General features: G+C 41.7%; 2 protein-coding genes and 1 long non-coding RNA gene across 3 annotated transcripts; 1 reads left to right on the forward strand and 2 right to left on the reverse strand.

Annotated features, from left to right (window-relative positions):
* Nucleotides 1-28,845: 28,845 nt before the first annotated feature.
* LOC145438134 (uncharacterized) lies at nt 28,846-51,368 on the forward strand. The gene is made up of 2 exons (XR_013914848.1): nt 28,846-28,940; nt 49,840-51,368. It is a non-coding gene; the product is annotated as an uncharacterized LOC145438134 (long non-coding RNA).
* A 2,866-nt stretch (nt 51,369-54,234) lies between these two features.
* On the reverse strand, nt 54,235-56,431 carry LOC145437020 (uncharacterized). The gene is made up of 2 exons (XM_080314189.1): nt 54,416-56,431; nt 54,235-54,347 (listed from the first exon to the last, which is right to left on the reverse strand). The coding sequence occupies exon 1, from the start codon at nt 56,388-56,390 to the stop codon at nt 54,996-54,998; it is 1,395 nt and encodes a 464-aa protein (XP_080170315.1). The 5' UTR covers nt 56,391-56,431; the 3' UTR covers nt 54,235-54,347; nt 54,416-54,995.
* On the reverse strand, nt 56,400-59,089 carry LOC145437944 (uncharacterized; the record flags this gene model as incomplete). Its single annotated transcript, XM_080315315.1, has 2 exons — nt 58,752-59,089; nt 56,400-58,683 (listed from the first exon to the last, which is right to left on the reverse strand). A coding segment is annotated over exon 2 (2,115 nt), but the record flags the coding sequence as incomplete, so codon positions are not given.
* Between the last annotated feature and the right edge of the window lie 13,000 nt (nt 59,090-72,089).

Below are 72,089 nucleotides of genomic sequence, written 5' to 3' on the forward strand. Positions count from 1 at the left end.
GAAATCAGCAATACGAGGTACGGTAGATGCAATATTGATAGGCTAAATATATGCGGACGAGATCGCATAATGGTTATATTGTGTAACCATACTCGTAGGCGCTGAATTTCATTTCTACGTAGGGTGGCCAGATGAAACAGGGGGGAGGGGTTGAAATTGTTTAAAATTTACCAAGTTAGCATCGTTTATTACGGTTAAGTACAAGCATCTTCTGATGTTTTAGTATTAGCACTAATCAATTACGTTCGTTCGCGTCTGTTCGTGGCCAATTGCGCAGATTTAAAGTTATTCAATTTGACGCTGTCAGTCTTAAGCCAGTATAACATAACAATAGAATAAATAGAGATAGCAGGCAAATCATACGATGCCTGTAGCATTGACGCTATAGTTAGGGCCAGCGATGTCATCACATGAGCCAGTCTTGCTGTAAACTCTAACTCGAATAGCTCAGGCTGGTAACGATATCAGGCATAGCCCGGTGCACGTGATAGTTCATGCCAACGATTATAGCGTGCAGGCTAGGGGTATTCCAAAATGACTTTTTTTTCTCAAATCATACTGGCTACTTGATAAAATTGTTAGGTTACGGTACCTAATTTAAGCCTACACACCAAATTTGGTTCAGTTCCAACCAGTTAGCATTTACGTGATATCACGGACTCGCTCATCGAGAGCGCTGACCAGACAATAGAAATATACGAAAATGTGGCGTTTCAGCATTTTGTAGGGGGTATTTTACCTACGTGTCAGTTATTTTTTGTTTTCGTGGTCGTTAATTTTAGTGTGAAAAGTAGTTTATTTCCAAAGTATATCACCATCATTTGAACGTGTCTACTGGCTATTTCAATGAAATCTACTAATTTCCAGCTGATCCGTGTCATATCTTTTATTCGTCAACTGGCAATGTCTTCATCCAAACTCTACCATAGGCCCTTGTAAAGATGGAAACGGGTGGAAAAAAGCATCCCTGCATCATAGGCATTTTTGATCATCTCGGAGTGGTGAAATTTTCCACCGTAAATACTATTATTTGAAAAATGATTGAACTTTCGAATTGGATGACCTCGGCATCTACTGGTTGAAATTCAGTCAAATTTGTTTTGCAAGGTATTTTTAGGTACGGTACCCGAATGATTTGCCAACTAATCCAATCAAATTTGAAAAAGTTTCTTTGGACACCCCTAGTGTCCACTGTTCTATAATCGTCATAAATTTTATTATTCATGATTTGTGCGTTTATGCATAGTATGATGTACTTTGTCAGTATTTGAATATATTTTGCAAGGCGTTCGGAATTGGTAGCATTTAGAAAGATTGTTTCATGTTCGCTTGTAATGATTTTCTTGCTAATTATTTTAGGACAAGCATGCAGAACAAGTCCATATCCTGTCTCAGCCTTACCCAGACGATGACATGGAAGAGGATGCTGTGTAAAGTCATTTCTTTCCATCATATCAACTTTTCACCTCGTTGCAAGTTAACCTGTATCCAGATTGAAGATTTTTCCAGCTAGAAAAATTGTTGATTGCAAGTGTGCAATGCTTGCTGTGGAATTTTTTACAAGTTATAGATGAATCTGCTGATCATTATTTTCTTCCGCTCTAGACATGGTATATACGATCAAAAAGAGGTGAAAGTGAGGTACTTGTGAAATAAGTGCCCGGAGGTCTAGGCGGCATTAGTTATTGCATCATAAAGAGGGTGTGTTGTAGGATAGTAAGTGTTTTACATGTACCTTGAAATAAGGGTAAAAAAAAGCACTAGGTCTGGTTAGGAACAAGTGAACAAAATAATCCCGCCATAAGAATAACACGGGATTAAAATATGAGAGAGTCAGTATACATGAAACGCCAAGAAAAAGGGGGGTTTGATCCGCTAAAGACGATGCGGAGTTGATCGACGCCACATGTCGTATTATTTACTTGCGCAGATACGCGGAAAAGAACATACAATGTGTTGAGTTTGGTCGAATCGGGTGCACTACTAAACACACGAGATTGTGTACTATTTCTGAGAAATCACGGGTTGTTGGTGCGAAGGATGAAATGCAAGAGATGTAGAAAAATAATGAAAGAGGAAAATACGTCGACAGGCGACGATGGGTTTAGGTGGCGATGCAACCCCTGCGATACTACGGCGACTATACGGAAACACTCGATATTCGCAGGAAGCAAGGTAGAACTTCCCAAATTGTTAATATTATTCTACTTTTGGGCCCATGACGCGTTGCAAACCCAAATTGCACATGAAGCTGAGATTAGTCAGCGTTCAACGGTCACCTGGTGCGGCCGATTGCGAAAGCTTTGTACGGCCGAATTTCACAGGAATAAGCGACGTCTGGGAAATGAAGGCGGCTGTGTGGTCATTGATGAAACGCACTTAGCTAAGCGCCGGGCTGCTTCAGACAAAGGACCAGCCGTTAAAGCCATTTGGGGGTTCGGTGGCATAGATAAAGCTACCGGAGAAATGTTCATTGAGATTACTTCCGACAGGACTGCTGAAGTATTTCGAAAACTCATAGTAGAGAATGTGGCAGAGGGGTCCACAATTTTAACCGATGCCTACCCTTCCTACAGGGGCATAGAGAGCTGGGGGAAGGGTTATATACACGGTGTAGTGGACCACTCCCAGTGGTTTAAGGACCCTCGGACATCTTTTTGTACTAATGAAATCGAGGGGGCCTGGGGCCAGCTTAAATATCATTTACATAGGTCTCGTGGGTTAGCACGTCACCTTTTGGGCGATTATGTAGGGGAGTTTTTGTGGAAACGTCAATATCAAAAGACTGACCGATTTTTGGCACTCCTGCGTACCATACACAATGACCCACGGTATAATTTTGACAAATTTGATGGGTCTCCTGTATTACCACAATTGTGAACCCCGCTATAAGATTCCAGGACGGAAATGACGACATCTGTTATTTTGTGTTTTTACAGACGGTAGTCTAGGGCTAGTGCGCACTTATATTTAATTTATGACGTGGGGAAAACCACCACTGCCCGTACCATGGACCTCCTTCCTCATTTTCTGTCTATCCTTGTTGGTATCATTTGTACATCTGATTTGTTGCTGCATACGGCGGCGAAAGGCATGCACGGACTCGCAGATCCTGTAACAGGTAGAGCACGATCTTTCACTCAGGGGATGCTGGGTGAGCTACGAGGACCCCTGCCTGATGAATGGATCACTTTAAATGATACACAATGGGAGGACTATCACTTGATGAGCATCTTCAATAAAACGGCGGAGCGACATGTATATAGACGGCCTGAGTTGTTTTACAGTAAGTCATTTGGTTACGTAGTGGCTGAGCGATTTTCATTACAACAAATGGCGTTTCCACATGGAAGATATTGGAAAAATGTACCAGAATTTGAACGCACCTGTCTCTGTCAGCGACGCCTGGGCCAAATCACGCCCAATATTTCCTATGATGTCCTTAAACAAACGAACATGTTCATTCGTCCAATAGGGGATTATAGGATCAGTTGGTTCTGGAGTGGGGACCAATACATGTCGTTTCATGACCTTGGCAAGAATTACACTATGTTTGCTCTGACCAAATTTAAACTGATTATGATGAGACTATTCGAAAATTATTCAGCTGTTGAAGCTTCATGCCGTCAAAAGCCAATGACAGACCGGGACAGAGCCAAAATGAATGAATTGAATAAGTATAATGCCAGTAGCAATAGTTTTACACAATGCTGGCATCTAGTACAAAAGGGAGCCTACCGGGGCGACTATTGGCAACAATTGTACTCCTGGAGGGAAAAAGGGGTCATAATAGGAATCTGTACAAGGTGTGATTTTAGAGGAGTTATCTCTGCCCTGGAACCAAATAAGGCAGATATAATCATCCAAGAAATAGTAATGACTACAGTAAATTACTGGCAGTATGTGCGCAGTCCGTTGATACCATGCCGGGCCCAGGGGGGATGGATTAATCAGGATTGGTTTGAGCACTTATGGCCCGGGGGTGCTGTAATAGCCCATTCGTGCAACTTCTGGCCAGAAATGAATACCACTCTATGGGGCGATCTACCAACGACAAATTTCCCTCCAAGAGTTAAATGGATACAACCGTCTTTTTCAAATCTAGATTATGGTTATTATGCTAATCGTGGCAATCAGGGCATGAGGTGGAATAACCTTTTTGATGGTGTACCGACTAGGTTTAGGGCATCTACATCAACATGGGTGCCTTTTCCCAGGCCTATGTGGAAACACTTCCCCTCTCTTACTGCATCGGATGAAGCATGTAAAAATAGAATATCACGAAACCAGGATTTGTGTCGCGACCCGGTGGGCGGAACCGCTTTGAAGGCAGCTTTTTGGGACCATATTCATTTTGATCCAGAGCAAAACCGACCACGCTTTCCAGGGGGTCCAATAGAAATTAAAGGTGAATTGGTACCAGAAAATACCGCAAAACCGGGTACGCGTAGAAGGCGTAAAAGATTCCTAACTGGACTTATATGCCTTGTATTTGGTGTAATATCTGCGATTGCCGTCGTTGCAACAGTTTCAGCCCAGTTACATGAAGAGACGGTAGATCTTAGCCGACAAATCAATGATAGAATGATACAGGCCACGCAGAGGTCCACTGCACTGGGGAAAAAGATTAACGAACTCTCTCTACTCCAAACGGCTCAGCAACAGAAACTGGATCAAACGATCGCCACTATGGAAATGAGGGCATCACTAACAAATAGACGACTTGTACTAATGGAAAAGTACATAGAAAGAAACCGACAAATGATAATACGACAAGCCACAGCATCTCTGACCTCTTTTCAAAACTATAAGGAAATGAGTGATGCTGAACTAGCCATCGACCGATTAGTTTTGGACGAATTGGCTAATTTGACTGGCAAGTTAATATTTGACTCCAGCAAGGTGTACCTCACGAAAATCCGACAAGGAACGTTACGGATAAAGGAACATGCTCAGCAGTTAACCGCCTATAGGGACGATTACATCAATGAGACAAATGACATTGGTGTAGAACTACGTGCTAACCGAATAAGCCTAGATCAAGCCCAACAGAGCGTGGATTTAGGCTTACAAGTCTGGAGAGAACATCTGAATAAGAGTGTGTACCTGAATATTTCTGACTGGCGATATGAGAATATTACAGTGAAGCCTTTCGAATTTGTTGAAGGGGAAGAATTTATGAAGAACTTTGGCCAAACGGTAGAAGAAATGACACACGGTGCCGGAAGCTTGATAAAATCAATAGGAGATAGCACAGGAAACCTACTACAAGACGGACTTGGCGCGGTCGGTGGTATATTTAGTAAAGGATTGAGTGGCCTCTTTTCTGGGTTGGGGTCTGTGTTAATGCCGGTGATATTGATATTGGGGGCTGGGATCATCTTGTTTTGTTGCTGTCGCTATGGCAGTCTCTGCTGTCCTAAGTTGAAGTCTAAGGTACAGCAGCGTAACACGAATACACAGTTGACAATGTACATATCATCGGTACCGACCCCCGTTAAAACAGCCAAATCGACCAGAATGTAGTGCACGCATATGTACTCAAAGGATTTTACTTTTATAAAATTTAATTTTTCCATAAGTCCACAGATATACTAACTAATTTATAATAATATGAATCGTTACTTAAAAATATGGATTATGCTGGCAGTAGCCTTAACACTACACCGAGGATATCTGCAAACTCATGGCCAATTATTGCCCCTATCTGATATGAGTGTGGTTCCCAGGATAGCATTTAATCTTACAGGATGGACAACGTTCCGGTATCAAGGTCTCAGATACATCCGCCTTAATCGACTATTCAAATTAAACGAGAGTTGGCCAATAGGTGAAACGGAAAATAATTTTCCAATATACAAAGAGACGCCCGAATTTGGTCCAACACGAGCTAGCCAAGATCAATTGTACAAGTTATTTGCACCCTCGGGGTCTGACAAGAGGTATTGGAATAATGTTAGACAATACGAAAGAGAATGCGGATGCAATCGGAAACTATCAAGAATATCTCCCGATATTACGTTGGCAGCCTTTACCAGAACCACAACATATCGTCGAAAGAATAACTTCGGTTCAGTACACACATGGAAGTATGTGGTAGGAAGAGGAGCACAGGGCACTATGGCTGTGCCAGGTCCGATCCTTCGGATGATTTCTCCTAATGCTACTCCACAAGTTTCTATACACCAGCTGTTGACGGTGTACAAGTTATCAGTGATGAATATCTTGGCACAATATGCAACAGTGACAGCAAGGTGCCAGCAGCGTTTGGGAGAAATCGCGGGATGGAGAGTCAATGAAGGCGAATTTAATGTATGCGTGCACGGAGAAGACAACCAGATGCAATGCATAGGATGCTCATTTTATACAGATGATCTGGCAGTAAATATACTGTCCAGAGACTTTGTGGTCATGGAAATAGATAATAGCATCAGAGGATTAGGGACGAGAATGCAAGAAACTTATTCCTACAGTCAATGGCCAGCGGGAGTCAGATTACCCAGATTACATCACGACATCGTGTGGTTGAAGGCTCGAAATGAAACAGGCCCCAGGGAGAGGCCAGCAAACTTTGATGGTCATACTTGGTTTAGATTGAGGATTTACGCTCTTCGCGAACATCTAAATAATGATACTCAACGGATAATGGGGAAGAAAAATTTTCCGACTATGTTGCAAGGCAGCATAGAATGTGAACACAAGAAAAATAAGAAGGTTTGTCGCAATTCAATAGGAAGTTTGAAGACGGCCTTGGCCTTTAAGGAAGTGTTATATGATCCATATACAAATCAATCTGTGTATGCAGATCATAGCCATGGTCGATTACAAATTGCATCCCCAAGAACTGTAGGTCAGGAATCTCCACTTGAAGCGTGGCCTAAGAATCTACCCAATTGTAAACAACCCGGTAGATTAGGCAACCTTATCCTGACTGCATCATTGAAAAGCAATGGGCAAAACACAAGGAATATTGACTATTACCTAGCTCGCCTGGGAATGTTTTACGTAGAAGTAATGAAGAGGCGTTTACGCCAGTTATCTTTGCCCATATATAAAATGAGAAAAACCCTGGGGAGATTGGACAGGTCCATAACTGGTGAAGAGATGGAGTCTCTAAGTCAGACGCTGCGGTCAGCGTTGACACCTCAGAAACTGAGTAGGATAAATGAGGAGTTACTGAGCTATATGTCAACGCGCAAGCTCATAGAGGCGCAGCTTTATGATATACGGATATTCCGACCTAGCGTTGCCTACAAAGCTATAATATGTGCTGGAATATTGGTGTATACACCTTATGCCTATAAGGAGAATATCCAACCGAAAACAAACTCCGCAAGGCCATCAAGCATTGCAAAAGCATTAACAACAAGGCCTAGTAGTAAGGAAGGGACCACTCGAAGTGTGACTGCTAGCAGCGAGTCTAGTACAGTGTATAATTTCACTTCCTTCGAAATGGATCCAGAACCAACAGTGAAAATGGTGGAAACCATGATAACTGCTGGGGCAAGTATAAAAAGAACGGATCAGTACGATATTAATCGTTATAACTATGATAATATAGAAGGTTATGAGGGATTTAGCTATGACGAAAATGACAACTATACCAGTTTACAAGAACCTGGAAATTACTACTATGACTATTATGACGTAGATGGTGAATATGATAGTTCACTAAGAAGGAAGCCCATATCCGTTAGCGACACTACGACATCCACAAATATCATTGAAACTACAAATGCGTTATCCACGAGTGGTACTCCAACCGCAATTACAGGGAGTCAATACACAATTAAGTCAGCAATGGTTACCGCAACTTCTACGCCACGCCCGTCTGCATACACTTCGAAAAGTACTGCGGCTACATTAACAACTACTACAATCACGCCATATACTAGAGGGTTTACATCAACCATTATTACTTCTGGGACGGCTTCATCGACACCACTTCCAGCCATGTCGATGACTGAGTATTCCTCACGCGAAGATACCACTAGCCCAAGACCGACTGCATCTATTATTACATTCTTAACTACAGTAAAAACTGTGAGTGAACAAGAAAGACGCAGGACGAGGCCCACAACTATTCTCACAACCGTGGAGCCGTCTACGGCTATATCAACAGAGATGGACACTCAGAAAAGCATTGGTATTGCTACGACAGGAGTCACCTTTTCTGAAAGAGGGTTAACAACTCGTGTACCAATGGAGAGAAGTGTAAACGCAAAGTTACAATGGAATACCATGACCTATCAAATACCCACAAAAAATGGTGAAATGATAGGCTCCTTATCCGTGCCAATAAAGAAAACACCCCAGATTACGCAGACACCTGAGTCTTATATTCAATCGAGTTACCTGACAAATCAACTCATGGACACAAAACCTCAAAGAGCGCATTTCAAAATGCTGTTTGATACAACCCAAGTAGCAACGACAGTCGAAACGCACCAATATTTCGTCACCAGCCATTCCCGCTCTAATACAGAACCAGATACTTTAAACAAAGAACAAGATCTACAGGTAAGAACTAAATCAACAACAATGCTTTCATCAGGGGACTATCAGAGCCAACCCACATCAGTAAGTAAAAATGATGTAATCAGAAGTTGGAAGAGTACTTCCAACAGTGCACTTTCTTCAATAACACCCTCTATCGAAGAAGAAGGAAAAACTACACTCAGTATAGCGCATACCTTACCTACGGCCAAATATGACAGACTGGACCGAGTTACATTTGACTTTTATGGACGACTGCACAAACTACAAGAAATGGAACAAGAATATGCAGCAGGTAAAATTATTGTTGATATTAACAATAGAAAAGATTTAGAAGAATCACTTAACAATTATGTCTTGATTTTTGCGGTTAGCGTAACAACAATGGTAGGATGTATGTATTTATGTTATGCGAAATGCGGGAGAGTTGCAGCTAAAACTTATCTTAGAGAAGTTATTCGGCGGAATAACCGAAAGATGTATATTAACGCAGTAACATTGCATGAAAAACTGAGGTAGATATTGTAAAATAATTACTGGATTATTGTAAAGGTAGAAGTAAGGGTTATTATGTGATTTGTTCTGTTCGGTCCGTTTTCACGGTTTAGAGTCCGTGTGAAATTAACCATTAACCTAAATTTAATTCCGTTGAAATAACATAATTTAAAAAATCATGCTATATTTGCCTATGGAAGCCTAAAAGTGTGCGGAATTTAAGAATGTACGAGGCAAATTCGCGGTATTAACGATACTTATGCAACAAATACGATTGCGAAACACATAATTGCGAAATTTTCAGATGTTATTGCTAAGCCAAATCAGGATTGAGTAATACATCGGTTTGTAGTTCTGCTTCCCCGTCTAATGAAGCATCGGTTTGTAGTAATATGGGAGCAGATGGCGTGATCTTTGTAAAATGCAACTATAAATGACTGTGGGAATGTAAGTGTTGCAATAACATATTGACGCACAGGGAAGTATTAACTTTAGCAAAAACGACAGAATCCGACCTAAATTGGTGGCCAGTACGGGGAATACTTCCGGTGTTCAGACGTTGACCGATCGATGCTTTCAAAGACGACCATCGTAAAACTTGTACTTGTAGTATCCTTGCTTTCATCGTCTGTATCTCTCCTGATAATATTGGCAGCAATCTATCTGCACGTATCGCCTGGAGCGTTTTCTAATCTGTTGAACGTATTTTTGGGGTCCAATAGCAGCGAACCCACTGCATACATTCAACCCACGAATACGCCGCAAGGACCTACAGTCTTTTTCAACACATTCACGCCTGATCTATTATTTGTCAACAGTACTTCGTCTAGTCAATAGAAAGTACTATGCGAAGAATGATGAAGGCATTCAAAAGAAAAAAGTCGTCAGAAGCGACAGACGAACTTAAACAAGGGATCACCTTGCTTAAAGCGACACAAAAACGCCATGAAGATGTACGGCGACAAGAGAGACAACTTGCTAAGGATGTGGCGGAGCAAACAGAGCTATTGAAAGAAGTAAAGACAGCTCTACCGGAAACCATGAAAGGGCTAGAAAAGGCAAAGAAAGAGGTTCGAAAAGCTCAAGCGGACCTCAAAGCTGTTTGTGATGCCACAACAAAAGTTAGCGGGAAAGTCTCCACCGAGGTGCTGAATGACATTCTTACTTCAGAATTTGAGCTCGGAAAGTCGCATGCACAAGTTACGCGAGATAAGACCCAATCTCCCGTTTCGACGGTACTTCCAAATGCACCGGAATATGACCCTCCGGCTTACGTTCCCCTCGCTGAGCAGATGTCGGGTTACGTAAAACAAGGGCCAACGATGACGGTTCGCAAGGGCTTAGATTGCCATACTGTTACGGCCGTCTATCCTACGTTACCTGGTTCTGAGGCGACCTCGCCGTCAGACGCTCGCATAGGGACGACACCATGTTTCCACGTGGGAAGTGGTGCACGCGCCAAACAGAAGAAGCAAGACCCCGTAGAAATGCCAAGCTTCATTAGACGTGGGGGAAGCGAGCCCCCTGTTGCGTCAAAGCAAAAAAAGAATCCCTTAGATAAATATATGGGGTATCGAGGATGGCAGGAACGTCGTAATGAGGAGAAGGATTCTCGAAGACGAGCGGGAAGTGCGGATGGCGAATCCCGACGGGTGACCTTCCAAGAACAGGGTGATATTAGAGAAGATACGGAAGACACCGAAGACGACGATTACGATATTCGTATGCGAATATTGGCTCGAGAAATAAAGGAGGTTGGGAAGTCCCTCCGAAGTTCCGAAGATTCGTCGGATGAAGATACGGATGAGGACCGATCTAACAACCCGACTTATCCAAAGATGCCTCGTTTTACCTCTACTCCTAACGATCGTAGCAGAAAGTCAGGGCAACAACAGCCGCACCAATATCCTGGTGTTTCGGCCCCATTGCTCAATGTGTCTGCTAAAATCCAATCAGAAAAAGAAATGCTTCAGCTTATGATGGACCCTGGAGACATGCCACTGCTAAAATGGATAGAGAATTCGATGCGACGAATACGCCATGGTCCTGGAAATACGGATGTGGATGTTATTTTGGCAAATGCATTGCAGAAGAAATTGAGGGCTGCTGGTCGACACAAGCAGGCTACCCAACTGGGAAATTTTTTTAATACCAATTCGGGGGAAGTAGAATGGGAATCGGTGATGCGATCCCTTTCCTTATCCAATCCCCAGGGTTTGGTAAATGATGAAAAGATCATTGGGGATTTCCGCAGAAATTATCGCTGGGAGGAAGAGCCGCTACCTCTGCTGAATAGCGCTTTGAAGCAACTTGAAATAGACATGGATGGTCTTATTGAGGATAATCCGGATGGATTGCGTCTTTTCCGAAATTTACGACAACGCCTTCCAGAAGCACTTAGACTGATGTTGCGAGGCTGGGAAGAGGATAAAACTTGGCGGGACGTTGCGGAGGAACTACAACTTGTTTGGAACTCCGAGTTTCTGGACGAACAAGAGACGCGCCCCAGGTATCAGGAAACAAAAGAAGTACGTGATACGAAACCGTCCTTGCCACCTGTACACATTTATAATGTTCAACCTGCGGGACAAATAGTGCACAGTTATCCCACTCATGGAAGCGAGGACGGTCAACTCAACACTCCTCCTCCACCTGGTGTAACCCCACCGCCGGTGATACAACCACCCTCGCCCCTGCAACCGCTGAATAACTTTGGGGGGTCAACACCTCCTGGACCACCTAGAGTGACCCCACCACGCCAACCTGACAATACAGGACAGGTTCCGATACGACGTCGTAATCCACAGCGTAATGCTCGCATTAATCGACCCCCTACTCACATCATGAACGGTAATGGACCTGGTAGACGAGGACAATACTCAAGGGCCAGGCCAGTACAACAACAGAATGGGCGTACGGCATCAACGGGACCTAACGAACAGCCAACGAGAATAACAAGATCTTCACGGGCTAGTCAAGGACCAGCAACCTCGAACCGAAGTCCGCGAATGGCAAACACACAAGACTCCGGGATGGGTGCAGACAACTCACAGATTACGCCGTCCAGCAGCCAGGAAGCCCGCAACATTGCTGACAGCCAAGGTGAGCGATACAATTTTCTTGGAAATCCGAATATTTTCGCTCCTCTAGGCTTGTATCTAAATCCCACTCAGGGACAATCGCTATCCGTCTGTTACTACTGTAAGGCACCTGGACATCAATCCCGTAATTGCGTGGCTAAATTCATACTTTGGTTAAACGATAAGGTCCTTGCTAAAGATGAGGAATTAGGATGGATAATTCGGGGGCGAGCAAGACCAGTACCGCCTCATGTAAAGGCATCGGCAGAACGTAATTGGAAACCTTTTCTTGAGAGAAATGGGATTCAGACAATTGAAGGTCTGGACCGGTATCTTGCTTTACATGGCTCTCCTTCTTTTGTGCAAAGAACCGCTCTGTGCGAAGCTTATTACGATACCAGGCCAAAAAGTCGAGATAGAACCCACTGGCATGACAGGGATCAATGGGGTCCTCATGGACCACCTGCACGCTCCTCTGGGGGAAATATTCAAGTGGCCTGGGCGAAACCTCAATATCATGAACGCCCGCGTCGTTATGATGCTTCATATTGGACAGACGATGAGCTAAATCAAGGTGTACGACTTTCAAAAAACGCCATGGGGTGCTGATTGATCCGGTGAATCAGCTCCCAGACAAATTGATATTTCAACACATAAAAACTTTACATAACTCTTCTTTACCTTTATTTACATTTCTTGATATGCCGGATGACCCTCTACAGCCCGATTTTACGGAATTGTTTGGTAGCCAGTTGTTGTATTTGGTTGATACAGCAACTGGTACGAAATTCCTAGCTGACACGGGGAGCATCCCCAATTTAATAATGAAAAACGTAATTATAACTAAATACCCACAAAGCTGGGAGGAACGTCAACCAATAGATATGGAATTGACTGGAATAGGCGGCTCGTCCCAAGTGGACTCCTTTGTAGTGATTGATTTTGATGGGCTGTCCGTTCCATTTGTGACCGGATCAGGAGTCCCACTTAATATCATAGGGCTGAAATGGATTGAGGAAGTCCAACAATTACCAGGCATCACTGCTGAATTCAAAACCCCGTCTAACGCAAATGTGGAGTTGTCTTTAGTATCACTACTTGAAGAGAATCTTTGTGATCAGAGTAAAGGAACCAAAGTCGGAAGCAGTATTAGCTACACTGTAACCGACGATGGGTTGATGGATGCTGCAAATCAAAGTAGCGTGGAGCGGAAAATTGCCGCTGGCGCGAGTACCGAGATGGAAATGACCACCGGTGCGAGTGACGAGTTGAAGTTAGCAACTAGCGTCACACATAACCCATGGGAATCTATAGGTGTTGAGACAGGAATGCCTGCTGACACCGTAAATGAAGACGTCGAGCGTGGAATCCCCGCTGGCGTAAAGTTGGACCTGCACGAGAAAACTGGTCCTAAATGCTTGCGTGGATGCACTTGTCCGAATAACCTTAATGATTCGGCCCATAGCTGCATGACGACAGCCACAGTAATGAGTACTTTCCCAGAAGGTTCAAATGAAGCAGCAATTGCCGGTCAACCGGATACACATCCGGAGATGTCCGACAAGGAGTCTGGGGATTTTAGGATGCACGTCTCCCCAGAAAAAGGGTCCCCGGCGGAAAATGAGTCCGTCGGCGTGGCGGTAGGCGCGGGCACGCGTCGAGACCAGAGGCCTACATCGAAGGACCTCGCTCTCTCTCCACCAACACCAACAATCCGGTCATCACGAATCTCAAACCAGCCTATGGCTGGGCCAGTCACTACGTATGTTTTACAGAAAGACACTCACCCACGAGTCAAGACGGAGCTCGAAAATCTTTGCGCACAATCGGTAGCATTGGCCAAACTCCCATACAAACCTCCTGATCTGACGTCTCCAGAAAATACCATTATCTCTGATGATGTCTGGAAAGCCATCTACGCACCATTTGCGTCCGAGCTCGAGGACCTGCGGAGCCACCTTGGCGGCCCGCAAACCATGAAGTACAAATGCGACATCGAGCTTAAAGATCCTTCGACGAAACCATTTGTGTCTGGGCCTTATAATTTGAAGGGGGAGGGCCAGGCGAAAGCATTGAAAGAAGCAGTAGACAACTTCCTGGACTTGGGCGTTATCGAAAGAGGTTTTGCCGAATGGAAGTTGGCTATCTTTGTGGTCCCCCAGAAAATGAATGAGAGACAAAAACAGGAGGACGGATGGAAGCAAGCATGGAGAGTAGTACAGAATCTCCAACCCCTTAATGCGGCCATAAAATCGATAGAAGTACCTCCACCTCTTGTACCGGACGTAAAGCAGCTCGCCCAAGGCAGAGAAGTGCTTTCTCTCCTTGATTTGAAGAAGGCCTATTTCCACATGGATGTAACGGAGAGATCTAAACAATATGTGGGTATAGCCATCAAAGGGATGCATGTAAGATGGCGTAAAATGCCGATGGGGCTTAAAACTGCTGTGGCTCTTTGGAGCGCGAATATGCAGGAATGCGTGGTGAAACCTATCACGGAAAATTATCGCAAATACATGAAGCGAAATGGTCGGCCGGATGAGGAGAATGCGACGCCTATGGAGGCCTACATAGACGACATTTTTCTTAGCACAAAAACGGTAGAAGATCACCTAATACTACTACGCATGGTATTTGAACAACTCGCCAAGATGAAACTGACGGTAAGCATCAATAAGTGTTTCATTGGAAAACGAAGGGTGAACCTTTTGGGGGCAACCTTGACGGGGAAGGAAATTGAGGTTCAGCCCGAAAGAATAAGGGCTTTACGCGAACTCTCACCACCCCATAATGTGTACGAGTTAAGGGGGTGGATTGGCGCGCTTCGCTATATCTCGGAGCATATACCTGAGTTAAGTTTGAAGCTGGCTAAATTCGATGCGCTAACAGGCAAGGTCCCTGCGACACAAGGACGAATGACGCCTGTGTTATGGACCGATGAATTACTGCAGGATTTCAAAATGGCACAAGCAGCCCTTGATGATACTAAGGTCTTGTACCATCTAGATCCAAATCTTCCCATTTTTGTGGAAACAGACGCCTCAGATGTTGGGTTTGGGTCAATCATTTTCCAGACGGAAAAAGGATGTAAACCGCCTTTCGAAAAGGTCTACCCAATTGCTTATTACAGCCAGAAATGGGTAACTCCAGCGGCAAAAGCCTATGATCCGTGCACGAAGGAATTGAAAGCCTTAAAGGATTCGGTCGAAAAATGGCAGTCAATGTTGAGAGCCTTACCCTTTACAATAATTACTGACAATACTGGGGTATTTGGACTTCTCAAAAGAATGACGGACAAGGCAAAAAACCCAAGCCCAAAACCCCTTATTCAGAGGTGGCTCAATCATCTCGCAGGATTCCAAATAAACGAGGTAATTCATTTAAGCACGATGCAAGTATTCACGTCAGATGGATTGTCTCGATCATATTGGATGGAAATGGCAGCGGGAGAAGAAGATCCACATGTTTGGGCGACGATTCCCAAGAAAAAAAGCGTTCAAGACCAGCAGAAAATGCCTCGACCGGAGAAAATACAGCACAAATTGATGGCCCATTGTCGACATGAGCCTTGTGACAAATCGGTGGATGGGTACCATCCCTGGGAAGATATTTGTGAAATCATTAAAATGAAGACCGGGGTGGAAATGAAAATTGAAGAATTAAAAGACGTCATGAAAAGGTGCGACAGGGCAATTGTCTCAGAAAATGGATTGGCGGCTGCCCACGGGCATACACAAGGGAAGCCTCCTCAATATCGTAAATATGAAGGTAACGAGGTATTGTACCACATGACGACTGAAAACAATGCGAGACAGATAATGTCTAAAGGCATTGAACGAATGAAAAGGAGATTCATTCATTTGAGCAAAACGATAACGAAGAAAAGCAAAAAACGTAATGTGGTAATTTGCATGAAAGCAGCAGAGATAAGAAATGAAGGGCTATTACTGCTGCAATCGAACGTAAAAGATGTGGTATTGTGTGAAGGCCCTATACCACCAACAGTCATACAAAAATTGTAAATACATATTGGCAGAGTGTAACTAAGTATTATAAGACGGGTAAACGGACAAAAAACCCTATAATGGGAGTAAACGGAAAAAACCGAAACCTCGTAACTAGAAAAAATGCTGAGTCAGCACATTTTAAGCTCGTGTGGAAAAATGAGAGAAAAAGAAAAAAAAAAAGAAAAAGGGGTTTAAGTGATAAAAGAAGGTAATTGAATTAAATGATCATGGGGAATCATGATGAATGACGTCAAGTATACACACGAGTAAAGCGGGCATATACTGCATTAGTTCCGAAAGTGAGTCATCCTTACTGCTCAAGTAAAGGTGGTTCTGAATCTGACTACTTGAGTAGTTTCCAAAAGTAGATCGAGTCTCACACTTGCTGGTAACTGCAGTTGGTAGGGGCCGCTTTCAAAATTGCAGGATATACCACTGTGACAAATATATAATTGCACTCAATTATAGTGCGATTTCTAAATTGCATTCACTATCGCTACATTATAGGGGCTATCTAACTGGTTATGTCTGAAAAAGGTAAGTAGAGGTAGTCACAAAAACATGTAGTGAAAGTAGGCAAAACCTAAGTAGCAGTGCTTTGTTTGTTATACTGCATCTTGAACAATGTGTGACAGATCTGCACATAGAGGATGTTGGAACGACCGATTGACCAGAGTAAAACATCCTATTTTTCTTGTATCTCTATTCGTATTACCTCTTCACCTTGAATAGTTGCCATCTTTAATGTCAACGTCCGGTCTTTCCCTAGTGTGCATGATTTTTACTGTCATTGAAGAACTTGTACCTGCCACTTTTTGAATTTTTGTTACCGTCCCATTTCTATGGTATTCTTATATTGTGAACGAAATTTTTAACTTGATTTGACAGTTGTTTCCCTGACTCGATGCTGTGCTTCTTTTACTTCCCTGCAATTTTTAATGTATCGCTATGTCTTCTTGCATAATGATTTTCAAAACTTGCCAACCTCTGTATTTCTGATACATTTGTGTATGTGCAATGTGCATGTGTAATGCGGTGCGTGTCTTGTTTTTATTCTCATTGGCAGAATTCCAGGTAATTCCTTCGACCTATCCTAATTTTTCAACACTTGCCCATGTGTCGTATTCTGTAATAGTCATCTTAATTTTTGCCTGATTAATCGACTGCTTTTGATGTCATTGAGTCCACCTGCTGCTTTATGGTATCTCTTCAACTTGAGTGAGTGATTGATTTTGACGTGATTTGCAGCAGTTGTTAATTTTACTTGTTGAAAATTTGATAATATATGCTTATTGCCTGAAAATCAATCTTGTGTAAGTGTATTTCTGCGTCCCCTAACCTGTGGTATAAGGGAATATGCAGGTCCAGGAGCTAGCTAGTGTTCAGATGGTTGATCAGTGGATAGTCTATGGATATCAGTCTCAACCAGACTTGTGCCTACAGTGGCCAGGAAATGACTTGATGGGATGATCAGTGGACGTGCACTGGATGACACCAAGATTCGACATTCTCGGTGCGACCGGATGGCACTAGGATGAATCTGGGCCAAATGACAACCTATCCAACGGATATCCGCTTGCCGTAATGTGTTTGCTGGGGCCCGATGTCACAGTTCCTTTTTACGGTGTTAGTCTCTATTCCGCAGCTCTTTCTTTCTCTTTCTGTTCTTGTGAGTGCGCTCTTTCATCGGGTCTCCTGTTTTGTTAATGTCATATGTGATCGTTTGCTTCACTGTCTTTTACAAGTAAGCTTAATTTTCAAGTCTTCAAATTGTTTTCGCCAATGAAGTTGCGCATGCCAACAGTCATGGTGGAACCGATTTACTGCAGGCCGGGAAGTAGGATAAATCATGTTGGTGAAATGATATTCTGCAGACAACTTTTCCAGGACCAGGCAATCATACTTCTTCTTCGTAAACGTAACCATCCTCTTGATTACTTTCTGTTTCTAATTGATGCATCTACTGACCGTCATCCATACACTATGAGGAATGTAACAGCCAAACTGTCGAAAATTAACAGCAATGTAAGCGGCCACTGCCAGGATGTATATATCCATCCCGACATAGCAGTGATAGCACCATTTTCGTCGCTAACAGCTATTTGATATCCATATAGATCAGTGGTTCCCAAACTTTTTCGGTGTCAGGGCCAAATTTAGAATTTCAGAGCACGGTCGGGGTCGCACGAATACCAGGGCAATTAAACGGACCCAAATATCATCAAAATATGAAAATCGGCATTGTTCCGATCAATGGCATGACGCCATTGGTCATTGCTATGATCATTGTGTTGCTGCGCTCCCATTGTTCAGAACAGTCGACATTTGGAGGCTATTTCGGAGTAGTTTTATGGCCCTGGTGAGATTCCAATTTGCATTTTTGGAATCAGTGCGAAACTAGCTCTCGATAAAGACCGGACCTATCAAATTATGCGGGCGCTTCGGTCGTGAGCTATAGGACTACCAATTATGCTGCTTTCGGGGCGATTTAGTGAGTCAGGTTTAATCGCCTAGACGCGCGAAGCGTGGAAATTTTCTGTAATTCATGATTGAATCGGTCAATATGATCGGGAATTGCATATATATTGCCATCAATTTTTATCCTCTCTCTGCTCACGTAATCAGTTTTACAGGTAGAGCCGAGGGATGTGTGTTTGAAAAGGTAGGGCCCCTCAATAATAATTAAACATCTTCGGACGTATATACCCGTTGGCAGGATCGAAACAGCACTTCGTCAGCCCCCCCCCCAGAAAAATAGTAGACTTGGGTCTTATAGGCTCCCATATGGTGATAAACCTATCCCGATCACCTTGTTCGCTTTTCTCACGAAAGTAGTTGTACTGTGAAGTGAGCCAGCGCGAAGTGCGAATTTTTTCGATAATTCATGATAAAATCGGTCAATATGATCGGAAATTGCATATATATTACTATCAATTTCTTGTCCTCGCTGCTCACGTTACCAGATTTACCAGTAGAGCTGAGTGAGGTGTCTTGGAAACTGTAGGGCTCATTAGTATGATTCCGTAACATGTTATTTCGTGAACTCCTGTCTGAGAGATTCTATATTTTTTTGATATAGCAAACAGGCTTCCAATCTGAGAGACGCACACGATTTAAAATTGGTATTTCTTCACTGGAATAAAATTTTTCCCTGCAGGATGGTATTTGTCTCGTGAGGTTAAGATTGCCAAGACAGTATTTTGTATAGCCTATACAACGACGTTTTCGGAAAAATTTCACTACTATTTTAGTTTATTGTAATGTACGACGATTTACTGAAAATGTGACTGGACCCTGGATCTGCCAATGCGTCGGAACTGATTTTAGTCATCAACATCCCAAGTGTCGCAGCCAGACTTGTAATTTTTGGTTGACATTGCAAGTTCACAATCTGATTAATTCATTTTCGATAATATAGTAGGAAATTACCTCGCGGGCCACGCAAAACCCTCTCGCGGGCCACATTTGGTCCACAGGTTGGCCAGCCCCTAATGGACAGGCCCATTCGATAATTTCAGAGCCGGAGCTGGAGCCGGAGCTAATGTATGATAGAAGAAAGCGCCGGCGCTGGAGCAGTTTAAATTTACGGCTGCTCCAAGCCCTGGCCTTGACCGCCATTAACAAATGGTCAACTAAGCATGCGGTACTGATATTTCTAGTTTCCGAACAATATTAAACATCCTAAACTGATTTTCTAACTTATCAGCCCTATCCGTAACAACGAATGTAACCAGCGAGAACGGCCGTATAGCCATAGCCTTATAATATAATGGCTATGGTGTAACCACATTAGCTACGATTGTCAGTTGTTTCTTGTACCCTACTATGTACCATACTGAAATTGGTACTTGGGCCAACAATTTCCGTACGACACACCCCAGTTTCGCGAACCAGGTTGAATCAGGTCAAATCACCACGATAATGATATATCAGTAACATTCAGTTCCATGTATATATTGGCTGCAGCGATTACGAAACTAATCAATCTTCCCAATAGCCTGGTAAACTGCAGTTACGAGTAACTGTCAGTCATTTTGCTAAGAAATTCTGGTAACTTGACTTGACAGCTAAACTAAGGTAATATTACATATCAAAATGTATAATTACAAGCTACGCACAGTTATTGGCTGCGACCGATTATAATTCATTGTAAAATTTACAGAGATTTCCGAGTAAATCTACCAGATTTTTCACAGTGCACATTGCACACTCATTGAAGAGCCGCAATCAAAGATTCAAAGAGCAGCATGCGGCTTGCGAGTCGCAGTTTTCCCACCCCTGTTATCTATAGACTGAGGCTATACCGCTATAATTGCGTAGTTTGACCGTTCTACGTATGCATAAGCGATAGAGCGCCTTCTTGCGTTCTGCATAATCAACTCTTTATTCGTTCCTCGATTCAGAATAAATGGGAACTCCATCTTTATTTAAAACAATTAGCAAAATGCAATGACCTTGAATCATGTATCGTACTTCGGAAATTCAACTTGACTCGACTAGTGACTTGACTCGAGTCACCTTTGAAAATCGAGTGACTTGACTTGACTCGAGTCAAAATCTGCAATGACTCGAAATGACTCGTGACTCCAAGGTAGTGACTTGATCCCAACACTGGCCTAAAGACGTACGTGGGCTTCACATATATAGACATGGAGTTTGCGATTACGATTACTTCCGAATCCCGCGATTACGATTACGATTGCATTGAAAAAGTAATCACAATTACACACGATTACATTTATTTTGTTTCTTGAGACTAATCCTAATAGATATATCGGAAGAAAACATAAGGAGTGTGATGAAAAGGCCTCATGAGATGGCAATTTTATTTTTAAGTGATGCTTCAGTTGCTTGCTACGTCAAAATGTACGCATTGACCAACTTTATATGGGAATATTTATCCCACCCAACGCTTTGCATTCTTGCCATCTCCATAACTGACTCTCCCCAAACTCCCCAATATGGTGGGAAGCAAGCTTGAAGGGAGATCAAAAGTATTTCGGAAACCATTATTTTCGCGATAATTAATAAACTGGAAAATTTTCTCCGAGCTTTGCGATTCAAATGTCTCCAAATAGCTTGGTTTTGAAATGCATGCCTCTTAAGAAAAATGCTTGCGTAATTTATAGAATGAGTATTTCGATGCCGGCCATTACCGCGACACGACACACTAAAAGACACATGCAGTTTCGGCCAACATGTGACTCCACGAAGTGTGCTACTAAAAACGGCCTTGCCAAAACGTAGGCTATGTGTCCATTGTCAATAGCCGCGTTGGATGGGCGACATGGGCGTGACTAATAGTCATGTCCTTCCGATCCCAGTCAGCTATGCAAAAGCCTTCCGGGCACCCATAGCGGAATAAAGACATTACAATTTAAGTCTGCGTCTCAAGATAAATTTTTTCTTTTAGTTTGTGACTTATGATTATATAACAGACCGGATATCACGAATTAACGACATACAATAAAGTAATTTTAACGAAATACTAGAGATGTTATAATTAAGGATTACGTGCCCCAGCTCGATAGGTGAATCCGGCCATCGGGGGCTGAAAGAAGAGTACTAATGAATAGTAATGTAATGAAATTACCAATATGATTGACGAAAGTCAGTCTTCAACTTGAAAATTGGCCGCCCTGTGGCCCAAGACCAACGTTTGAAGAGAGGCGGGAATTGCGATTTTGTTTCCGATTCTAACTACAACATAGCCTACGCTAACATGCTATATAGGCGGATGGCTGTGGCGGTCGGTCCAAATGTTGAGTAAAGAATTATGAAATAACAATTGGCGCTCGTTGCAAGTAGAGTTATATGAGAATAGGATAAAGTGAATATAAAATTCAGCTTTGAACTTACTACAGATACTACAAGATGCCGTTACAAAAAGCGGCAAAGAACGGCTGGGTTATGATATATATCTGCGGCTGTTGATTTTTAATGCTTCGTTTTGGAAACCGTTATGCTTCATTTGACGAGGGCAAAATTTGAACTCTTTTTCTGGTGTACGTACGTATGTACTACATAGGCCTATAGCGGCGCAAGAGCATAGGCTTTGGTTCAAAATGCCGCCCAAATTTTGAAATAGTTCCCATCTTTTCAATTATATTTACTAAGAATATCAGTGGCGGCTCGTCCTATAGGGCAACTGGGGCATTGCCCCACCTAAAATTCTGTTCAATAACAATTTAACCATTTATAGACGCACAGCGCTCAATATATATCGAGATCACAGCGAAACCCGCGTTCTTCTTGTGCTTTCGCTTGCAAATGCCCATACATAGCGAAGTCTCCGCGAAAATCGAATTCTCTTCTGTGTTTTCGCTTTGTGAATGCCTAGCCGGGGCTTGCCCCGGTAGCGCTCATAACAAGCTTTCACTATCTATTCTCTCAAAGCTGCGCACAATTAAGAAACGTTGCTTTACTCTCTCCTATTCATAAAATGGCCGAGCAACCGGGGCAAATATGCTTGCTCGCCCCTAAGGTGTGATGTAAAAATCGTATCTATATCTGAACTCGGATACCGTGATATGCGTTGAGTCGACCGTTGCTGGTACAGGTCGATTTTGATGGTGTTTCACACCATGATAATTCTTGAAACTTGGTATGTCATGTCGTGATGGTGGTATTTAACACTGTCCTAAGTTTCAGGGTTTCTACTCAAAGTTTAGGGTAGTAATTCCGTTTCCAAAGTCGAGTGTGTGCTGATCGGTCATGTATCGCAAACATATTTCACGCAAAGCCGGTATTGGTCTCCATTGATTTTAACGATGCTCCTTAGCTAGATCCGTCATGAACTTTTACATGGTATGTCTTGATTTTAGTATCGAACGCTGTGCCAAGTCTCAAGGTTGACACTCAATGATTAGGGCAGCAATTTCGTTATTAAGTTCGAGTATGGCAGAGATGTGCGCTGATCTGACACTTGGCCTACCTAACGCATTGCGGATTTCACGCAAAAGCCGGTGTATCTGTGTTCCATACTGAGATAGGTGATGAGATGATGATATCATGAAACAGTTTACTAACATCCTCGGTTTGCATTCAAATATTTAGTTTTATTTTATATTCTCCAATGTCAATTTCACCGTGGAATGGTGGCCTTCGGGCCATTTGCTCACAATTACAACCCCTGTCAAGCGCGATAGCTGTTTCGTTTTCGATGGCGGCTAACAGCTGATCGCTTGATCAGCCGATTCCTCAGTAAATATTACGCAAAATTCGGCGTTGATCTGTTCGTATTAATTTTGACAGTGTACCATACCGAAAACGGTCATGAGGCTATACTTCTCGATGATTTCATGTAACAGTGTACCAAGTTTTCGGCTTTCATCCACGTATTTATTCGGTAATATATTTTCCGAAGGCGATTTTGCAGCAGACATATATACACTATAGACCGTAAGCCGTATGTGTCGTGTGACAGTCTCCAGCCTCAAGGCCAGAATCTCCCAAGCTGTACCGGGACCGAATTTCCGAGGCTGCTATCCGTAGTTCTTCAGAATGATGTTTTGGATTCAATATGACATTTCCTTGTCCAATCTATGAGATAACAATTGCGTATGTGTCCGAACTCGTTGACCTTTCCAGTTAGGCATACGCAATCTCTCGATTTATAGTCATTTCCATTTCTGCAGATAAGTAGTCAGGTCAAGTGCGAACATGAATCGTGTTGAATCTTTGCTCCGTACGCCGTTTAGCCAGCTGCCTTTAGAGCAAAAATTAGAGGTAAAGCGACTAGGTCCGTATCAGCCTAGAAATTGCCCATTGATCCAATCGTACGCCGGAGGAAAGCGCACTCGTGTGTGGGCGGACGACTGTACACATCATGTTCTTTCCGAATAATTTCAATCAAGTGAGCCCAGGTAACTCAACCATGTCTATGGCTAAGGAAAAGTGAGTGGTTTTCATCCTTATTACTCGAGGCACACTGACAGTTAATTTACCGATATATTTTGTTATGGCTATGGAAAAAAAGTGAAAAATTCATCAAGATGAAATAATTTATTCATGAAATTGTTTAATGCGATATGTGCTCGCATTTCAATTTAACACAATGCTTTGATTCCTGCTTGAATGATGGCAGGCAGACTCGTAATTAATCTTCCATGGATAACAGCTGGCTTTTTATAATGTTTTACGTTTATGGGTGCCACCGCTTTGATTGCCTATCCCCTGGTCGTAACGCATCAGGATCGTGTACCAAACACTTTCGGACGAGGGCAAATCGATTTAACTCGATTTCGGGACGAGAATCCATATACAAATCGGGTCGGAGGCGCTGCAGCACTTTACAGAATTGCTGAGCATGGAACGATTAAAACACCACAAGGTGTCATGCGAATGCTCTTTGTAGGTAGTTGGTCTGTGTATTTTTGGTATAGTCTTACTCGGCGCTTGCGTAATCTCTACCACGAAATCATAACGCATGCTACTAAGGATAACCTGATGATTGATTCGTGGCATGGGAACGATTCTTAGTTCGCGTACATTTTGTAAAATAATCATTTGAATAAAAAACAATGAATAAAACATTTGTTACCGCGCTTCAAGTCACGCCACCGGCAAACCTCTCGCGGCACCTACGTTAAAAATCATTGTTTACGGGAAATTCATGTGGCCATCATGAACGTTGAAAAACGCTACTGTGACGTCATATTGATAACAAGTCGCTTGCGGCCCTTGCCCCACCACCCGATATTGTCACGAGCCGCCACTGAAGAATATTGTTGTGTTTAATTGAAATAGAAAGGTCATCACTTTCCCTCGACTCCCGAATTACTCACCTTTTTCGGTACTTGTATAGTGCCGACTGAAAATATCATCGTACATTTTCCGCCCCCTAGCAGCCTGCCGCCCCTGCGTAGGTCTACTGCTCGCCAAACAGCAACGGTAAAACAGCGTTAAACTAAGCATAAATATACATCTATACATAAGTTACTATTTGAAACTAGGATGAGTGGTGGTGATATAGTGGATAGTGGATAGTGGAATATAGAGTGTATTGATAACCTGATATACAGTACGGTGATTGTTCTTACAATCACACTACAATGTCAATCGAATATCAATTTACTATGTGAGGATACTACTTACGTAATAAGGAGCAAATCTAATACTTCTGACGTAAAAATGAGCTGTGGCGTTTGAAAATAAGATGTATGTGCTAGCACTAACCCGGTACAATATCTCTTCCTTGTTTACAAATGTTCAGTTCATGTCATAGTCTTTGGACAAATAAAAAGTAATCGTTCTTTCACAGAGAAATCAATCAGATATGGGAAGTAGTCGGTTACGATTACGATGACTTTGGATTTTTCCGAATGTAATCGATTGCGATTATGATTACTCTAACATGCTGTAATCTTCGTAGTCGATTACTATTACTAATCGCGAATACCCCATGTCTGCTCGGATATTGATTCATATGCGACTAAATTGGCTGTGTAGTAAAATTAGTATATACTGTACAGAATCCATAGTGTAAAAGTCTTAAGTACATTGGAAAAGTGTAGTTTTCTATCTACTTTACAAAATCCAAAGTATAAAAGTTTGTACCAAATCCGTGGTCTAAAAGATTTTTAATGCCTTGGAAAAAGGGATTTTCTAACTACTTTACAAAACTCAGTATAAAAGTGTTCAGTAGTTTACTTAGGGCAAAGGTGTCAAACATACGGCCCGCCAGACGATTTCATCCGGCCCGCGAAGCAATTCTGGGTAGATTGAAAAATTCCTAAATTTTCCAGCACATTTGTAACAATTCTGAAATTTATTGCAGGAAACACTTCCATGTTCACAGGCCCCATCATAACCCCCCGACAACGGCGGTGAGGTTTCACTCCATATGTACCACTAGTAACAAGTCGGTGAAATTGACACCCCATATAAAGAAGGCAAAAAGGGAATACAAGTTCAGAGTTTTACACAAATATGGACGAAAAGGCAGTGATTCACAGAATTGATATTGCAGAATCGTGATATGCAGTTTACATTGAAAATATATTAGTTTTAGCACAAATATATAATTGAAATATTTTATCGTTGCACTGCTGTGTCACTTTCTATCCAATAGATCCCTAGACACGAGAGAAGCCAGACTAAACAAGCCAAACGCCAGATTACGCCTAAATCAAAGGGAGCATAGAATATGCCGGCCTAGATAGTCGTTAACGCCACTGTTTTAGCAGTTCTTAATTATATTAAACCGGACAATCATCGTATTTTTGCCAATTCCATTTTTCGCGAATAAAGGTGTTGCGACTTGCTACTTTAAAATCCCTACGATCCGTGTATTATCTATATATGCTTTTAAGGTATTCAAGTGAAAAGCAAGAGCACGAGGTAACATTTTCGAATAAGTTTACTGGTCCGGCCCGCGAGCGATTTGAAGGCTTGAATCCGGCCCGTGACGCAATTTGAGTTTGACACCCCTGACTTAGGGTCATTTTATTTTAGAAAATACATGATGTAAATGTATTTAGTAAACGGGAGAAGGTAGTATTCCGAAGCATGGCATACATGCGACTAATTTGTTACTATCTTTATAACCTTGGGGATCGCGTACACGCGGCTAATGTGTTTGTATCATTATAAACCAGATAATCGTACGCCTGCGGCTAACTCGTGTCAATTGTTTTAGCTTTGGGATTCGCGTATATGCGACTAACTTGTTTACGACGTGCGTACATGCGACCGAATGTCGTTGCAGCCTTGGGAATCGCTTGTCTGCGCCTTGCGAAAATAAGTTGCAAAATGGGGAGACTGCAGAAATAGCAACCACGACTTCTCTACGCTTGATATCATATTTATATTAGTTAATTAGTGATGATGTATATATGATAGCGTTATCACAGTCGTCACAAACGTATACATACCAAAAAATCACCAATTTGTCCAATATATATCCTCTTGTGCTGTAGGCGGGAATAACTTAATGCGTGTAAACGATGTAACTCTTAGCAATATAAATTCAAGTACAAGAAACTTCGCTGTCAGGCCACGGGAGAGATAATTCTGTTATTTTCAAATTTTGGTACACCAAAAATCTCAAATTTGGCAAATATCTCCTCTTGTGCTTGAGGCAGGGATAAATTAATGCGTGTATATCAGGGGCGGGCAACTTCTCGAGTCGGCGGGCCGGATATAGGAAAATTAGGTACTTGGCGGGCCGGATTGCTGAATCGATACATTATTCGCCCATTTATCCACATATACATGAAATAAATCGCATTTAATGAATGCATTTTAACGACAGTAATGTCACTTATATTCAAAGCCATTTCTCGCCGATAATGACGAAGACAATGTGAACTTGAGAATAGCATTGTCATACAGGCGCCGCCATGTCTGCTTCTATCTGATCAATCAACACACAGGTCGTCTTCCGAATTCCGCTACCTAAGTGTTGGAGGTTTAGGCTCCTCCTCGCCACCGCATCCGCATCAGCGGTGTCTTACAAAAAGCCTAGAGGTGGGCCGTGCTATAAGTCGGCAGATACGAAAAATAAGAAAAATATCGGCCTGGTGTAAATGACCGATGACCTTAGTAGTCGACAAGCACCATGAATACCCCAAAACAAACAACAGACGGTGCAATTCTCAATTAATATTTCGAGGCGTTCGATAACCCCCTAATTTACCAAGATATCAATTCATTAGGGTTGAGTAGGTGACGAGATAGAATCGTTGTTCAACTGTGTGACCTGATAAATCTCGATATTGAATTCATGCGGTCCGCGTCCTCTGCGAAATTTGAAAAGTGCCCCGCGACCCGTTTTGAGTTGGCGACCCCTGGTGCAAGCAGTGTTTTCGTCTTACAAAAGCCTAGAAGTGTGCCGTGCTACAAGTCGGCGGTTACAGAATGAAAAATAAGAAATATCAGCCTGGTGTAATTGACCATTGTATTCGGCAAACACCATGATTACCACAAACGACATTAGGGTTGAGTACATCGTAAATGCCGATAATGCAAGTCTTCTCGCTTCGAAGAACTTACGCGTAAGCTCCACTCTAGCACGCTGCGCATATACGCATATAATAACATGCGGTCACTAAACTTTGACGTAGTAATAAGCAAGTAGTGGGAAATCTCGGCAGACTAGGGCCGCGGGCCACATGATCATGTAAGACGGAAAACTGTCCGCGGGCCGGACAAAATCCCTTCTCGGGCCGTATGTTGCCCGCCCGTGGTGTATTTGATGTAACCATTAGAAAGTTACTCAATCTAGTATGGCAACGGCTTTAGGAAACCACAACGGATATGTTCTGAACCGCCGGAGAAGTTGATAATAGTGCAAGAAAAGGTACTCTTATCAGAATAGGCCGTCTGCCGTTTTCTATTTCTTCATCAACCGACATGACTCTGCAACTGCTCGGGTCACAGTTAACAAAAATCTTGTGAAGCGAAGGCACCCAAGCCTTTTATTAAAAGGAACAAACCACGAAAAAAAATCGCAATTCTATAATACTTAGTCCGAAAAGAACGTTCCGACCAGACTTGGACAACTAGAAAATTTTCAACTTCTCCGAATTAGATTAGAATTGGAATTGGAGCTACGCAAGTTTTTCCAAATTAGATTAGAATTAGGATTACTTAATTCGCAAAAATCTTGGAAATTGACTGAAATTGTGAAATGGGAAATGAATACAGAAAAAATCAGTTCATATCAAATCACGGTATATTCCCATCACCATGAAAATGGTCAACGTCTTTCCGTACACCAAGCTAGACTCGTGTTTTATTATACCAGGGGTCACCGATCATAGAGAGATATTGGCATACTTAGACATTTTGGGGGGTATGAAATTGACCAAGATTTCTCTATGTTCCCGAAGGCCTAGAACTACAATTCCGGTATCAGATTGTATAACTCTGAAAGTTACATCGATTGAACGCAATAACCTTTCCCTGGCTATTGTACTTAGAGAGATATTGGCATACTTAGACATTTTGGGGGGTATGAAATTGACCAAGATTTCTCTATGTTCCCGAAGGCCTAGAGCTACAATTCCGGTATCAGATTGTATAACTCTGAAAGTTACATCAATTGAACGCAATAACCTTTCCCTGGCTATTGTACTTAGAGAGATATTGGCATACTTAGACATTTTGGGGGGTATGAAATTGACCAAGATTTCTCTATGTTCCCGAAGGCCTAGAGCTAAAATTCCGGTATCAGATTGTATAACTCTGAAAGTTACATCGATTGCACGCAAAAACTTTTCCCTGGCTATTGTACTTAGAGAGATATTGGCATACTTAGACATTTTGGGGGGTATGAAATTGACCAAGATTTCTCTATGTTCCCGAAGGCCTAGAGCTACGATTCCGGTATCAGATTGTATAACTCTGAAAGTTACATCAATTGCACGCAATAACTTTTCCCTGGCTATTGTACTTAGAGAGATATTGGCATACTTATACATTTTGGGGGGTATGAAATTGACCTAGATTTCTCTATGTTCCCGAAGGCCTAGAGCTACAATTCCGGTATCAGATTGTATAACTCTGAAAGTTACGTCGATTGCACGCAATAACTTTTCCCTGGCTATTGTACTTAGAGAGATATTGGCATACTTAGACATTTTGGGGGGTATGAAATTGACCAAGATTTCTCTATGTTCCCGAAGGCCTAGAGCTACGATTCCGGTATCAGATTGTATAACTCTGAAAGTTACATCGATTGCACGCAATAACTTTTCCCTGGCTATTGTACTTAGAGAGATATTGGCATACTTAGACATTTTGGGGGGTATGAAATTGACCAAGATTTCTCTATGTTCCCGAAGGCCTAGAGCTACAATTCCGGTATCAGATTGTATAACTCTGAAAGTTACATCGATTGCACGCAATAACTTATCCCTGGCTATTGTACTTAGAGAGATATTGGCATACTTAGACATTTTGGGGGGTATGAAATTGACCAAGATTTCTCTATGTTCCCGAAGGCCTAGAGCTACGATTCCGGTATCAGATTGTATAACTCTGAAAGTTACATCGATTGCACGCAATAACTTTTCCCTGGCTATTGTACTTAGAGAGATATTGGCATACTTAGACATTTTGGGGGGTATGAAATTGACCAAGATTTCTCTATGTTCCCGAAGGCCTAGAGCTACAATTCCGGTATCAGATTGTATAACTCTGAAAGTTACATCGATTGCACGCAATAACTTTTCCCTGGCTATTGTACTTAGAGAGATAATGGCATAGGCCTACTTAGAGATTTTGGGGGGTATGAAATTGACCAAGATTTCTCTATGTTCCCGAAGGCCTAGAGCTACGATTCCGGTATCAGATTGTATCACTCTGAAAGTTACATCGATTGCACGCAATAACTTTTCCCTGGCTATTGTACTTAGAGAGATATTGGCATACTTAGACATTTTGGGGGGTATGAAATTGACCAAGATTTCTCTATGTTCCCGAAGGCCTAGAGCTACAATTCCGGTATCAGATTGTATAACTCTGAAAGTTACATCGATTGCACGCAATAACTTTTCCCTGGCTATTGTACTTAGAGAGATATTGGCATACTTAGACATTTTGGGGGGTATGAAATTGACCAAGATTTCTCTATGTTCCCGAAGGCCTAGAGCTACGATTCCGGTATCAGATTGTATAACTCTGAAAGTTACATCGATTGCACGCAATAACTTTTCCCTGGCTATTGTACTTAGAGAGATATTGGCATACTTAGACATTTTGGGGGGTATGAAATTGACCATATTTCTCTATGTTCCCGAAGGCCTAGAGCTACGATTCCGGTATCAGATTGTATAACTCTGAAAGTTACATCAATTGCACGCAATAACTTTTCCCTGGCTATTGTACTTAGAGAGATATTGGCATACTTATACATTTTGGGGGGTATGAAATTGACCAAGATTTCTCTATGTTCCCGAAGGCCTAGAGCTACAATTCCAGTATCAGATTGTATAACTCTGAAAGTTACATCGATTGCACGCAATAACTTTTCCCTGGCTATTGTACTTAGAGAGATATTGGCATACTTAGACATTTTGGGGGGTATGAAATTGACCAAGATTTCTCTATGTTCCCGAAGGCCTAGAGCTACAATTCCGGTATCAGATTGTATAACTCTGAAAGTTACATCGATTGCACGCAATAACTTTTCCCTGGCTATTGTACTTAGAGAGATATTGGCATACTTAGACATTTTGGGGGGTATGAAATTGACCAAGATTTCTCTATGTTCCCGAAGGCCTAGAGCTACAATTCCGGTATCAGATTGTATAACTCTGAAAGTTACATCGATTGCACGCAATAACTTTTCCCTGGCTATTGTACTTAGAGAGATATTGGCATACTTAGAGATTTTGGGGGGTATGAAATTGACCAAGATTTCTCTATGTTCCCGAAGGCCTAGAGCTACGATTCCGGTATCAGATTGTATCACTCTGAAAGTTACATCGATTGCACGCAATAACTTTTCTCTGGCTATTGTACTTAGAGAGATATTGGCATACTTAGACATTATCGGGGGTATGAAATTGACCAAGATTTCTCTATGTTCCCGAAGGCCTAGAGCTACAATTCCGGTATCAGATTGTATAACTCTGAAAGTTACATCGATTGCACGCAATAACTTTTCCCTGGCTATTGTACTTAGAAAGATATTGGCGTACTTAGACATTTTGGGGGGTATGAAATTGACCAAGATTTCTCTATGTTCCCGAAGGCCTAGAGCTACGATTCCATTATCAGATTGTATCACTCTGAAAGTTACATCGATTGCACGCAATAACTTTTCCCTGGCTATTGTACTTAGAGAGATATTGGCATACTTAGACATTTGGGGGGTATGAAATTGACCAGGATTTCTCTATGTTCCCGAAGGCCTAGAGCTACGATTCCGGTATCAGATTGTATAACTCTGAAAGTTACATCGATTGCACGCAATAACTTTTCCCTGGCTATTGTACTTAGAGAGATATTGGCATACTTAGACATTTTGAGGGGTATGAAATTGACCAAGATTTCTCTATGTTCCCGAAGGCCTAGAGCTACGATTCCGGTATCAGATTGTATAACTCTGAAAGTTACATCGATTGCACGCAATAACTTTTCCCTGGCTATTGTACTTAGAGAGATATTGGCGTACTTAGACATTTTGGGGGGTATGAAATTGACCAAGATTTCTCTATGTTCCCGAAGGCCTAGAGCTACGATTCCGGTATCAGATTGTATCACTCTGAAAGTTACATCGATTGCACGCAATAACTTTTCCCTGGCTATTGTACTTAGAGAGATATTGGCATACTTAGACATTTTGGGGGGTATGAAATTGACCAGGATTTCTCTATGTTCCCGAAGGCCTAGAGCTACGATTCCGGTATCAGATTGTATAACTCTGAAAGTTACATCGATTGCACGCAATAACTTTTCCCTGGATATTGTACTTAGAGAGATATTGGCATACTTAGACATTTTGGGGGGTATGAAATTGACCAGGATTTCTCTATGTTCCCGACGGCCTAGAGCTACGATTCCGGTATCAGATTGTATAACTCTGAAAGTTACATCGATTGTACGCAATAACTTTTCCCTGGCTATTGTACTTAGAGAGATATTGGCATACTTAGACATTTTGAGGGGTATGAAATTGACCAAGATTTCTCTATGTTCCCGAAGGCCTAGAGCTACGATTTCGGTATCAGATTGTATAACTCTGAAAGTTACATCGATTGCACGCAATAACTTTTCCCTGGCTATTGTACTTAGAGAGATATTGGCATACTTAGACATTTTGAGGGGTATGAAATTGACCAAGATTTCTCTATGTCCCCGAAGGCCTAGAGCTACGATTCCGGTATCAGATTGTATAACTCTGAAAGTTACCAGTGGCGGCTCGTGACAATATCGGGTGGTGGGGCAAGGGCCGCAAGCGACTTGTTATCAATATGACGTCACAGTAGCGTTTTTCAACGTTCATGATGGCCACATGAATTTCCCGTAAACAATGATTTTTAACGTAGGTGCCGCGAGAGGTTTGCCGGTGGCGTGACTTGAAGCGCGGTAACAAATGTTTTATTCATTGTTTTTTATTCAAATGATTATTTTACAAAATGTACGCGAACTAAGAATCGTTCCCATGCCACGAATCAATCATCAGGTTATCCTTAGTAGCATGCGTTATGATTTCGTGGTAGAGATTACGCAAGCGCCGAGTAAGACTATACCAAAAATACACAGACCAACTACCTACAAAGAGCATTCGCATGACACCTTGTGGTGTTTTAATCGTTCCATGCTCAGCAATTCTGTAAAGTGCTGCAGCGCCTCCGACCCGATTTGTATATGGATTCTCGTCCCGAAATCGAGTTAAATCGATTTGCCCTCGTCCGAAAGTGTTTGGTACACGATCCTGATGCGTTACGACCAGGGGATAGGCAATCAAAGCGGTGGCACCCATAAACGTAAAACATTATAAAAAGCCAGCTGTTATCCATGGAAGATTAATTACGAGTCTGCCTGCCATCATTCAAGCAGGAATCAAAGCATTGTGTTAAATTGAAATGCGAGCACATATCGCATTAAACAATTTCATGAATAAATTATTTCATCTTGATGAATTTTTCACTTTTTTTCCATAGCCATAACAAAATATATCGGTAAATTAACTGTCAGTGTGCCTCGAGTAATAAGGATGAAAACCACTCACTTTTCCTTAGCCATAGACATGGTTGAGTTACCTGGGCTCACTTGATTGAAATTATTCGGAAAGAACATGATGTGTACAGTCGTCCGCCCACACACGAGTGCGCTTTCCTCCGGCGTACGATTGGATCAATGGGCAATTTCTAGGCTGATACGGACCTAGTCGCTTTACCTCTAATTTTTGCTCTAAAGGCAGCTGGCTAAACGGCGTACGGAGCAAAGATTCAACACGATTCATGTTCGCACTTGACCTGACTACTTATCTGCAGAAATGGAAATGACTATAAATCGAGAGATTGCGTATGCCTAACTGGAAAGGTCAACGAGTTCGGACACATACGCAATTGTTATCTCATAGATTGGACAAGGAAATGTCATATTGAATCCAAAACATCATTCTGAAGAACTACGGATAGCAGCCTCGGAAATTCGGTCCCGGTACAGCTTGGGAGATTCTGGCCTTGAGGCTGGAGACTGTCACACGACACATACGGCTTACGGTCTATAGTGTATATATGTCTGCTGCAAAATCGCCTTCGGAAAATATATTACCGAATAAATACGTGGATGAAAGCCGAAAACTTGGTACACTGTTACATGAAATCATCGAGAAGTATAGCCTCATGACCGTTTTCGGTATGGTACACTGTCAAAATTAATACGAACAGATCAACGCCGAATTTTGCGTAATATTTACTGAGGAATCGGCTGATCAAGCGATCAGCTGTTAGCCGCCATCGAAAACGAAACAGCTATCGCGCTTGACAGGGGTTGTAATTGTGAGCAAATGGCCCGAAGGCCACCATTCCACGGTGAAATTGACATTGGAGAATATAAAATAAAACTAAATATTTGAATGCAAACCGAGGATGTTAGTAAACTGTTTCATGATATCATCATCTCATCACCTATCTCAGTATGGAACACAGATACACCGGCTTTTGCGTGAAATCCGCAATGCGTTAGGTAGGCCAAGTGTCAGATCAGCGCACATCTCTGCCATACTCGAACTTAATAACGAAATTGCTGCCCTAATCATTGAGTGTCAACCTTGAGACTTGGCACAGCGTTCGATACTAAAATCAAGACATACCATGTAAAAGTTCATGACGGATCTAGCTAAGGAGCATCGTTAAAATCAATGGAGACCAATACCGGCTTTGCGTGAAATATGTTTGCGATACATGACCGATCAGCACACACTCGACTTTGGAAACGGAATTACTACCCTAAACTTTGAGTAGAAACCCTGAAACTTAGGACAGTGTTAAATACCACCATCACGACATGACATACCAAGTTTCAAGAATTATCATGGTGTGAAACACCATCAAAATCGACCTGTACCAGCAACGGTCGACTCAACGCATATCACGGTATCCGAGTTCAGATATAGATACGATTTTTACATCACACCTTAGGGGCGAGCAAGCATATTTGCCCCGGTTGCTCGGCCATTTTACGAATAGGAGAGAGTAAAGCAACGTTTCTTAATTGTGCGCAGCTTTGAGAGAATAGATAGTGAAAGCTTGTTATGAGCGCTACCGGGGCAAGCCCCGGCTAGGCATTCACAAAGCGAAAACACAGAAGAGAATTCGATTTTCGCGGAGACTTCGCTATGTATGGGCATTTGCAAGCGAAAGCACAAGAAGAACGCGGGTTTCGCTGTGATCTCGATATATATTGAGCGCTGTGCGTCTATAAATGGTTAAATTGTTATTGAACAGAATTTTAGGTGGGGCAATGCCCCAGTTGCCCTATAGGACGAGCCGCCACTGATATTCTTAGTAAATATAATTGAAAAGATGGGAACTATTTCAAAATTTGGGCGGCATTTTGAACCAAAGCCTATGCTCTTGCGCCGCTATAGGCCTATGTAGTACATACGTACGTACACCAGAAAAAGAGTTCACATTTTGCCCTCGTCAAATGAAGCATAACGGTTTCCAAAACGAAGCATTAAAAATCAACAGCCGCAGATATATATCATAACCCAGCCGTTCTTTGCCGCTTTTTGTAACGGCATCTTGTAGTATCTGTAGTAAGTTCAAAGCTGAATTTTATATTCACTTTATCCTATTCTCATATAACTCTACTTGCAACGAGCGCCAATTGTTATTTCATAATTCTTTACTCAACATTTGGACCGACCGCCACAGCCATCCGCCTATATAGCATGTTAGCGTAGGCTATGTTGTAGTTAGAATCGGAAACAAAATCGCAATTCCCGCCTCTCTTCAAACGTTGGTCTTGGGCCACAGGGCGGCCAATTTTCAAGTTGAAGACTGACTTTCGTCAATCATATTGGTAATTTCATTACATTACTATTCATTAGTACTCTTCTTTCAGCCCCCGATGGCCGGATTCACCTATCGAGCTGGGGCACGTAATCCTTAATTATAACATCTCTAGTATTTCGTTAAAATTACTTTATTGTATGTCGTTAATTCGTGATATCCGGTCTGTTATATAATCATAAGTCACAAACTAAAAGAAAAAATTTATCTTGAGACGCAGACTTAAATTGTAATGTCTTTATTCCGCTATGGGTGCCCGGAAGGCTTTTGCATAGCTGACTGGGATCGGAAGGACATGACTATTAGTCACGCCCATGTCGCCCATCCAACGCGGCTATTGACAATGGACACATAGCCTACGTTTTGGCAAGGCCGTTTTTAGTAGCACACTTCGTGGAGTCACATGTTGGCCGAAACTGCATGTGTCTTTTAGTGTGTCGTGTCGCGGTAATGGCCGGCATCGAAATACTCATTCTATAAATTACGCAAGCATTTTTCTTAAGAGGCATGCATTTCAAAACCAAGCTATTTGGAGACATTTGAATCGCAAAGCTCGGAGAAAATTTTCCAGTTTATTAATTATCGCGAAAATAATGGTTTCCGAAATACTTTTGATCTCCCTTCAAGCTTGCTTCCCACCATATTGGGGAGTTTGGGGAGAGTCAGTTATGGAGATGGCAAGAATGCAAAGCGTTGGGTGGGATAAATATTCCCATATAAAGTTGGTCAATGCGTACATTTTGACGTAGCAAGCAACTGAAGCATCACTTAAAAATAAAATTGCCATCTCATGAGGCCTTTTCATCACACTCCTTATGTTTTCTTCCGATATATCTATTAGGATTAGTCTCAAGAAACAAAATAAATGTAATCGTGTGTAATTGTGATTACTTTTTCAATGCAATCGTAATCGTAATCGCGGGATTCGGAAGTAATCGTAATCGCAAACTCCATGTCTATATATGTGAAGCCCACGTACGTCTTTAGGCCAGTGTTGGGATCAAGTCACTACCTTGGAGTCACGAGTCATTTCGAGTCATTGCAGATTTTGACTCGAGTCAAGTCAAGTCACTCGATTTTCAAAGGTGACTCGAGTCAAGTCACTAGTCGAGTCAAGTTGAATTTCCGAAGTACGATACATGATTCAAGGTCATTGCATTTTGCTAATTGTTTTAAATAAAGATGGAGTTCCCATTTATTCTGAATCGAGGAACGAATAAAGAGTTGATTATGCAGAACGCAAGAAGGCGCTCTATCGCTTATGCATACGTAGAACGGTCAAACTACGCAATTATAGCGGTATAGCCTCAGTCTATAGATAACAGGGGTGGGAAAACTGCGACTCGCAAGCCGCATGCTGCTCTTTGAATCTTTGATTGCGGCTCTTCAATGAGTGTGCAATGTGCACTGTGAAAAATCTGGTAGATTTACTCGGAAATCTCTGTAAATTTTACAATGAATTATAATCGGTCGCAGCCAATAACTGTGCGTAGCTTGTAATTATACATTTTGATATGTAATATTACCTTAGTTTAGCTGTCAAGTCAAGTTACCAGAATTTCTTAGCAAAATGACTGACAGTTACTCGTAACTGCAGTTTACCAGGCTATTGGGAAGATTGATTAGTTTCGTAATCGCTGCAGCCAATATATACATGGAACTGAATGTTACTGATATATCATTATCGTGGTGATTTGACCTGATTCAACCTGGTTCGCGAAACTGGGGTGTGTCGTACGGAAATTGTTGGCCCAAGTACCAATTTCAGTATGGTACATAGTAGGGTACAAGAAACAACTGACAATCGTAGCTAATGTGGTTACACCATAGCCATTATATTATAAGGCTATGGCTATACGGCCGTTCTCGCTGGTTACATTCGTTGTTACGGATAGGGCTGATAAGTTAGAAAATCAGTTTAGGATGTTTAATATTGTTCGGAAACTAGAAATATCAGTACCGCATGCTTAGTTGACCATTTGTTAATGGCGGTCAAGGCCAGGGCTTGGAGCAGCCGTAAATTTAAACTGCTCCAGCGCCGGCGCTTTCTTCTATCATACATTAGCTCCGGCTCCAGCTCCGGCTCTGAAATTATCGAATGGGCCTGTCCATTAGGGGCTGGCCAACCTGTGGACCAAATGTGGCCCGCGAGAGGGTTTTGCGTGGCCCGCGAGGTAATTTCCTACTATATTATCGAAAATGAATTAATCAGATTGTGAACTTGCAATGTCAACCAAAAATTACAAGTCTGGCTGCGACACTTGGGATGTTGATGACTAAAATCAGTTCCGACGCATTGGCAGATCCAGGGTCCAGTCACATTTTCAGTAAATCGTCGTACATTACAATAAACTAAAATAGTAGTGAAATTTTTCCGAAAACGTCGTTGTATAGGCTATACAAAATACTGTCTTGGCAATCTTAACCTCACGAGACAAATACCATCCTGCAGGGAAAAATTTTATTCCAGTGAAGAAATACCAATTTTAAATCGTGTGCGTCTCTCAGATTGGAAGCCTGTTTGCTATATCAAAAAAATATAGAATCTCTCAGACAGGAGTTCACGAAATAACATGTTACGGAATCATACTAATGAGCCCTACAGTTTCCAAGACACCTCACTCAGCTCTACTGGTAAATCTGGTAACGTGAGCAGCGAGGACAAGAAATTGATAGTAATATATATGCAATTTCCGATCATATTGACCGATTTTATCATGAATTATCGAAAAAATTCGCACTTCGCGCTGGCTCACTTCACAGTACAACTACTTTCGTGAGAAAAGCGAACAAGGTGATCGGGATAGGTTTATCACCATATGGGAGCCTATAAGACCCAAGTCTACTATTTTTCTGGGGGGGGGGGGCTGACGAAGTGCTGTTTCGATCCTGCCAACGGGTATATACGTCCGAAGATGTTTAATTATTATTGAGGGGCCCTACCTTTTCAAACACACATCCCTCGGCTCTACCTGTAAAACTGATTACGTGAGCAGAGAGAGGATAAAAATTGATGGCAATATATATGCAATTCCCGATCATATTGACCGATTCAATCATGAATTACAGAAAATTTCCACGCTTCGCGCGTCTAGGCGATTAAACCTGACTCACTAAATCGCCCCGAAAGCAGCATAATTGGTAGTCCTATAGCTCACGACCGAAGCGCCCGCATAATTTGATAGGTCCGGTCTTTATCGAGAGCTAGTTTCGCACTGATTCCAAAAATGCAAATTGGAATCTCACCAGGGCCATAAAACTACTCCGAAATAGCCTCCAAATGTCGACTGTTCTGAACAATGGGAGCGCAGCAACACAATGATCATAGCAATGACCAATGGCGTCATGCCATTGATCGGAACAATGCCGATTTTCATATTTTGATGATATTTGGGTCCGTTTAATTGCCCTGGTATTCGTGCGACCCCGACCGTGCTCTGAAATTCTAAATTTGGCCCTGACACCGAAAAAGTTTGGGAACCACTGATCTATATGGATATCAAATAGCTGTTAGCGACGAAAATGGTGCTATCACTGCTATGTCGGGATGGATATATACATCCTGGCAGTGGCCGCTTACATTGCTGTTAATTTTCGACAGTTTGGCTGTTACATTCCTCATAGTGTATGGATGACGGTCAGTAGATGCATCAATTAGAAACAGAAAGTAATCAAGAGGATGGTTACGTTTACGAAGAAGAAGTATGATTGCCTGGTCCTGGAAAAGTTGTCTGCAGAATATCATTTCACCAACATGATTTATCCTACTTCCCGGCCTGCAGTAAATCGGTTCCACCATGACTGTTGGCATGCGCAACTTCATTGGCGAAAACAATTTAAAGACTTGAAAATTAAGCTTACTTGTAAAAGACAGTGAAGCAAACGATCACATATGACATTAACAAAACAGGAGACCCGATGAAAGAGCGCACTCACAAGAACAGAAAGAGAAAGAAAGAGCTGCGGAATAGAGACTAACACCGTAAAAAGGAACTGTGACATCGGGCCCCAGCAAACACATTACGGCAAGCGGATATCCGTTGGATAGGTTGTCATTTGGCCCAGATTCATCCTAGTGCCATCCGGTCGCACCGAGAATGTCGAATCTTGGTGTCATCCAGTGCACGTCCACTGATCATCCCATCAAGTCATTTCCTGGCCACTGTAGGCACAAGTCTGGTTGAGACTGATATCCATAGACTATCCACTGATCAACCATCTGAACACTAGCTAGCTCCTGGACCTGCATATTCCCTTATACCACAGGTTAGGGGACGCAGAAATACACTTACACAAGATTGATTTTCAGGCAATAAGCATATATTATCAAATTTTCAACAAGTAAAATTAACAACTGCTGCAAATCACGTCAAAATCAATCACTCACTCAAGTTGAAGAGATACCATAAAGCAGCAGGTGGACTCAATGACATCAAAAGCAGTCGATTAATCAGGCAAAAATTAAGATGACTATTACAGAATACGACACATGGGCAAGTGTTGAAAAATTAGGATAGGTCGAAGGAATTACCTGGAATTCTGCCAATGAGAATAAAAACAAGACACGCACCGCATTACACATGCACATTGCACATACACAAATGTATCAGAAATACAGAGGTTGGCAAGTTTTGAAAATCATTATGCAAGAAGACATAGCGATACATTAAAAATTGCAGGGAAGTAAAAGAAGCACAGCATCGAGTCAGGGAAACAACTGTCAAATCAAGTTAAAAATTTCGTTCACAATATAAGAATACCATAGAAATGGGACGGTAACAAAAATTCAAAAAGTGGCAGGTACAAGTTCTTCAATGACAGTAAAAATCATGCACACTAGGGAAAGACCGGACGTTGACATTAAAGATGGCAACTATTCAAGGTGAAGAGGTAATACGAATAGAGATACAAGAAAAATAGGATGTTTTACTCTGGTCAATCGGTCGTTCCAACATCCTCTATGTGCAGATCTGTCACACATTGTTCAAGATGCAGTATAACAAACAAAGCACTGCTACTTAGGTTTTGCCTACTTTCACTACATGTTTTTGTGACTACCTCTACTTACCTTTTTCAGACATAACCAGTTAGATAGCCCCTATAATGTAGCGATAGTGAATGCAATTTAGAAATCGCACTATAATTGAGTGCAATTATATATTTGTCACAGTGGTATATCCTGCAATTTTGAAAGCGGCCCCTACCAACTGCAGTTACCAGCAAGTGTGAGACTCGATCTACTTTTGGAAACTACTCAAGTAGTCAGATTCAGAACCACCTTTACTTGAGCAGTAAGGATGACTCACTTTCACCTCTTTTTGATCGTATATACCATGTCTAGAGCGGAAGAAAATAATGATCAGCAGATTCATCTATAACTTGTAAAAAATTCCACAGCAAGCATTGCACACTTGCAATCAACAATTTTTCTAGCTGGAAAAATCTTCAATCTGGATACAGGTTAACTTGCAACGAGGTGAAAAGTTGATATGATGGAAAGAAATGACTTTACACAGCATCCTCTTCCATGTCATCGTCTGGGTAAGGCTGAGACAGGATATGGACTTGTTCTGCATGCTTGTCCTAAAATAATTAGCAAGAAAATCATTACAAGCGAACATGAAACAATCTTTCTAAATGCTACCAATTCCGAACGCCTTGCAAAATATATTCAAATACTGACAAAGTACATCATACTATGCATAAACGCACAAATCATGAATAATAAAATTTATGACGATTATAGAACAGTGGACACTAGGGGTGTCCAAAGAAACTTTTTCAAATTTGATTGGATTAGTTGGCAAATCATTCGGGTACCGTACCTAAAAATACCTTGCAAAACAAATTTGACTGAATTTCAACCAGTAGATGCCGAGGTCATCCAATTCGAAAGTTCAATCATTTTTCAAATAATAGTATTTACGGTGGAAAATTTCACCACTCCGAGATGATCAAAAATGCCTATGATGCAGGGATGCTTTTTTCCACCCGTTTCCATCTTTACAAGGGCCTATGGTAGAGTTTGGATGAAGACATTGCCAGTTGACGAATAAAAGATATGACACGGATCAGCTGGAAATTAGTAGATTTCATTGAAATAGCCAGTAGACACGTTCAAATGATGGTGATATACTTTGGAAATAAACTACTTTTCACACTAAAATTAACGACCACGAAAACAAAAAATAACTGACACGTAGGTAAAATACCCCCTACAAAATGCTGAAACGCCACATTTTCGTATATTTCTATTGTCTGGTCAGCGCTCTCGATGAGCGAGTCCGTGATATCACGTAAATGCTAACTGGTTGGAACTGAACCAAATTTGGTGTGTAGGCTTAAATTAGGTACCGTAACCTAACAATTTTATCAAGTAGCCAGTATGATTTGAGAAAAAAAAGTCATTTTGGAATACCCCTAGCCTGCACGCTATAATCGTTGGCATGAACTATCACGTGCACCGGGCTATGCCTGATATCGTTACCAGCCTGAGCTATTCGAGTTAGAGTTTACAGCAAGACTGGCTCATGTGATGACATCGCTGGCCCTAACTATAGCGTCAATGCTACAGGCATCGTATGATTTGCCTGCTATCTCTATTTATTCTATTGTTATGTTATACTGGCTTAAGACTGACAGCGTCAAATTGAATAACTTTAAATCTGCGCAATTGGCCACGAACAGACGCGAACGAACGTAATTGATTAGTGCTAATACTAAAACATCAGAAGATGCTTGTACTTAACCGTAATAAACGATGCTAACTTGGTAAATTTTAAACAATTTCAACCCCTCCCCCCTGTTTCATCTGGCCACCCTACGTAGAAATGAAATTCGGCGCCTACGAGTATGGTTACACAATATAACCATTATGCGATCTCGTCCGCATATATCTAGCCTATCAATATTGCATCTACCGTACCTCGTATTGCTGATTTCTGTTTTTGGATGGTGCATGGCGCATCACAGATCTGACTGCAATTTTGCAGTCCATTTCCGGAACAGTCGTAGGAATATTGCAACAAGCATCTAAACAGGAAGATTATATTAAACAATTTACTGAGACGTCATACTAGTTCAACCTACGATATACGATATTGTATTAACTCAGTTCACACAGAGCTTTCTTACCAGTTCTGCACAACTTAATCAGTAGCCACTCTATTGGGAAACTCCGTGCTAATCTAATAAATATACTATATACTCATCATTTCCAGAAGGAAATTCCCAGCAGAATGAACCTGGACGACTCTCTCTATGAAGGGCTACTTGCTGAGACAACGTATCTGAATAGATGAATAACAGTCAGTGGCACCTCAAACACACATAATAACCGGCATGGGATGATTATAAAGTAGTTAGGTTGGTATAATCTTACAGCTGGTAAACTGAGCTCAAAATTCAATAAAACAGGTCTCAATTGAAAGCAACTTTTGCAAAAGATGATTCAGAAAATATAAATCAAAATCTGGGCCGGGCAATGAAAAGTGAAAACTCCCGAAAGTTGCCTTCAAATTCAGTCAGGAATCAGTGCGAAAGTAGCTTGCGATTGAGACCTGTGTAATTAAATTGTGCGTTCTGGTCGCCAGCTATAAGATTACCGTTGAGTTATCAAATTGGAAGTTTATACAGTCATCATTACATGTGCTGATGTGCATAAAAAATTTCGAGTAATTCACAACTTACATATTCAGTTCTACTCTTTATACTCAGCTCAGCTTTTCAGACTATAGGCTACTCAAGAGATCTTTACAAATCAAACGGTCATAACTGCGGATTTCTTCCTGTTTTGATACCACACCGAGAAATTAAGCTCTAACCTGCATTTGGTGAATTGGTGATGCACTGTCAGTATATTCATGACATTACTGGCAGATTTCTTTTTTCGCTTCTCTTCAAGATTATGAGATTTCTTTTCGAACGGTTGCGCCTGAGCTTTAGCAAGATCCGTATCAGTGGAACATGTGCGTTTTCTTTGACTCTTCTATAGTGACCACCCGGATCAGACCTTGAATCGGAATCATATTTGGTAGATCTTCGTATATGTTGTCTTTTCCCGCATCCGATGCCGAGCTATCCAAGTTAGTACTGCAATAGTACTCTTACGGTACGGTAACCATGGGCTGGGTAGAATTGAATATCGGTGCTTTGATTATACAATTTCGAAGCCAAGAATTAATATCATATCATGATTGCAAAACCAGCAACCACGACTCAATTCAAAAATTCTGATACAGCTTGTTGTCATCGTAGGGCTGCGGGTCGAATTCAAAAATTCTGATACAGCTTGTTGTCATTGTCAGTCAAAAGTTACCTTCCAATCCATTTCTAGCTGTAAATCACAAAAAGTAACTTTCACCTTATGTTGATCTAAATATCAGATTTCGTTACAATAAAAGGAAGTACTATAACAGTATCAACTCTAAACAATGATAATAGGCCTACCGAACATCCGTCATTGCTCTTTACTATAGGGATTCAATAACCAAGCGCAATTTCGTTGTGCACAGACGCCACTTCTGACTATAACCGACTGACTACACTAACTACAACCAGCAGCAAAAATGAACTCGCGAGCATTGGTCACTCTTGATCATCTATTTTGAAGGTTTTAGCAAAGTCCATTGCGCTACCAACATAATATGTAGCGGATACATATCTTAACAGTCCGGGTACCGAGAGCAACCTACAATAGTCAATAATATTTAGATTATATTTTCATCCGAACAAGACACACACAATGTACAATGCGATGCAATGAACAGATAGGAGGATGCCGAATGCCCAGTTTCAGTCTCTGGCCTCCACCTCGGCCTAGTGCGCCCGATGTCACAGTTCCTTTTTACGGTGTTAGTCTCTATTCCGCAGCTCTTTCTTTTTCTTTCTGTTCTTGTGAGTGCGCTCTTTCATCGGGTCTCCTGTTTTGTTAATGTCATATGTGATCGTTTGCTTCACTGTCTTTTACAAGTAAGCTTAATTTTCAAGTCTTTAAATTGTTTTCGCCAATGAAGTTGCGCATGCCAACAGTCATGGTGGAACCGATTTACTGCAGGCCGGGAAGTAGGATAAATCATGTTGGTGAAATGATATTCTGCAGACAACTTTTCCAGGACCAGGCAATCATACTTCTTCTTCGTAAACGTAACCATCCTCTTGATTACTTTCTGTTTCTAATTGATGCATCTACTGACCGTCATCCTTACACTATGAGGAATGTAACAGCCAAACTGTCGAAAATTAACAGCAATGTAAGCGGCCACTGCCAGGATGTATATATCCATCACGACATAGCAGTGATAGCACCATTTTCGTCGCTAACAGCTATTTGATATCCATATAGATCAGTGGTTCCCAAACGTTTTCGGTGTCAGGGCCAAATTTAGAATTTCAGAGCACGGTCGGGGTCGCACGAATACCAGGGCAATTAAACGGACCCAAATATCATCAAAATATGAAAATCGGCATTGTTCCGATCAATGGCTTGACGCCATTGGTCATTGCTATGACCATTGTGTTGCTGCGCTCCCATTGTTCAGAACAGTCGACATTTGGAGGCTATTTCGGAGTAGTTTTATGGCCCTGGTGAGATTCCAATTTGCATTTTTGGAATCAGTGCGAAACTAGCTCTCGATAAAGACCGGACCTATCAAATTATGCGGGCGCTTCGGTCGTGAGCTATAGAACTACCAATTATGCTGCTTTCGGGGCGATTTAGTGAGTCAGGTTTAATCGCCTAGACGCGCGAAGCGTGGAAATTTTCTGTAATTCATGATTGAATCGGTCAATATGATCGGGAATTGCATATATATTGCCATCAATTTTTATCCTCTCTCTGCTCACGTAATCAGTTTTACAAGTAGAGCCGAGGGAAGTGTGTTTGAAAAGGTAGGGCCCCTCAATAATAATTAAACATCTTCGGACGTATATACCCGTTGGCAGGAACGAAACAGCACTTCGTCAGCCCCCCCCCTCCCCCCCAGAAAAATAGTAGACTTGGGTCTTATAGGCTCCCATATGGTGATAAACCTATCCCTATCACCTTGTTCGCTTTTCTCACGAAAGTAGTTGTACTGTGAAGTGAGCCAGCGCGAAGTGCGAATTTTTTCGATAATTCATGATAAAATCGGTCAATATGATCGGAAATTGCATATATATTACTATCAATTTCTTGTCCTCGCTGCTCACGTTACCAGATTTACCAGTAGAGCTGAGTGAGGTGTCTTGGAAACTGTAGGGCTCATTAGTATGATTCCGTAACATGTTATTTCGTGAACTCTTGTCTGAGAGATTCTATATTTTTTTGATATAGCAAACAGGCTTCCAATCTGAGAGACGCACACGATTTCAAATTGGTATTTCTTCACTGGAATAAAATTTTTCCCTGCAGGATGGTATTTGTCTCGTGAGGTTAAGATTGCCAAGACAGTATTTTGTATAGCCTATACAACGACGTTTTCGGAAAAATTTCACTACTATTTTAGTTTATTGTAATGTACGACGATTTACTGAAAATGTGACTGGACCCTGGATCTGCCAATGCGTCGGAACTGATTTTAGTCATCAACATCCCAAGTGTCGCAGCCAGACTTGTAATTTTTGGTTGACATTGCAAGTTCACAATCTGATTAATTCATTTTCGATAATATAGTAGGAAATTACCTCGCGGGCCACGCAAAACCCTCTCGCGGGCCACATTTGGTCCACAGGTTGGCCAGCCCCTAATGGACAGGCCCATTCGATAATTTCAGAGCCGGAGCAGTGGTAATAATGCTGCTCCGGAGCTGGAGCCGGAGCTAATGTATGATAGAAGAAAGCGCCGGAGCTGGAGCAGTTTAAATTTACGGCTGCTCCAAAGCCCTGGCCTTGACCGCCATTAACAAATGGTCAACTAAGCATGCGGTACTGATATTTCTAGTTTCCCGAACAATATTAAACATCCTAAACTGATTTTCTAACTTATCAACCCTATCCGTAACAACGAATGTAACCAGCGAGAACGGCCGTATAGCCATAGCCTTATAATATAATGGCTATGGTGTAACCACATTAGCTACGATTGTCAGTTGTTTCTTGTACCCTACTATGTACTATACTGAAATTGGTACTTGGGCCAACAATTTCCGTACGACACACCCCAGTTTCGCGAACCAGGTTGAATCAGGTCAAATCACCACGATAATGATATATCAGTAACATTCAGTTCCATGTATATATTGGCTGCAGCGATTACGAAACTAATCAATCTTCCCAATAGCCTGGTAAACTGCAGTTACGAGTAACTGTCAGTCATTTTGCTAAGAAATTCTGGTAACTTGACTTGACAGCTAAACTAAGGTAATATTACATATCAAAATGTATAATTACAAGCTACGCACAGTTATTGGCTGCGACCGATAATTCATTGTAAAATTTACAGAGATTTCCCAGTAAATCTACCAGATTTTTCACAGTGCACATTGCACCAGTGGCGGCTCGTGACAATATCGGGTGGTGGGGCAAGGGCTGTGAGCAACTTTTATCAACATGACGTCACAATGGCGTTTTCCAACATAAAAAAGTAACTTTAATATGATGGTCACATGAATTTCCCGACAACAGTGATTTTAACGTAGGTGCCGCGAGAGGTTTGCCGGTGAGCCGTGACTTGAAGTGTGGTAACAAATGTTTTATTCATTTTTTTATTCAAAGGATTATTTTACATAATGTACGTGAACTAAGAATCGTCCCTATGCCACGAATCAATTATCAGGTCATCCTTAGTAGCTTGCGTTATAATTTCATGGTAGAGTTAGAGATTACGCAAATCGATAGGCCGTCCGAAAGTGTTTCGTACACGATCCTGGTGTGTTACGACCACTGAGCTGGTGGTTACGAGTTGCGAACAGGTGATAGGCAACCAAAGCGGAGGTACCCGGCGTACGATTGGATCAATGGACTGGACAATTTCTAGACCTTTAATTTTCGCTCTAAAGGCAACTGCGTAAACTAGCCTACGTACGGAGTAAAGATTCAATACGATTCATGTTCGCACTTGACTTGACCAGACTAATTCCAATGACTAGAACTCGAGAGATTGCGTAAGCCTAACTGCAAAGGTCAACGACTTCGGACACATACGCAATTGTTATCTCATAGATTGGGCCTGTCATATTGAATCCAGAACATCAATTTGAATGGTCTTTGAAGAACTAAGGACAGCAGCCTCGGAACTTCGGTCTCGGAACAACATAGTACATTTTGGCCTTGAAACTGGAGATTGTGACGCAACACATACGGCTTACTGTCTATAAGTCTGCTGCGAAATAGCCGTTGGAAAATATATTAATCAATAAATACATGAATGAAAGCCGTAAACTTAGCATACTGTTACATGAAATCATCGAGAAGTAGCATTCGCAATCTCATAACCCATTCCGGCATGGTACACTGTCAAAATCAATACAAACAGACGAACACCGAACTTTGAGTAAAATAGATCGAGGAATAGGCTGATCGAATGATCAGCTGTTAGCCGACATCGAAAGTGAAATAGCTATCGCATTTGACAGGGGATTGTAAGCAAATGGTTTGAAGGCCACAATTTCACAGTGAAATGCACATTGGCGAACATAAAATTATGTGAATATTTGAATGCAAACCGAGAAACTTAGTTAGCTGTTTCATGCGATCATCGAGATATACCATTGGAAATATCATCACCGATCTCGTTATGGAACGCAGACTAGATTAGCACAGACAGACACCGGCTTTTGCGTGAGATCCGCAATGATGTGGGTAGGCTAAGTATCAGATCAGCGCGCATCTCTACCATACTCGACCTCGAAAACGAAATAACTGCCTCAATCATTGAGCGTCAACTTTAAGACTTGGCACCGCGTTCGATACTAAAATCAAGACATACCGTGCAAAAGCTCATGACAGATCTAGGTATGGAACATCGTTAAAATCAATAGAGACCAATAACGGCTTTTGCGTAAATCTGTTAGCGATAAATGAAGAGTCAGCTCTCACTCGACTTTGGAAACGAAATTACCACCCACATAGTTCAGTGACAAACTTAAAACTTGTTACAGCGGTCCATACTTACATTAAGACTTACTGTGCCAAATGTCATGACCGATCTCGGTATGGAACGTCAAAATCAATGGAGACCAATGCCGGCTTTTGAGTAAAATCTGTTTGCTGTACAATGTACAATTGTACATGATAGATCAGCACACACTGAACTTCGGAAACGAAATTACTAGCCTTATCTTTAAGTAGCAAGCCTGAAACTTGGAGCAGTGCTAAATACTACCTACATATCATACCAAGTTTCAAGAATTATCATGGTGCGAAACACCGTCAAAATCGACATATACCAGCAAAGGTCGACTCAACGCATATCATGGTAACCGAGTTCAGATATAGATACGATTGTTACATCACACCTTCAGGGCGACAGGCATAGTTGCCCCACTTGCTCGGCCATTTTACGAATAAGAGAGAGTAAATCACCGTTTCTTTATTGTGCGCGGCTTTGAGAGAATAGATAGTGAAAGCTTGTTATGAGCGCTACCGGGGCAAGCCCCGGCTAGGCATTCACAAAGCGAAAACACAGAAGAGAATTCGATTTTCGCAGAGACTTCGCTATGTATGGGCATTTGTTAGCGAAAGCACAAGAATAATGCGGGTTTCGCTGTGATCTCGGTATATACTGATTGCTGTGCGTCTATAAATGGTTAAATTGTTATTGAACAGAATTTTAGGTGGGGCAATGCCCCAGTTGCCCTATAGGACGAGCCGCCACTGAAAGTTACATCGATTGCACGCAATAACTTTTCCCTGGCTATTGTACTTAGAGAGATATTGGCATACTTAGACATTTTGGGGGGTATGAAATTGACCAAGATTTCTCTATGTTCCCGAAGGCCTAGAGCTACGATTCCGGTATCAGATTGTATAACTCTGAAAGTTACATCGATTGCACGCAATAACTTTTCCCTGGCTATTGTACTTAGAGAGATATTGGCATTCTTAGACATTTTGGGGGGTATGAAATTGACCAAGATTTCTCTATGTTCCCGAAGGCCTAGAGCTACAATTCCGGTATCAGATTGTATAACTCTGAAAGTTACATCGATTGCACGCAATAACTTTTCCCTGGCTATTGTACTTAGAGAGATATTGGCATACTTGGACATTTTGGGGTTATGAAATTGACAAAGATTTCTCTATGTTCCCGAAGGCCTAGAACTACAATTCCGGTATCAGAGTGTCTAACTCTGAAAGTTACGTCGATTGCACGCAATAACTTTTTCCTGGCTATTGTACTTAGAGAGATATTAGCATATTTTGACAATTTGGGGGGTATGAAATTGACCAAGATTTCTCCATGTTCCCGAAGGCCTAGAGCTACAATTCCGGTATCAGAGTGTCTAACTCTGAAAGTTACGTCGATTGCACGCAATAACTTTTCCCTGGCTATTGTACTTAGAGAGATATTGGCATATTTTGACATTTTGGGGGGTATGAAATTGACCAAGATTTTTCCATGTTCCCGAAGGCCTAGAGCTACAATTCCGGTATCAGATTGTATAACTCTGAAAGTTACACCAATTGCACGCAATAACTTTTCCCTGGCTATTGTACTTAGAGAGATATTGGCATACTTATACATTTTGGGGGGTATGAAATTGACCAAGATTTCTCTATGTTCCCGAAGGCCTAGAGCTACAATTCCGGTATCAGATTGTATAACTCTGAAAGTTACGTCGATTGCACGCAATAACTTTTCCCTGGCTATTGTACTTAGAGAGATATTGGCATACTTAGACATTTTGGGGGGTATGAAATTGACCAAGATTTCTCTATGTTCCCGAAGGCCTAGAGCTACGATTCCGGTATCAGATTGTATAACTCTGAAAGTTACATCGATTGCACGCAATAACTTTTCCCTGGCTATTGTACTTAGAGAGATATTGGCATACTTAGACATTTTGGGGGGTATGAAATTGACCAAGATTTCTCTATGTTCCCGAAGGCCTAGAGCTACAATTCCGGTATCAGATTGTATAACTCTGAAAGTTACATCGATTGCACGCAATAACTTATCCCTGGCTATTGTACTTAGAGAGATATTGGCATACTTAGACATTTTGGGGGGTATGAAATTGACCAAGATTTCTCTATGTTCCCGAAGGCCTAGAGCTACAATTCCGGTATCAGATTGTATAACTCTGAAAGTTACATCGATTGCACGCAATAACTTTTCCCTGGCTATTGTACTTAGAGAGATATTGGCATACTTAGACATTTTGGGGGGTATGAAATTGACCAAGATTTCTCTATGTTCCCGAAGGCCTAGAGCTACAATTGCGGTATCAGATTGTATAACTCTGAAAGTTACATCGATTGCACGCAATAACTTTTCCCTGGCTATTGTACTTAGAGAGATAATGGCATAGGCCTACTTAGAGATTTTGGGGGGTATGAAATTGACCAAGATTTCTCTATGTTCCCGAAGGCCTAGAGCTACGATTCCGGTATCAGATTGTATCACTCTGAAAGTTACATCGATTGCACGCAATAACTTTTCCCTGGCTATTGTACTTAGAGAGATATTGGCATACTTAGACATTTTGGGGGGTATGAAATTGACCAAGATTTCTCTATGTTCCCGAAGGCCTAGAGCTACAATTCCGGTATCAGATTGTATAACTCTGAAAGTTACATCGATTGCACGCAATAACTTTTCCCTGGCTATTGTACTTAGAGAGATATTGGCATACTTAGACATTTTGGGGGGTATGAAATTGACCAAGATTTCTCTATGTTCCCGAAGGCCTAGAGCTACGATTCCGGTATCAGATTGTATAACTCTGAAAGTTACATCGATTGCACGCAATAACTTTTCCCTGGCTATTGTACTTAGAGAGATATTGGCATACTTAGACATTTTGGGGGTTATGAAATTGACCAAGATTTCTCTATGTTCCCGAAGGCCTAGAGCTACGATTCCGGTATCAGATTGTATAACTCTGAAAGTTACATCAATTGCACGCAATAACTTTTCCCTGGCTATTGTACTTAGAGAGATATTGGCATACTTATACATTTTGGGGGGTATGAAATTGACCAAGATTTCTCTATGTTCCCGAAGGCCTAGAGCTACAATTCCGGTATCAGATTGTATAACTCTGAAAGTTACGTCGATTGCACGCAATAACTTTTCCCTGGCTATTGTACTTAGAGAGATATTGGCATACTTAGACATTTTGGGGGGCATGAAATTGACCAAGATTTCTCTATGTTCCCGAAGGCCTAGAGCTACGATTCCGGTATCAGATTGTATAACTCTGAAAGTTACATCGATTGCACGCAATAACTTTTCCCTGGCTATTGTACTTAGAGAGACATTGGCATACTTAGACATTTTGGGGGGTATGAAATTGACCAAGATTTCTCTATGTTCCCGAAGGCCTAGAGCTACAATTCCGGTATCAGATTGTGTAACTCTGAAAGTTACATCGATTGCACGCAATAACTTTTCCCTGGCTATTGTACTTAGAGAGATATTGGCATACTTAGACATTTTGGGGGGTATGAAATTGACCAAGATTTCTCTATGTTCCCGAAGGCCTAGAGCTACAATTCCGGTATCAGATTGTATAACTCTGAAAGTTACATCGATTGCACGCAATAACTTTTCCCTGGCTATTGTACTTAGAGAGATATTGGCATACTTAGACATTTTGGGGGGTATGAAATTGACCAAGATTTCTCTATGTTCCCGAAGGCCTAGAGCTACAATTGCGGTATCAGATTGTATAACTCTGAAAGTTACATCGATTGCACGCAATAACTTTTCCCTGGCTATTGTACTTAGAGAGATAATGGCATAGGCCTACTTAGAGATTTTGGGGGGTATGAAATTGACCAAGATTTCTCTATGTTCCCGAAGGCCTAGAGCTACGATTCCGGTATCAGATTGTATCACTCTGAAAGTTACATCGATTGCACGCAATAACTTTTCTCTGGCTATTGTACTTAGAGAGATATTGGCATACTTAGACATTTTCGGGGGTATGAAATTGACCAAGATTTCTCTATGTTCCCGAAGGCCTAGAGCTACAATTCCGGTATCAGATTGTATAACTCTGAAAGTTACATCGATTGCACGCAATAACTTTTCCCTGGCTATTGTACTTAGAAAGATATTGGCGTACTTAGACATTTTGGGGGGTATGAAATTGACCAAGATTTCTCTATGTTCCCGAAGGCCTAGAGCTACGATTCCGGTATCAGATTGTATAACTCTGAAAGTTACATCGATTGCACGCAATAACTTTTCCCTGGCTATTGTACTTAGAGAGATATTGGCATACTTAGACATTTTGGGGGGTATGAAATTGACCAAGATTTCTCTATGTTCCCGAAGGCCTAGAGCTACAATTCCGGTATCAGATTGTATAACTCTGAAAGTTACATCGATTGCACGCAATAACTTATCCCTGGCTATTGTACTTAGAGAGATATTGGCATACTTAGACATTTTGGGGGGTATGAAATTGACCAAGATTTCTCTATGTTCCCGAAGGCCTAGAGCTACAATTCCGGTATCAGATTGTATAACTCTGAAAGTTACATCGATTGCACGCAATAACTTTTCCCTGGCTATTGTACTTAGAGAGATATTGGCATACTTAGACATTTTGGGGGGTATGAAATTGACCAAGATTTCTCTATGTTCCCGAAGGCCTAGAGCTACAATTGCGGTATCAGATTGTATAACTCTGAAAGTTACATCGATTGCACGCAATAACTTTTCCCTGGCTATTGTACTTAGAGAGATAATGGCATAGGCCTACTTAGAGATTTTGGGAGGTATGAAATTGACCAAGATTTCTCTATGTTCCCGAAGGCCTAGAGCTACGATTCCGGTATCAGATTGTATCACTCTGAAAGTTACATCGATTGCACGCAATAACTTTTCCCTGGCTATTGTACTTAGAGAGATATTGGCATACTTAGACATTTTGGGGGGTATGAAATTGACCAAGATTTCTCTATGTTCCCGAAGGCCTAGAGCTACAATTCCGGTATCAGATTGTATAACTCTGAAAGTTACATCGATTGCACGCAATAACTTTTCCCTGGCTATTGTACTTAGAGAGATATTGGCATACTTAGACATTTTGGGGGGTGTAGCCGCAACCCGCAGATCGCGCCACAGGGTGGATTGAAATATCTGGCTGCTTATAATCCCTTTCGGCACAGAGAAAAAGACTCGCTTTGTTGGTGCGTGTTTTCTATTAAAAATGAAATACAGTAAGCATTGGCAAGTACGTACTAAGCTATCAAATACAAAGCATCTTACTTGACAATGTGTCTTCTGGGTTTTTTAGTTTATTTTATTTATAGGTTTACTTTGACTGTAACAAGACATCAAAACAGTGAGACAATGAATGAATTAACCTAACCTAGCCCTAGTCTAGCAATGCAATAAACCTAACTATTCCTATTCTATTAACTGAACTAATGCCAAAACGATCCTACCACTAACGCACGTGCACTAAACAGTGAATTGCACCACGATACGTCAGACCTAGTTACCGCTATGAGGTAACAATGACACAGAGTCCACTTTCTTGCTCGGCGGGAGTGTGAAGGAGCCACAGCGACACCTTAGGGCCGTACGGCGGCTACATCCTGGCCCCTTGGAAATTCAAAATTTGTTCCGAATTTGGAGATTTCCACACATACACACACTCACGCAGCCAGCAGGTGCTACCAAACGAAATGGTAATTATTTAACGAAATCACAACTAAAGTTATTCTCTCTTATGTAAGAGGGCAAGCTTAGAAATACAACAGGTGTACTTTGAAAGTTTAGTCCACAGTGGTTGGTCTAGGAGCAACTGTAGATTGTTTGACAAAAAGACAAATTTAGAAGTGTATCAGCAGAAAGGCCTCTCAAGGCGATGTCGGCAGGGATTCAACTTGGACGGTACATTCCACCATCGATATGGGTTGGACCCAACTTTGATTTGGTTAACAAGGTTAAAAACGTATGCCTTGAAGATTTTGCAGAAGTTTGCAAAATACCACATTACAGTTATGCAGATCGTCCATAGAAGGGAGAGACTGATTGGGAATGTCGTGTCTTTTTGAAAGTACTTGTTATTGTTGACCGTAGAGTTTGAGTTCACTTCAGAGTAAGGGAAATCTTTCTTCCATAGGAGGCGAAACAGATCCTTGTCTTCTTCACAAGCCTTCGCTTGGTGAATCACAGCTCGAACATCTCCTTGGATGCCGACAATATGTTTGTGGACACTGAATGAGACTTCAACCAGGTCCTTTGTCAAATCTGGCCCCTGTAACAGACCATCATTAAGTGAGATGTCATTATACAGTTCCATTGATTTTTCTGCAGATTCAAGAGACAGTTTATCATTTTGAGACAGTTCTTGTTTCTCGTTCTTCTTCGAGTCGACAAAATCCCGACACAGCTGATATAGGGATTTCGGCGAATTTGTTGCAGGCTTTGAGAAAAATACCTTTTCTGTTCCGCCTGCCAATTTGGCCGGGCAGTTTATCATCCAGCCTGCAAACGTTCTGGTTGCATAATAGTCATTTGGACCATGAATTACCTCCAGGGGCTTGTGAAGCCTTCTGTTTTCTTTTCCAATTAATAATCCAACTTCGGATGCTAGTTTTGGAATACACACGTCTTGGAATTCCGAAAATTGGTTGACGTCTTCTTGTCTAGGAATGTCAACGTCCTCGACACCAATACTGTCAGTTGATACTAATGGTGTAAGCGGAGCATATTCTGTGCCATAGAAGTCGGATAACTCAAGATTATCGAATATGTTACCTTTGTAACCGGATAATCCTGCCAGGGTGCGAAGGTCAAATTCTGTTTGACCGCCTTGGAGGCAAAGTTCATTTGCAAGATTTTCACTAATGAAGGAAAGATGACTTCCGTTGTCAAAGAAAGCGTGTGTAGCAATATAGCAGTTTGTTCCTCGAATTCTGACGCGGACAGGTGCCACGTTGAGTAACAAGTTTTCTTCAGGTAATTTGGCGAATGCATTGAATTTCACAGGTCCTTGAGCCTTTGGAGCGTTTTCTTGGGCGACAGTTGAAGCCGCAGAATTTTGGACAACGGGTTTGTTCTCATCGTTTGTGGACACTGGATTCACATGCAGGAGTGTTGTATGTTTTCCATTACAATGTTGATACTTGCATGGTTTTTCTCTGGTACATTTATCAGACCAGTGTCCGTGTTGCAAGCACGAGAAGCATAGCTTATTATTTTTCACGAAATCTCTTCTGCCAGTAACGTCCATATCACGGAACTCCTGGCACTGATTGAGAAAGTGTTTTTTCTTACATTTTGCTGCAGTTGCAAAGTTTGATTTTGCTTGCCTTACAACAACTGGCTTATTGTTTGTACTACTTTGTTCTCGGGGAGGAACGTTTGACGCTTCACGTACCTTTTTTCGCAGGTAAGCAGATATGTCGCTCACTTTCACATCGCTCTTCAGTTCATGAAGGATATGGTCCATGACACTAAGCCAGCCTGACCTCCATTGTGACGGCATTCTGAGTGCGATTTTATCAATTGTCTCCAGCGAGACGGATTGGTAGTTAATACCTTTGAGAGTATTTACACAGGATATAAGATCGGCGGAAAGAATCGCCAAGCCATCTTGATCATGCAACTTTACTTGAGGACCAGAAGATACTGAGTTTAAGCAAGAAGGTCCGATTCGGAACTTTTGGCCATACGTCTCTTGTAATAGTTTCAGGGCTTCTCTGTAGCAGTTATCAGCATCAAGGTGTAGGCAGCTCTTGACGAGAGTATTTGCTGGTCCTTTGGTGTAACGCATCAAGTAGACCAGTTTTTGTTTTGGTTCAGTAATTTTGTTTCCAATCGTCGTTTCGAAAATATCCATGAAACTATTGAAATCACTGGGGTTACCAGAAAATATTGGGGGTTCGAAAGGTGGCAAAAGGTTTTGTTGAATTACTGGCGGAGCTACAGAATACACAACGTTGGCGGGCGAACGAGAGTCATTTTTTATCGAATTCAAAATCGAACTAGGCACTACTTCTGGGTCAGGTGGCCTTCTCGCATCGAAAATAGGCTTATGATTCAGAGCAGTGAGCGGAGAAGTTGTAGCTACCAAGTTTGTTAGATTTGACATGATGGGACTATTTGACCAAACCAAGTTAGAAGGTTGATGATAGACGTTAGTGCCAGATATCACAGTACTAGGGCTACTTATACTCGTACTGCTGGCGTTCGTTGCACTCACACTACTGGCATTCATAGCACCCACACTGCGAATTGGTAAGGAACAGTATGAACTTCCAAGGGGTGAGAAAATAGCCGACGTACCTGTTTCTGAGAGATTTGGAGTCACCGACGATTCTCGAAGTTGCTGCGGTTCTGGTTTCACCACTGGTGCCAGTGGAACGTCGGCGTTCTCGGATACTGTGACGGAGTTCGAGCTTGATGTTGGTTGATGCACATTTTGTATGCTTTTGGAGCCGTTATATAGTCCCCGCTCAATCATAATTTCCTCGAATTGAACTTCTGATTGCAGCTTTTCTCGCTCAGTTCTATCGTCAATTTCTTGTAGGTTATTCTTCAGTCTTTGATTTAAAGACCTTCTGCCTTCGAGAGCCTTCAATCTATGCATTTCGAGTTTTCGTCGTAAACCCATTTGACGCTTCCGATCTTCCTCTTCTCTACGTCTTAATTCCAATTGACGACTCTTTTCTTCTTCTTGACGTCTCATTTCTTCTTCTTGACGCCTCTTTTCTTCTTCCTCTTGACGTCTCTTTTCTTCTTCTTGACGTCTCATTTCTTCTTCTTGACGCCTCTTTTCTTCTTCCTCTTGACGTCTCTTTTCTTCTTCTTCTTGAAGTCGTAATTCCTGGAAGATCTGTTCCTCTTCAGATCTTATCTGATCTTCGAAGGCGTCATTTTCTTGTTGAAAGCGATGCTGGACGTGTTTTTTGTCCATTTCAGCCTTTTTGTCACGGTTAACATCCCGTGAGTGTTGTAGACTTAGTATTTGAGATTTACTCATGTAGCTTGATCCTGTTGCAGTGCTTGAGACGGACGATCGTGATTTCAGTGATTTGACGAGTGCCGGTAGGGTTTTTGGCTTGTTTGAGCAGTGGCTCGATGACAAGGACGGCCTACCTTTGGTCGGCAGGCTCCTTAGAGTCATAGAATGTGACCTCAGTAACTTTGATTTGTGAATAGTCGACACAGCTGACTTTGACTTTTTGTTTTCTCTTTGTTTGTCAGTGTTCGACATTCTTTGGATTTGTTCGAGGCCAAAAGAACCACTGCTTGTGCCGGCCTGGGCATTGTTTGATTTATCATTACGTACCGGTACCGTAGTTTGCTCTTCAGTCTCCACTAGCAGCAAGTTTGAATTAGCTTCTTCAGCCATTTTGGTTTTCTTTGTTGATAAAGGTGTTCCAACGAACAGATTTGAATATTGTCAAAAAACTAATGTAGCCGCAACCCGCAGATCGCGCCACAGGGTGGATTGAAATATCTGGCTGCTTATAATCCCTTTCGGCACAGAGAAAAAGACTCGCTTTGTTGGTGCGTGTTTTCTATTAAAAATGAAATACAGTAAGCATTGGCAAGTACGTACTAAGCTATCAAATACAAAGCATCTTACTTGACAATGTGTCTTCTGGGTTTTTTAGTTTATTTTATTTATAGGTTTACTTTGACTGTAACAAGACATCAAAACAGTGAGACAATGAATGAATTAACCTAACCTAGCCCTAGTCTAGCAATGCAATAAACCTAACTATTCCTATTCTATTAACTGAACTAATGCCAAAACGATCCTACCACTAACGCACGTGCACTAAACAGTGAATTGCACCACGATACGTCAGACCTAGTTACCGCTATGAGGTAACAATGACACAGAGTCCACTTTCTTGCTCGGCGGGAGTGTGAAGGAGCCACAGCGACACCTTAGGGCCGTACGGCGGCTACAGGGGGTATGAAATTGACCAAGATTTCTCTATGTTCCCGAAGGCCTAGAGCTACGATTCCGGTATCAGATTGTATAACTCTGAAAGTTACATCAATTGCACGCAATAACTTTTCCCTGGCTATTGTACTTAGAGAGATATTGGCATACTTATACATTTTGGGGGGTATGAAATTGACCAAGATTTCTCTATGTTCCCGAAGGCCTAGAGCTACAATTCCGGTATCAGATTGTATAACTCTGAAAGTTACGTCGATTGCACGCAATAACTTTTCCCTGGCTATTGTACTTAGAGAGATATTGGCATACTTAGACATTTTGGGGGGCATGAAATTGACCAGGATTTCTCTATGTTCCCGAAGGCCTAGAGCTACGATTCCGGTATCAGATTGTATAACTCTGAAAGTTACATCGATTGCACGCAATAACTTTTCCCTGGCTATTGTACTTAGAGAGATATTGGCATACATAGACATTTTGAGGGGTATGAAATTGACCAAGATTTCTCTATGTTCACGAAGGCCTAGAGCTACGATTCCGGTATCAGATTGTATAACTCTGAAAGTTACATCGATTGCACGCAATAACTTTTCCCTGGCTATTGTACTTAGAGAGATATTGGCGTACTTAGACATTTTGGGGGGTATGAAATTGACCGAGATTTCTCTATGTTCCCGAAGGCCTAGAGCTACGATTCCGGTATCAGATTGTATCACTCTGAAAGTTACATCGATTGCACGCAATAACTTTTCCCTGGCTATTGTACTTAGAGAGATATTGGCATACTTAGACATTTTGGGGGGTATGAAATTGACCAGGATTTCTCTATGTTCCCGAAGGCCTAGAGCTACGATTCCGGTATCAGATTGTATAACTCTGAAAGTTACATCGATTGTACGCAATAACTTTTCCCTGGCTATTGTACTTAGAGAGATATTGGCATACTTAGACATTTTGAGGGGTATGAAATTGACCAAGATTTCTCTATGTTCCCGAAGGCCTAGAGCTACGATTTCGGTATCAGATTGTATAACTCTGAAAGTTACATCGATTGCACGCAATAACTTTTCCCTGGCTATTGTACTTAGAGAGATATTGGCATACTTAGACATTTTGAGGGGTATGAAATTGACCAAGATTTCTCTATGTCCCCGAAGGCCTAGAGCTACGATTCCGGTATCAGATTGTATAACTCTGAAAGTTACATCGATTGCACGCAATAACTTTTCCCTGGCTATTGTACTTAGAGAGATATTGGCATACTTAGACATTTTGGGGGGTATGAAATTGACCAAGATTTCTTTATGTTCCCGAAGGCCTAGAGCTACGATTCCGGTATCAGATTGTATAACTCTGAAAGTTACATCGATTGCACGCAATAACTTTTCCCTGGCTATTGTACTTAGAGAGATATTGGCATTCTTAAACATTTTGGGGGGTATGAAATTGACCAAGATTTCTCTATGTTCCCGAAGGCCTAGAGCTACAATTCCGGTATCAGATTGTATAACTCTGAAAGTTACATCGATTGCACGCAATAACTTTTCCCTGGCTATTGTACTTAGAGAGATATTGGCATACTTGGACATTTTGGGGGGTATGAAATTGAAAAAGATTTCTCTATGTTCCCGAAGGCCTAGAGCTACAATTCCGGTATCAGAGTGTCTAACTCTGAAAGTTACGTCGATTGCACGCAATAACTTTTTCCTGGCTATTGTACTTAGAGAGATATTAGCATATTTTGACAATTTGGGGGGTATGAAATTGACCAAGATTTCTCCATGTTCCCGAAGGCCTAGAGCTACAATTCCGGTATCAGAGTGTCTAACTCTGAAAGTTACGTCGATTGCACGCAATAACTTTTCCCTGGCTATTGTACTTAGAGAGATATTGGCATATTTTGACATTTTGGGGGGTATGAAATTGACCAAGATTTTTCCATGTTCCCGAAGGCCTAGAGCTACAATTCCGGTATCAGAGTGTCTAACTCTGAAAGTTACGTCGATTGCACGCAATAACTTTTCCCTGGCTATTGTACTTAGAGAGATATTGGCATATTTTGACATTTTGGGGGGTATGAAATTGACCAAGATTTTTCCATGTTTCCGAAGGCCTAGAGCTACAATTCCGGTATCAGAGTGTCTAACTCTGAAAGTTACGTCGATTGCACGCAATAACTTTTCCCTGGCTATTGTACTTAGAGAGATATTGGCATATTTTGACATTTTGGGCGGTATGAAATTGACCAAGTTTTCTCCATGTTTCCGAAGGCCTAGAGCTACAATTCCGGTATCAGAGTGTCTAACTCTGAAAGTTACGTCGATTGCACGCAATAACTTTTCCCTGGCTATTGTACTTAGAGAGATATTGGCATATTTTGACATTTTGGGGGGTATGAAATTGACCAAGATTTCTCCATGTTCCCGAAGGCCTAGAGCTACAATTCCGGTATCAGAGTGTCTAACTCTGAAAGTTACGTCGATTGCACGCAATAACTTTTCCCTGGCTATTGTACTTAGAGAGATATTGGCATATTTTGACATTTTGGGGGGTATGAAATTGACCAAGATTTCTCCATGTTCCCGAAGGCCTAGAGCTACAATTCCGGTATCAGAGTGTCTAACTCTGAAAGTTACGTCGATTGCACGCAATAACTTTTCCCTGGCTATTGTACTTAGAGAGATATTGGCATATTTTGACATTTTGGGGGGTATGAAATTGACCAAGATTTCTCCATGTTCCCAAAGGCCTAGAGCTACAATTCCGGTATCAGAGTGTCTAACTCTGAAAGTTACGTCGATTGCACGCAATAACTTTTCCCTGGCTATTGTACTTAGAGAGATATTGGCATATTTTGACATTTTGGGGGGGGTATGAAATTGACCAAGATTTCTCCATGTTCCCGAAGGCCTGGAGCTACAATTCCGGTATCAGAGTGTCTAACTCTGAAAGTTACGTCGATTGCACGCAATAACTTTTCCCTGGCTATTGTACTTAGAGACATATTGGCATATTTTGACATTTTGGGGGGTATGAAATTGACCAAGATTTCTCCATGTTCCCGAAGGCCTGGAGCTACAATTCCGGTATCAGAGTGTCTAACTCTGAAAGTTACGTCGATTGCACGCAATAACTTTTCCCTGGCTATTGTACTTAGAGAGATATTGGCATATTTTGACATTTTGGGGGGTATGAAATTGACCAAGATTTCTCCATGTTCCCGAAGGCCTAGAGCTACAATTCCGGTATCAGAGTGTCTAACTCTGAAAGTTACGTCGATTGCACGCAATAACTTTTCCCTGGCTATTGTACTTAGAGAGATACTGGCATATTTTGACGTTTTGGGGGGTATGAAATTGACCAAGATTTCTCCATGTTCCCGAAGGCCTAGAGCTACAATTCCGGTATCAGAGTGTCTAACTCTGAAAGTTACGTCGATTGCACGCAATAACTTTTCCCTGGCTATTGTACTTAGAGAGATATTGGCATATTTTGACATTTTGGGGGGTATGAAATTGACTAAGATTTTTCCATGTTCCCGAAGGCCTAGAGCTACAATTCCGGTATCAGAGTGTCTAACTCTGAAAGTTACGTCGATTGCACGCAATAACTTTTCCCTGGCTATTGTACTTAGAGAGATATTGGCATATTTTGACAGTTTGGGGGGTATGAAATTGACCAAGATTTCTCCATGTTCCCGAAGGCCTAGAGCTACAATTCCGGTATCAGAGTGTCTAACTCTGAAAGTTACGTCGATTGCACGCAATAACTTTTCCCTGGCTATTGTACTTAGAGAGATATTGGCATATTTTGACATTTTGGGGGGTATGAAATTGACCAAGATTTCTCCATGTTCCCCAAGGCCTAGAGCTACAATTCCGGTATCAGAGTGTCTAACTCTGAAAGTTACGTCGATTGCACGCAATAACTTTTCCCTGGCTATTGTACTTAGAGAGATATTGGCATATTTTGACATTTTGGGGGGTATGAAATTGACCAAGATTTCTCCATGTTCCCAAAGGCCTAGAGCTACAATTCCGGTATCAGAGTGTCTAACTCTGAAAGTTACGTCGATTGCACGCGATAACTTTTCCCTGGCTATTGTACTTAGAGAGATATTGGCATATTTTGACATTTTGGGGGGTATGAAATTGACCAAGATTTCTCCATGTTCCCGAAGGCCTAGAGCTACAATTCCGGTATCAGAGTGTCTAACTCTGAAAGTTACGTCGATTGCACGCAATAACTTTTCCCTGGCTATTGTACTTAGAGAGATATTGGCATATTTTGACATTTTGGGGGGTATGAAATTGACCAAGATTTCTCCATGTTCCCGAAGGCCTAGAGCTACAATTCCGGTATCAGAGTGTCTAACTCTGAAAGTTTCGTCGATTGCACGCAATAACTTTTCCCTGTCTATTGTACTTAGAGAGATATTGGCATATTTTGACATTTTGGGGGGTATGAAATTGACCAAGATTTCTCCATGTTCCCGAAGGCCTAGAGCTACAATTCCGGTATCAGAGTGTCTAACTCTGAAAGTTACGTCGATTGCACGCAATAACTTTTCCCTGGCTATTGTACTTAGAGAGATACTGGCATATTTTGACGTTTTGGGGGGTATGAAATTGACCAAGATTTCTCCATGTTCCCGAAGGCCTAGAGCTACAATTCCGGTATCAGAGTGTCTAACTCTGAAAGTTACGTCGATTGCACGCAACAACTTTTCCCTGGCTATTGTACTTAGAGAGATATTGGCATATTTTGACATTTTGGGGGGTATGAAATTGACCAAGATTTTCCATGTTCCCGAAGGCCTAGAGCTACAATTCCGGTATCAGAGTGTCTAACTCTGAAAGTTACGTCGATTGCACGCAATAACTTTTCCCTGGCTATTGTACTTAGAGAGATATTGGCATATTTTGACATTTTGGGGGGTATGAAATTGACCAAGATTTCTCCATGTTCCCGAAGGCCTAGAGCTACAATTCCGGTATCAGAGTGTCTAACTCTGAAAGTTACGTCGATTGCACGCAATAACTTTTCCCTGGCTATTATACTTGGAGAGATATTGGCATATTTTGACATTTTGGGGGGTATGAAATTGACCAAGATTTCTCCATGTTCCCGAAGGCCTAGAGCTACAATTCCGGTATCAGAGTGTCTAACTCTGAAAGTTACGTCGATTGCACGCAATAACTTTTCCCTGGCTATTGTACTTAGAGAGATATTGGCGTATTTTGACATTTTGGGGGGTATGAAATTGACCAAGATTTCTCCATGTTCCCGAAGGCCTAGAGCTGCAATTCCGGTATCAGAGTGTCTAACTCTGAAAGTTACGTCGATTGCACGCAATAACTTTTCCCTGGCTATTGTACTTAGAGAGATATTGGCATATTTTGATATTTTGGGGGGTATGAAATTGACCAAGATTTCTCCATGTTCCCGAAGGCCTAGAGCTACAATTCCGGTATCAGAGTGTCTAACTCTGAAAGTTACGTCGATTGCACGCAATAACTTTTTCCTGGCTATTGTACTTAGAGAGATATTGGTATATTTTGACATTTTGGGGGGTATGAAATTGACCATGATTTCTCCATGTTCCCGAAGGCCTAGAGCTACAATTCCGGAATCAGAGTGTCTAATTCTGAAAGTTACGTCGATTGCACGCAATAACTTTTCCCTGGCTATTGTACTTAGAGAGATATTGGCATATTTTGACATTTTGGGGGGTATGAAATTGACCAAGATTTCTCCATGTTCCCGAAGGCCTAGAGCTACAATTCTGGTATCAGAGTGTCTAACTCTGAAAGTTACGTCGATTGCACGCAATAACTTTTCCCTGGCTATTGTACTTAGAGAGATATTGGCATATTTTGACATTTTGGGGGGTATGAAATTGACCAAGATTTTCCATGTTCCCGAAGGCCTAGAGCTACAATTCCGGTATCAGAGTGTCTAACTCTGAAAGTTACGTCGATTGCACGCAATAACTTTTCCCTGGCTATTGTACTTAGAGAGATATTGGCATATTTTGACATTTTGGGGGGTATGAAATTGACCAAGATTTCTCCATGTTCCCGAAGGCCTAGAGCTACAATTCCGGTATCAGAGTGTCTAACTCTGAAAGTTACGTCGATTGCACGCAATAACTTTTCCCTGGCTATTATACTTGGAGAGATATTGGCATATTTTGACATTTTGGGGGGTATGAAATTGACCAAGATTTCTCCATGTTCCCGAAGGCCTAGAGCTACAATTCCGGTATCAGAGTGTCTAACTCTGAAAGTTACGTCGATTGCACGCAATAACTTTTCCCTGGCTATTGTACTTAGAGAGATATTGGCGTATTTTGACATTTTGGGGGGTATGAAATTGACCAAGATTTCTCCATGTTCCCGAAGGCCTAGAGCTACAATTCCGGTATCAGAGTGTCTAACTCTGAAAGTTACGTCGATTGCACGCAATAACTTTTCCCTGGCTATTGTACTTAGAGAGATATTGGCATATTTTGACATTTTGGGGGGTATGAAATTGACCAAGATTTCTCCATGTTCCCGAAGGCCTAGAGCTACAATTCCGGTATCAGAGTGTCTAACTCTGAAAGTTACGTCGATTGCTAACTTTTCCCTGGCTATTGTACTTAGAGAGATATTGGCATATTGACCATTTTGGGGTAGGAAGTGACCAAGATTTCACCCATGTTCCCAGGCCTAGAGCTACAATTCCGGTATCAGAGTGTCTAACTCTGAAAGGTTACAGAGTCACTGCACGCATATAACTTTTCCCTGGCTATTGTACTTAGAGAGATATTGGCATATTTTGACATTTTGGGGGTAGTGAAATTGACCAAGATTTCTCCATGTTCCCGAAGGCCTAGAGCTACAATTCCGGTATCAGAGTGTCCTAACTCTGAAAGTTACGTCGATTGCACCGCAATAACTTTTCCCTGGCTATTGTACTTGGAGAGATATTGGCATATTTTGACATTTTGGGGGGTATGAAATGGACCAAGATTTCTCCATGTTCCCGAAGGCCTAGAGCTACAATTCCGGTATCAGAGTGTCTAACTCTGAAAGTTACGTCGATTGCACGCAATAACTTTTCCTGGCTATTGTACTTGGAGAGATATTGGCATATTTTGACATTTGGGGGGTATGAAATTGACCAAGATTTCTCCATGTTCCCGAAGGCCTAGAGCTACAATTCCGGTATCAGAGTGTCTAACTCTGAAAGTTACGTCGATTGCACGCAATAACTTTTCCCTGGCTATTGTACTTGGAGAGATATTGGCATATTTGACATTTTGGGGGGTATGAAATTGACCAAGATTTCTCATGTTCCCGAAGGCTAGAGCTACAATTCCGGTATCAGAGTGTCTAACTCTGAAAGTTACGTCGATTGCACGCAATAGACTTTTCCCTGGCTATTGTACTTGGAGAGATATTGGCATATTTTGACATTTTGGGGGGTATGAAATTGACCAAGATTTCTCCATGTTCCCGAAGGCCTAGAGCTACAATTCCGGTATCAGAGTGTCTAACTCTGAAAGTTACGTCGATTGCACGCAATAACTTTTCCCTGGCTATTGTACTTAGAGAGATATTGGCATATTTTGACATTTTGGGGGGGTATGAAATTGACCAAGATTTCTCCATGTTCCCGAAGGCCTAGAGCTACAATTCCGGTATCAAGAGTGTCTAACTCTGAAAGTTACGTCGATTGCACGCAATAACTTTTCCCTGGCTATTGTACTTAGAGAGATATTGGCATATTTTGACATTTTGGGGGGTATGAAATTGACCAAGATTTCTCCATGTTCCGAAGGCCTAGAGCTACAATTCCGGTATCAGAGTGTCTAACTCTGAAAGTTACGTCGATTGCACGCAATAACTTTTCCCTGGCTATTGTACTTAGAGAGATATTGGCATATTTTGACATTTTGGGGGGTATGAAATTGACCAAGATTTCTCCATGTTCCCGAAGGCCTAGAGCTACAATTCCGGTATCAGAGTGTCTAACTCTGAAAGTTACGTCGATTGCACGCAATAACTTTTTCCCTGGCTATTGTACTTAGAGAGATATTGGCATATTTTGACATTTTGGGGGGTATGAAATTGACCAAGATTTCTCCATGTTCCCGAAGGCCTAGAGCTACAATTCCGGTATCAGAGTGTCTAACTCTGAAAGTTACGTCGATTGCACGCAATAACTTTTCCTGGCTATTGTACTTAGAGAGATATGGCATATTTTGACATTTTGGGGGGTATGAAATTGACCAAGATTTCTCCATGTTCCCGAAGGCCTAGAGCTACAATTCCGGTATCAGAGTGTCTAACTCTGAAAGTTACGTCGATTGCACGCAATAACTTTTCCCTGGCTATTGTACTTAGAGAGATATTGGCATATTTTGACATTTTGGGGGGTATGAAATTGACCAAGATTTCTCCATGTTCCCGAAGGCCTAGAGCTACAATTCCGGTATCAGAGTGTCTAACTCTGAAAGTTACGTCGATTGCACGCAATAACTTTTCCCTGGCTATTGTACTTAGAGAGATATTGGCATATTTTGACATTTTGGGGGTATGAAATTGACCAAGATTTCTCCATGTTCCCGAAGGCCTAGAGCTACAATTCCGGTATCAGAGTGTCTAACTCTGAAAGTTACGTCGATTGCACGCAATAACTTTTCCCTGGCTATTGTACTTGGAGAGATATTGGCATATTTTGACATTTTGGGGGGTATGAAATTGACCAAGATTTCTCCATGTTCCCGAAGGCCTAGAGCTACAATTCCGGTATCAGAGTGTCTAACTCTGAAAGTTACGTCGATTGCACGCAATAACTTTTCCCTGGCTATTGTACTTGAGAGATATTGGCATATTTTGACATTTTGGGGGGTATGAAATTGACCAAGATTTCTCCATGTTCCCGAAGGCCTAGAGCTACAATTCCGGTATCAGAGTGTCTAACTCTGAAAGTTACGTCGATTGCACGCAATAACTTTTCCCTGGCTATTGTACTTAGAGAGATATTGGCATATTTTGACATTTTGGGGGGTATGAAATTGACCAAGATTTCTCCATGTTCCCGAAGGCCTAGAGCTACAATTCCGGTATCAGAGTGTCTAACTCTGAAAGTTACGTCGATTGCACGCAATAACTTTTCCCTGGCTATTGTACTTAGGAGAGATATTGGCATATTTTGACATTTTGGGGGGTATGAAATTGACCAAGATTTCTCCATGTTCCCGAAGGCCTAGAGCTACAATTCGGTATCAGAGTGTCTAACTCTGAAAGTTACGTCGATTGCACGCAATAACTTTTCCCTGGCTATTGTACTTGGAGAGATATTGGCATATTTTGACATTTTGGGGGGTATGAAATTGACCAAGATTTCTCCATGTTCCCGAAGGCCTAGAGCTACAATTCCGGTATCAGAGTGTCTAACTCTGAAAGTTACGTCGATTGCACGCAATAACTTTTCCCTGGCTATTGTACTTAGAGAGATATTGGCATATTTTGACATTTTGGGGGGTATGAAATTGACCAAGATTTCTCCATGTTCCCGAAGGCCTAGAGCTACAATTCCGGTATCAGAGTGTCTAACTCTGAAAGTTACGTCGATTGCACGCAATAACTTTTCCCTGGCTATTGTACTTGGAGAGATATTGGCATATTTCTGACATTTTGGGGGGTATGAAATTGACCAAGATTTCTCCATGTTCCCGAAGGCCTAGAGCTACAATTCCGGTATCAGAGTGTCTAACTCTGAAAGTTACGTCGATTGCACGCAATAACTTTTCCCTGGCTATTGTACTTGGAGAGATATTGGCATATTTTGACATTTTGGGGGGTATGAAATTGACCAAGATTTCTCCATGTTCCCGAAGGCCTAGAGCTACAATTCGGTATCAGAGTGTCTAACTCTGAAAGTTACGTCGATTGCACGCAATAACTTTTCCCTGGCTATTGTACTTGGAGAGATATTGGCATATTTTGACATTTTGGGGGGTATGAAATTGACCAAGATTTCTCCATGTTCCCGAAGGCCTAGAGCTACAATTCCGGTATCAGAGTGTCTAACTCTGAAAGTTACGTCGATTGCACGCATAACTTTTCCCTGGCTATTGTACTTAGAGAGATATTGGCATATTTTGACATTTTGGGGGGTATGAAATTGACCAAGATTTCTCCATGTTCCCGAAGGCCTAGAGCTACAATTCCGGTATCAGAGTGTCTAACTCTGAAAGTTACGTCGATTGCACGCAATAACTTTTCCCTGGCTATTGTACTTAGAGAGATATTGGCATATTTTGACATTTTGGGGGGTATGAAATTGACCAAGATTTCTCCATGTTCCCGAAGGCCTAGAGCTACAATTCCGGTATCAGAGTGTCTAACTCTGAAAGTTACGTCGATTGCACGCAATAACTTTTCCCTGGCTATTGTACTTAGAGAGATATTGGCATATTTTGACATTTTGGGGGTATGAAATTGACCAAGATTTCTCCATGTTCCCGAAGGCCTAGAGCTACAATTCCGGTATCAGAGTGTCTAACTCTGAAAGTTACGTCGATTGCACGCAATAACTTTTCCCTGGCTATTGTACTTAGAGAGATATTGGCATATTTTGACATTTTGGGGGTATGAAAATTGACCAAGATTTCTCCATGTTCCCGAAGGCCTAGAGCTACAATTCCGGTATCAGAGTGTCTAACTCTGAAAGTTACGTCGATTGCACGCAATAACTTTTTCCCTGGCTATTGTACTTAGAGAGATATTGGCATATTTTGACATTTTGGGGGGGTATGAAATTGACCAAGATTTCTCCATGTTCCCGAAGGCCTAGAGCTACAATTCCGGTATCAGAGTGTCTAACTCTGAAAGTTACGTCGATTGCACGCAATAACTTTTCCCTGGCTATTGTACTTAGAGAGATATTGGCATATTTTGACATTTTGGGGGGTATGAAATTGACCAAGATTTCTCCATGTTCCCGAAGGCCCTAGAGCTACAATTCCGGTATCAGAGTGTCTAACTCTGAAAGTTACGTCGATTGCACGCAATAACTTTTCCCTGGCTATTGTACTTAGAGAGATATTGGCATATTTTGACATTTTGGGGGGTATGAAATTGACCAAGATTTCTCCATGTTCCCGAAGGCCTAGAGCTACAATTCCGGTATCAGAGTGTCTAACTCTGAAAGTTACGTCGATTGCACGCAATAACTTTTCCCTGGCTATTGTACCTTGAGAGATATTGCATATTTTGACATTTTGGGGGGTATGAAATTGACCAAGATTTCTCCATGTTCCCGAAGGCCCTAGAGCTACAATTCCGGTATCAGAGTGTCTAACTCTGAAAGTTACGTCGATTGCACGCAATAACTTTTCCTGGCTATTGTACTTAGAGAGATATTGGCATATTTTGACATTTTGGGGGGGTATGAAATTGACCAAGATTTCTCCATGTTCCCGAAGGCCTAGAGCTACAATTCCGGTATCAGAGTGTCTAACTCTGAAAGTTACGTCGATTGCACGCAATAACTTTCCCTGGCTATTGTACTTGGAGAGATATTGGCATATTTTGACATTTTGGGGGGTATGAAATTGACCAAGATTTCTCCATGTTCCCGAAGGCCTAGAGCTACAATTCCGGTATCAGAGTGTCTAACTCTGAAAGTTACGTCGATTGCACGCAATAACTTTTCCCTGGCTATTGTACTTGGAGAGATATTGGCATATTTTGACATTTTGGGGGGTATGAAATTGACCAAGATTTCTCCATGTTCCCGAAGGCCTAGAGCTACAATTCCGGTATCAGAGTGTCTAACTCTGAAAGTTACGTCGATTGCACGCAATAACTTTTCCCTGGCTATTGTACTTAGAGAGATATTGGCATATTTTGACATTTTGGGGGTATGAAATTGACCAAGATTTCTGCATGTTCCCGAAGGCCTAGAGCTACAATTCCGGTATCAGAGTGTCTAACTCTGAAAGTTACGTCGATTGCACGCATAACTTTTCCCTGGCTATTGTACTTAGAGAGATATTGGCATATTTTGACATTTTGGGGGGTATGAAATTGACCAAGATTTCTCCATGTTCCCGAAGGCCCAGAGCTACAATTCCGGTATCAGAGTGTCTAACTCTGAAAGTTACGTCGATTGCACGCAATAACTTTTCCCTGGCTATTGTACTTGGGAGAGATATTGGCATATTTTGACATTTTGGGGGGGTATGAAAATTGACCAAGATTTCTCCATGTTCCCGAAGGCCTAGAGCTACAATTCCGGTATCAGAGTGTCTAACTCTGAAAGTTACGTCGATTGCACGCAATAACTTTTCCCTGGCTATTGTACTTAGAGAGATATTGGCATATTTTGACATTTTGGGGGGTATGAAATTGACCAAGATTTCTCCATGTTCCCGAAGGCCTAGAGCTACAATTCCGGTATCAGAGTGTCTAACTCTGAAAGTTACGTCGATTGCACGCAATAACTTTTCCCTGGCTATTGTACTTGGAGAGATATTGGCATATTTTGACATTTGGGGGGTATGAAATTGACCAAGATTTCTCCATGTTCCCGAAGGCCTAGAGCTACAATTCCGGTATCAGAGTGTCTAACTCTGAAAGTTACGTCGATTGCACGCAATAACTTTTCCCTGGCTATTGTACTTGGAGAGATATTGGCATATTTTGACATTTTGGGGGGATGAAATTGACCAAGATTTCTCCATGTTCCCGAAGGCCTAGAGCTACAATTCCGGTATCAGAGTGTCTAACTCTGAAAGTTACGTCGATTGCACGCAATAACTTTTCCCTGGCTATTGTACTTAGAGAGATATTGGCATATTTTGACATTTTGGGGGGTATGAAATTGACCAAGATTTCTGCATGTTCCCGAAGGCCTTAGAGCTACAATTCCGGTATCAGAGTGTCTAACTCTGAAAGTTACGTCGATTGCACGCAATAACTTTTCCCTGGCTATTGTACTTAGAGAGATATT

This window comes from Botryllus schlosseri, chromosome 4 (genome assembly GCF_051294905.1).
Source record: "Botryllus schlosseri isolate E-star chromosome 4, Bs_hap1, whole genome shotgun sequence".
NCBI lineage: Eukaryota > Metazoa > Chordata > Ascidiacea > Stolidobranchia > Styelidae > Botryllus > Botryllus schlosseri.

Bases quoted from the DNA above. Each gene is read 5' to 3' on its own strand.
- LOC145437020 (XM_080314189.1), bottom strand. From the start codon at position 56,390: ATGGACGTTACTGGCAGAAGAGATTTCGTGAAAAATAATAAGCTATGC.